This window comes from Chenopodium quinoa, unplaced genomic scaffold (genome assembly GCF_001683475.1).
Source record: "Chenopodium quinoa cultivar QQ74 unplaced genomic scaffold, ASM168347v1, whole genome shotgun sequence".
In the NCBI taxonomy this organism is placed as follows: Eukaryota; Viridiplantae; Streptophyta; class Magnoliopsida; order Caryophyllales; family Amaranthaceae; genus Chenopodium; species Chenopodium quinoa.
In genome coordinates, this window is record NW_018743732.1 from 104,294 (window position 1) to 175,976 (window position 71,683).

Sequence of the window (71,683 nt, forward strand, 5' to 3'; positions counted from 1 at the left end):
TATTAAGTAGCTCTTGATTATTTACATCATTCAAAAGAAATATTTCTTAAGATTATCTACATTCCAAGTTCGAGGCAACGGTCGTCCATCTGGTGTTTCCAGCCGGTAGGTACCGTCCCTGACCTCTTCACAGATTCGGTAGGGTCCTTCCCAGTTGGGAGTTAGTTTGCCAGACTCATTAGCCCTACCAACTGCTTCCATTTTTCTAAGTACAAACTCCCCCACTTTGAGTGGACGCCTGTGTACTTTTTGTTGTATGATCTAGTCATTCTCAGGCGGTAAATTTCATGGCGCAAGACAGCATTGCCCCTCCTTTCAGGAAGTGAGCCTAATGTCAGGCGCATGGCTTCCCAGTTTGCCTCTTCGTCATATAGCATTACTCGAAGAGTCGGCTCGTAGTGTTCTATTGGAAGAACAGCTTCCGCACCATAAGTTAGGAGGAATGGAGTTTCTCCAGTCGCCCCTTTTTCAGTCGTCCTAATGGCCCAGAGAACATGTGGTAATTCATTCGCCCATAGGCCGCCTGCTCGTTCAATCTTTTTCTTGAGACCGTCTGAGATGATTTTATTAAAGGCTTCTACCTGGCCGTTTGCTTGTGGACGGCCGACAGATGCAAAGTAGTGTGCAATTCCTTGGTCACCCAACCAGCTTTTGAGAACAGGCGTCTCAAATTGGGGACCATTATCAAAAACCATAGACTTGGGAACCCCGAACCGAGTGATGACATTTTTCCAAATGAATGAAATTACATCCTTCGTCTTGATTCCCTTTACAGCCTCCGCCTCTACCCATTTAGTGAAGTAGTCGACGGCAACAAGTATGTACCTCCTTCCGCCTGTAGCAGGCGTATATGGACCCAGAATATCCATGCCCCACTTAGCAAACGGTAGTGGGCTATGAATGGTAGTGAGGTCAGTAGCCGGACGGTGAATTAGTTTGCCAAACCTTTGGCACTTGTCACATTTTTTCACCATCTCCATTGCATCTGCTTCTAAAGTAGGCCAAAAGTAGCCCTGCCGCCTTGCCCGTTGAGAAAGCGTCCTACCGCCTATATGAGAAGCACAGTAACCAGAGTGAAGATCGTCTAGTATCTCTCGTCCCTTCTCTGGAGTAACACACTTTAAGAAGGGTTGAAGGTACCCCTTTTTGTGAAGTTCTCCCTTTATTATTTCAAAACAGGTTGCTCGTTTTTTCAGTGCTGCCGCCTGTTGATGATCATCCGGCAGGGTACCGTTTGTCAGATATGTCCTGATTGGATCCATCCAGGTTGAGCTTCTGTCTAGGATTCCAATAGGGTCTTCCTCGATGCTTCTCTTCTCCATTACTTCCCAAAAAACAGTTCGAGGAGTATCAGAGGAGGCGGATGATGCTAATTTTGACAGTGCATCCGCCTGGTTGTTTTCTGATCTCGGCACTTGGATCAGATGGAAATCCTCAAGGGAGCCGACTGCTTGTCGGACCGCCTGTAAATACTTGATCATGGCCGGATGGGTTGCTTCGTATTCGCCATTGTACTGACTCACTATCAATTGTGAATCGGAACAGGCGTCTATTTTTCTTGCCCCTGCCGCCTTGCACATGCGGATTCCGGCTAGTAAAGCTTCATATTCTGCCTCATTGTCTGAGGCCTGAAAACTGAAGCGTAGAGCATACTCGTACCTGTCGCCCTCCGGCGACTGACATATGACGCCTGCTCCACAACCATTTGAAGTAGAGCTTCCGTCCACATATGCCTTCCAGACTTGGTCTGGAACTTGAGAGTCAGGGGGACGAGTCATCTCAACAATAAAGTCAGCAAAGGCTTGCCCCTTCACTGCTTTTCTAGGCTCGAAAGTAACTTCGAGGCTCTGAATTTCTATGGCCCATTTGATCATTCGGCCTGACGACTCCATGATGGTCAGTGGCCAAAAAGTAGAGCTTCAATTTTTTAACAGCCATGAAGAGTGCAAGACCAAATTTCTCCACTAAGGGATACCTCAACTCGGCATTTTTCAGTACGTGACTGACAAAGTAGACCGGGAGCTGACAACCGTCTCTTTCAGCAAGGAGAACAGCACTTAACGCATGATCAGAGACGGCCAGGTACATGTAGAGTACTTCTTTGGGCAAAGGGCTGACCAGCCTCGGCAAGGAATGCAAGTGAACTTTCAATTTCTGGAAGGCGGCCTCAGCATCCGGCCCCCATTCAAACCTTGCCTTTTTCTTAATTGCCTGGAAAAAGTATAGGCATTTGTCGTCTGATCGGCTTAGAAATCTTCCCAAGGCCGCCAGACAACCTGTTAACTTCTGAACCTCTCGGATGGTACGAGGCGACTGCATGTCAATGACCGCCTGCACCTTCTCAGGGTTCGCCTCTATTCCTCTCTGATTGATAAGGAATCCGAGAAATTTCCCAGACTCAACTCCAAAGACACATTTCTTGGGATTGAGCATGACATGGTGCCGCCTGAGTGTGGCGAAAGTTTCTCAGAGGTCCGACAGATGATTTTTCTGAAGTTTAGTCTTGACAATCATATCATCAATGTATGCCTCGACGTTTCTCCCAATCTGATCAAAGAACACAGTGTTTATCATTCGCTGGAAGGTAGCCGGGGCATTCTTAAGACCAAACGGCATGACCGTGTAACAGTATAATCCCTGATCAGTGACGAAGGTCGTCTTCTCCTGATCTTTCTTCCATAAAGGAATTTGATGGAAACCAGAGTAGGCGTCCATAAAGCTCATCAAAGCATGGCCGGCTGTTGAGTCGACCAGGTTATCAATTTTAGGCAGAGGGTAACTGTCTTTGGGGCACGCCTTGTTTAAATCTGTGTAGTCTACACACATTCGCCAGGTGCCATTCGGCTTTTTAACAAGCACCACATTTGCAACCCAGCCTGGGAAGTAACATTGCCGAATGAACCCTGCATCAAGTAATTTTTTAACTTCGGCGGCTGCCGCCTGACTTCTTTCTTCGCCATGGTTCCGCTTCTTCTGCCGTACCGGCTTATTTTTCGGATCCACGGCTAGTTTATGTACCGCCAGATCAGGACTAATTCCTAGCATTTCATGGACTTCGAATGCAAAGATGTCCTTGTATTCTTTCAATAGTTTGTGAAAGTCGTCACCAAGGTCTCTCAGAGCAGTCGTCCCAACTTTGACTGTTCGCTCAGGACGTGAGTCGTCTAAGATCAAGTCCGTATGCTCACCAGCCGGCTGAGGGCCTGATATTGTCTTTGTTGCCCCTAATAGTGGGGCCGCCTCCTGAGAAGCCGCCTGCAATGGTGTAGACGACTGCATCATCTGTATCGGAGCTGTCGGCCTGTTGATTCTTTTTGGCCGACTGCTTTTTTGAGGAAGTGTTCCCCGTAGATTTCTTGACATAAGTGTCAAGATCACCTTGCTCAGCCAGGCGGTCCAGATACCGCATGAGACTGATGCAGTCATTGGTGTGATGACCAACATCATCATGATAAGCACAGAATTTTTCTTGGTTTCGGTTGTTTGCAGAACCCTTCATGGGGACCGGCTTCTCAATTGAGATCCGTCCCTTGATTTCTTTTAGGATAAACTGGTTATCCTTGTTAAACGCATACTTTGGGGAGTATGGTATGAATTCTTTTTTCTTTTTCTGGGCCGGCTGTTTAGAGGAATCAGCCGCCCAGACCTCTTTTCTTTTCTCGTCTTTGTTGGACGACTGCTTCTGTCGTCCTTCTCTTTTGTCGGACCTTTTCCCGTCCGACTGTTTTATCGTACAAAGATCAGTCGCCTGTATATAGGCTTCTGCTTCAATCAAGGCCTCTTGAAGAGTCGCCACCCTCTTTCGGACCAAGTCAAATTTGAAGGTCGACCCGTCCTTGAGACCTCTGAAAAAGTCAGTATAGGCTACCTCATCCGGTAACCCTTGAATCTGTATTCTCATCAGGTTAAAACGCCTGATGTAAGAACGAAGCCCCTCCTTCTCGCCCTGCTGAATTGTTCCTAAATCAAGGGTCGTCTTCTTTGCAGGGATGTTCATGGCGAAGTTGGAGGTGAATAGGTAAGCAAGCGTCCTGAAGCTATTTACACAACCAGTCGGCAGGTTGCCGAACCATTGTTGTGCAATTCCTTTGAGAGTCGCTGGGAAACACTTGCACCAAGTGGGATCATCCAACCCTTGAAGGTACATCAGGTTGGTGAAGGCCATAAGATGGTCTTCTGGGTTAGTAGTGCCGTCATAGGCGCCTACTAATACATTTTTCACTTTGGCCGGCTGATCGGCTTCAGTAATTTCCTTGGAGAAAGCCGACGGCTGTTCACCAAGCCCAAGCAACCGTAGCTGCCAGTCCATAGGTTGGACATTTTTTGCTGCAGGTCCACCAAACGGAGGTGGTTGTAGGAAATACTGTTGTTGCGGCACAAACGGTAAGTTTGGTACCGCCTGGTCGCTATGAAAGCCGGACTGACGGGAGGTGCCGCCTGACTGACTCTCATGATACGACTGCGTATGCCTCATTGAGGTATTTCGCAGACTGTCTTGGAAGTTTGAAGTAGAGGCCGACTCTGACAATCGGTCACTCTTCTTCTGCTCTAGCAGTAGCCGAGCGTCTGTGTATGATTTCCTCGACCCGTCCGCCTGAATATGACGAACAGGTTTCCTATTTCCTGGAGTAGGAAAACGGTATTTTGTGAAATCAAGGGCAGGTGGATCCCGCTTCCTAGATTTAGGATGAGGAGTCGCCTCTCGCCCTTGAACTGGCTTCCTCTTCTGAGAAGAGGAGGGTTTCTTAGCCGACTGCTCCTTGTCCAGAGCAGGCGGCTTCTTGTTGATCAACTCTTGAATTTCTCCCTTAAAGTCCCTCATGAAGGTCATGAGTTCGTTCCTTGTGATGGGAGCAGAACCATCAGTCGGCTGCTGCCGAACAGGCGGTGCGCCTGCTGGCTCGCTTCCTGTTTGAAGATGTTCCCGTTCCCTCCTTTCGGTATGACGGGTACGTCGGGCCCTTAGGGTCCCGTCTGAAGCTGTGTGAGCCTCAACTTCAAATTCACTCTCAGTATCGTGGTCCGACTGAACTTGAGGGTCGTCTAGGGGACGCCTCTCTTCAGGAGTCGGTACAGACTTGGATGCCATCTCAGAAGTACTCTCCCCACAGACGGCGCCAAATGTTTCGGGGTTTTCTGATGTCCTGCGGGAGAGTTACAATTCCGAGACTGGAACCGGACGCCTGTACCTGCAAAACAACGGAGACTCCTGGTGGTGGGAGCTCCGCCTCCAACGGTCAAGTTAGTACTTGATTAAGGAGTAATTAATGCGGAAATTAAAGTGATTGGGTCTCTCTAGGTGAGAGTGTTTAGTGTGAGTTTTTAGCGTAATCAGCCTGTAACTCTGTAATCAATGTGTAATCTCTGTAATCCCCCCTTAATGAGGATTAAGGGAGGTATTTATAACCTTGGGAAACGTGCCAATCCTAGGTTTAGGTTAACCTAGGGCTGATTGGGCTTCCCTCGGAAGTTGGGCCTGGGTGGCCGGTTTCTCCATTAGGCATGGAGTATGCCACGTGTCATGACATAATAGGTCCAAGGTGGACGAATAAGCGCGTGCCACGTGGCAAGCCCTGTCAGTTCTAACTGGGGGACACTTGGCAGGACCTGATTGACCCATGTGGCGCATTTCGATTGGTGGGAGCAAAATCCCCTAATCAGATGGTTTCAAGAATAGAGTGCAGATATGATCTATTGCATGTTACTTCTAGACCTTCTAGCTCTGATGTTTGCTTATATAACGCCATTCAACTGGGTGAGCAGAGGAGTGGCAGCTGTATCAATCAGTTGGCTTTTCATCTTGACTTTGATGCTCCTCTATTCACCAGGTCTACTAATACTTCTAACGTCGAAGATATTAAGTGAGGTTTCCATCATCCTTAGAGGCATTCTATCCTAGTTAGCATACATGATACACTGCAATTTATGTAATAACAAGAAAGAGCACAGATTAATAAACACAGTAGACATTTTTTTTCAAGAAACTGGATAATAATCCAACTGGGTATATAATTAGATGCTATTTACTTGGAATTTTACATTCATATAAATAATTCATTAGAAACTATAGAAACTTATCAATTACTTTATGATTTGATATCTTCTCAACGTAAATCCTTTCCATCTGATCATCTGACAGCACCTATGTGAAGATCATGTCAAGCGTAATTACTCATGCCCAATTCTTCTATATTATCTCTAAAACATATCCCTTTATAGCTTCGACTTCTTGATATAAATCATTCCCAGCTAGAACCACAGCATAAACCACACAAATGTGCAACACAGGATACAAAATGCAATAGTATTTCAGTATTTGTCAGCCCCCTGATAAAGCAAGCTGTCAAAAGCTACTTGAGTCGCTTCTGTTTACCTTCAGACCCCTCATTGAAGGAAGATGAGGTATGGAACTTGTCCTTAGTGCGAATTATATAGTCATTAACTCGATCATTAAAACTATCCCGTGCACCCACATTTGTAGGGCTTCTAATCTTTGGCCCTACACGATTGATATATTCAGAGGACATACCATTAATACTCTCTGCTATATAAGACTTTGCCCCATTTGCATGAGGAATAACTGGAATTGTATCTTCACAGCCGTGTATTGGAAGCATAGTTGTCTTTGGTGGCTTGGGTAGATTGTTGGTTGGCGAGGAAACACGTGAATGGTTTCCCTTATGATCTTGAATAACTGCAACCTTATTTGCAGCTTGTTTCCTGCTATCAGCTGCTGGTGGTGTCACAGTTTGCTTGGAGATTCTAGGACAACGATCATTAAGATTTGTGGTTGTCATAATAACATTTGGAGGGGCTTCAGTGGTGACATTATCAACTCTAGGGACTCGAACACAACGATCTCTTAGAGTGACAGGGGAGATAAAACGAGTGGTTCGGATGAAAGGAGAAGGTTTTCGAATAGCAATGAAGAGTTTTTCACAGCAACTCTGCTGTTGTTCAGACCCAAAACCATTCTTATCCATGAAAATGACTAACACGAGTGTTTAATGACGCGACTAACTCAAGTGTTTGGTGATAGTAATACAGGTAGTATTGCTTGCTTCAAGGTATTACTTATACAAGGATGTTATTATAGGTTGATTTTCGGGATAAACTAATCGAAAAGCGAGACTTAAGCAGTTAATGATTGAAGGGGAATCTTTGCTAAATCATCCCTGAGGTGGGAACCAACTATGATGTGTGGAAAATAGAGGAAAGATTGTTGTAAGCATTTCAAAGTACTCCACTAAAATTGTAACTTTGGTGCAAATTTTCAAAAGAAATGAAATGGGATCAAATTCTCTTTTTTTTTTTGGCAATACTCTAAGCTTGTCAAAATCCAAAAACACTTTCTTCTTCAATCTTCAACGTTTGGCATCTTCTAACATAACAAACTACTTTTTCCATATTTATGTTGGTTTAAGCTAAGTGGTGCACCAATCTAATTCGTTTTCTTTTAATCAATCATCTAGAATTGATTTGGATATTCTGCAATAAAACCACTAAAGTATATAAATTTGTATTTTATGTTGTTGAAAGTTTAGTCTGGGTTCCTTTCTCATTTTCATAACTAGTATAAAAAGACTTGAGCCAAATCACGTGATTTCATAGTTGAATCTTTAACTAACAAAGCATCTCAGAAAACTTTCAAATAATGATAGAACGCATTTGTTTTTCTTTAAATGATGGGAATGGTTACTGGTAAGAGATTCCCCTCCCCAACTTAAGGCTGACTTGAGGTCTCGAGTTCAAAGCTCGTCAAAGGCAGGGCAAGTAGGTTGGGTTTTCATACGTAGATTCACTGCAAGAGGGAGGTGTCCTTAACAATGACAAAATGACAGTTTTTAAGAAACGCAAAAGCGTAGTAAGCATTCAAGGCTAAGAAAAAATGCTAATAACAATGTACATTTATCCAGAAACAAAAATAATCATTTTGTTCTACATAATGAGTCAAGCTCACAAATGTAAATAAGGAAGATTGCCGCGAACAAAAAAGTTTAATCTGTCTAAACCTGCTTTTCAACATTCAAATACACTTCCTCATGCTTCAAATCTCTCCATGTATGAAATTGTTGTCGTTTGATCTTGTCTAGTAATGGTGCCCTTGCAAATTGATATCTCTAAAACGAACTTTCAACTAGGGACTAAGTTCTTAAAAATAAATTACCAGCTTGGCTGACCTTGATCGTATCAGTGTTTTCCCTCTTCAAAGCCTTTATTTCCATAGACTTCACGGTAGAAATCCGCTTTTCTCTGCAAAGTATAAATAATGTGGCACACCTATTTCTTATATCTGATCTACTTCATATACACCAACACACTACGGTTTATATCCTCCAAAAAGGAAACAAATCCCATGACACTAGTGAAGCCAGACCCCTCAACATCTTGTTCTTCAATGAGATAGTTCTCAAAAGCTGTGGCATCATCCTGCCCTCCTCGGATGAATAAGAGTTTCGGTGTAATACTTCTCTCTTGTTTCAATTTGTTTATAGTTGTCCTTAGTAAGCCTGAGAGAACAAGGAAAAAACAATAAGAGCTCATAGCATTTGCAGAAATATGAGAAAAGCATATATCTTCAGGACAATGCTTACAGTCATGAGGTGGTGGGAAAGGCAGTCCAGGATCGGCAGTTGAGGAATAAAACACAATCAGAATCGTAAATGCATCCAGGAGAAATATTGGACTACCACTGGTTATTAACGCAGCACGGCTCAGGGAATGGCGTGGATATGCTTGTTTATCTGGAGTTGTATACGAGGTCAACACAGGATATACAGCACGATGAAGAGAACTTGGGTCCAAGGCACTGCATTAGTAGACAAATAGAACGTTAAGTTCTCAGTTGAACTGCCAAACATAAAGGGGATTGGGAGAGCTGCCAAAAATAACTCATCTACTTGAGCAAACACATCTTTGGGTTTTTAAAAAAGAAAATTAGAAATTAAGAAATGAGGGGGTGGGGGAGATGGAGAAGTGGAGGAAAGACAATAGTTGATAGTAATATGAATAAATGATGTATTTGAATCATCAAATGGGGTTTACAATCCACGTCCTTCGAGAGGCTGGGCAATTGCAACTACAGGCAAATAAAAGTAAAGTGGTCTACAAATTTGTTATTATCTTCCTTCTCAATAACCTCCTCTATATGCAGACTTTTTCTGACTTTCTTCCCTCCAACTAGCTCTCCCCAAGTCCCAACTAACTAATGTTGTCCTAGCAATAGTACCCCCTCCCCCCCCCCCCCCAGGCTGGCCAATTACAATTGTTTCACTTGTGCTTGATATACGCAAATTATACTAAAATAAAATACTACCAGACAGTAAAATGGATTATTTCAGTCTTTCAACTAACCTACCAGACAGTAAAATGAATTATTTAGTTGGTTGTGAACTACTGCACAAATATTTAAATTGCTAAACTGAACAAAGTATTTAGGTTGAGAGTCCTTGAGTGTTCAGATCAAGGGTCAAAAAGAGGGTTTATAATATTATTATCACATTGGTAAGTTTGTGTACAAATGAGCCCAACTCACCCTCCTAGGGCAAAAGCCACTGTAGAAGGATTGGTAATGGAAGAGACTACAGATTATGTATAATCATTGAAACTATGCCAGGGTCACAAAAGTTCCAACTTCAAAAACTGACAACACCATAATTAAGTGGCAGAAAATTAATCATTCATAGTCAAATCGTTAGTGCACCAAATACCTGAAGAGACATTGCAAGAATATCCGGTAATCAGGGTGAACCCCCTCCTCATGCAGACGAAGCAGAGGACTTCTAAGCAAAGCAAAGATCAAGCGAGGCAAAGGCTGCAACTGAGGGCATTGTGCAAATGCAACATCTATTTGTTGAACAGCATTAGAAGTTCCTGTCCCATACTGGACGAGTTTAAGGGCATCATTGTATTGCGCTGTAAGAATTACTAGCCAATCATGAAGCAGCATTCTACCCTCTCGAACACCTTGCTCCAGAGAAGCTTGAATGACCTACATTATATAAGGTTCTAAGAATTACTGGAACTGCGTTTGGAATAAAAATGTACATGTAAATGACAAGACAAGAGGGGGAAAGAGATACCTTGTGAACCAGAATTGAAAGAACCACCTCAGAATCAACACTGTCATAAAGCTCATTAATGTTACGAGCAGCTCCATACTGTAAAGTTCTAATTCTTATCCGCCGTTTGATTGAAAATTTGGGCCTGCAGATGATATTCACATTGTGAGAAAGAGGGAAATGCTTAGACAACAAAGCAAGTGCATGACCATAATACAAACATAACAGATATCTTTTATACAAGAGTCTCGTCCCAACCCAACCCTCATGAACAAAGGATGAAAATGAAAAGTACAGTTGCTGACAGCCTAACAAGACCCACTTGGAGTACTCTTGTCAGTGGTGTCATCGGGGAGGAAAGTAGCAACCCAGGGGGAGGGGGGGAAGAGAGTTAACAACACTTGCAGTGAGTTTAAGTAATTATGACACCTCAAACACATTAACAAGATGCAATTAAAGAGCAGAAAACGAAAAGCAAGAAAATCTTCTGAAGTACAGTTGTCTCAACCATACCTACTTGCAGAACTCAATCCTGAACCTGAAAGCTCCTCAGGCGGTACAACCACAGAGTACTGGAAAGCAATTTGTAGCATAGGCGGTTCTGAGGCATGTCTGTCAAAGAACACAGAAGAGAGCTTAATTTCGAAATGAAATCATAGAATTGCAGTGCAATGAAGCTGACTCATGAAGAAAGATTGATTAACAATAATTTAGCTTGAAACAATGATATTAAGCAGACACAAAAGTCGATTCTGTCATCAAATGTAGAGTAAGAAACAACAATGTAAAATGCACCCACAGAACTATCAGCAAAGTAAAAAACAATTGACAAAGAAGACTCAATCTTTACTTGAAGCTCATCCTGTAACCAAGATTTGCAGGTATGACTTCACTATTTTGAACAGAATTGCAGACATGTTACAACTTATTTTTTGTAGTGGATATACCAATCAAAATTCTCTCCATGATATATTGGCTAAGAAAGTATACAGAGACATTGGTTTTGAATTAGTTAAGGACTTTAATTTTATGAATCAAATACAGTTGGCAACAAGCTGAAAAGTACCTTGAAAAGCCTTCAACTTTAGCAAATTCAAAGTCATATGCATAGGTTGCATAAGAATCACAACAGATTATGTGCTGAACATTTTCATATTCTGGATCAGGGAAAAAGTGACCATACTGCATAGACAAAATATATAAAATTCATAAATAATAACTTGTGGGCACAAAATTAGCAGCTCAGAAGCAAAAATTGAATATCAAATGACTAGATAATATAGGTAGCACCAACTCACAGAGTGGCCAACTTTGAATTCAGAAGATGTTCTCAATCGTAGTACACAATTGAAAGCATATGGACGACTTAACATCCGATACCTGGAAGGTCATTAAAGAAACCAATCACACTTAAAGGAATATTATTATCATAAGAATAAAAAATACAAAAATTAACATCAGAATATAAATATATATAGTATTTTTAATACTTCCTCCGTTAAATATTAATTGCAACAAAGCAATATTTTATGTCTCACAAATTAATACGCCTTTGATGCAATTAATAGTTAACAGAGGAAGTATGGCACAATTGCAACAGTTACTATTATGACTAAAATGAATATCGTTTATCTAATTTAGTAAATTAGTGAGATCCATCAACTGAGTTAAAAACTATAATGTGCTTTTGAGAATATTTGGTTACTCACATGTCCTGAGGAAGCGTAGTATCTTCAGTATTTGGATAAAGAAACAGGGACCCACCACTTTCAATGCTTAGGAACTTCAGGGATGCCAGATCTGTATACTCATTTGTAACAGCAAATAAGTCCACACAAACACCTGCTTGAACAGCGACAGCAGCCTGTGAAATATATAACAATGCTTACATACCTAGTCATAGATAACTATGATATAATTAAAATTAAATATGACTTACCAATTCCTTGTAAAATGAGGTCTGCTCAGGAAGTAAAGCACGGTCAGCATCCTCTCGTTTACTAGCATATTGCTCGCCATACCGTCTTGTATCTAGTTGCCCAGCTCCAAAATCAGGAACACCAGACAGGAAAGCAAAAACCCTTGCTGTGACATTGTTAGATAAGATAAAAAGACTTCATTAATTTTTCAATCATAGGGAGAAGACTGCACAAACAACTGTAGAACCAGGGCATATAAACCACCCAACAACTTGAAACAGGAATACCTAATGCAAATGTGGTTCCATATTCTGATCCAAGGTAATTAAAAAGGGCATCCATTGCTGCTCCAAAACCTCGGCCACCTAGTAGTACACCATCAAGAGCTTGAGTAGCAGCTGCTGATTGTTCCCATGATGACATTGGTTTAAGAGTTTCAATGGCAGATGCAATCCGCTCTTTACAGGTCTCCACCTAGGTAATGATAGGAGGGTCCAAGACTTAGGGTACACAGTCATATAGAATTTTCAAGGTTAGAAGACAAAAGTGGTTATTTTCCACTAAACAAAATAATTCAACAATAACTACATGAGGACATACTGGGGCTAAGAATGAAAACAAGGGCATGACATCTTCAAGCGCTATTTGTATCGTGCCATCTGCATCAGGTGGGATGAAAACATTCTTCACAAGTGGAACAGGGCCTTGCACATCATACAACCCTAATTTGAGGCTGAACACAGCAAGCCCAAAGAGTGCTCCAGCAGGAAGTGCTGTACAGAATTTGATATATTAATCACAGATCAGCAGAAGAAAAGAGGCGCACTGGAGTTACTGCAATCTAACCTTCCAAAGCAGCCAGTAATGCACTCTTGATAAGATCCAGAAACTCTTCGGAAGCTGCAAAAGGAAGGAGAAGTCAGCTAACTTTGCCAAATTCCATGGAGAAGAGTAGAGGATAAATATATCCAAGTATCTACCCTCTTTAAAATTTTCAATTATGATTGTCAAACAGCAGTATGTATGCTAAACAGGGCATGCACACACACACACACAAGGTAGTCTTTCATACAATGTCTCTAAACAGGTTCATATGTCAGTATATAACCACAATCAACTATCTGACTCCAAATCTGTTGATAAGCGCCGTTTTAACTCTTTTTCACAGCCTAATACCCATTCATTGCTTGAGCCTTTATCAACTTTGATTAGAACTCCAACGATATCAAAAATAAAATCCAAATACATCTGTTATAACCTAGTTACAATATTACAACTTTTAAACACCTTGTTTGAATCACTACCTTAAATATTAATGGCCATTGTTAGAAAAAAAAATCTAAAAGTATCCTATGTATCACTGATGGTCCGCAAATTCCCCTATATCTCTGAGAATCCATTTCTATCAGCTCTTACAAGTTACACTTCATAAGATAATCTAATAGACAGCCTATGCTAAGAAGAGAGAAAAATAACATGCTAACACATTCAAATACTTTGTATTAAAAGAAGATATACTAAAGTGACTATATCAGGCGAAGTTCCTCTAGTTTGCCCATGGCTCTTCATCGAAATGGCATACATTTTGAAAAAAAAAATTAAAATAAAAGGAGGTTAGCCGAGGGGTACTTACAAGACAGGTCAACTGCTGCCACATAAACTGGACGAGCTTGCATTGATTCATCTTCATATCCTTCCGCTGAAATCATAAATGCAACGACCTCAATACATCAGAAATCAAACTTCTGGAGCTGAATTCAAATTATTCAAACAATACATTTGGAATTCAAGTTCCTTTCACCAAACCTAACAATTAAAAGTTCCTTATAAGCTCACAATTTATAGCCATACCATCAAACATGCAAAATTGCAAACCCAAACAGCAGAATCAACTGCCTAATCAAAACCCTTCATACCATTTTATCAGAAACAAAACAGAATACCGCACTGTAATATGCTAAAATTCACAGACCAATTTGACCACCTCAAACATCAAAATCAGATAGAGTTATTGCAAGCATCATATTAAACTTGTGAATTCTCGGAAAAGAGCAAATACTTCACAAGCTTGAACACTAAAAACATACCAGTAGTAAAATTCTGTTTGAGAGGAGTCATTTTACTCAGATTTTCTAAAGTTAAGCTGTATTGAAGGTACAGGGAGTCTGATATTTCAACAATAGCAGTACATATTGGGTGTATAGAGAGCTTAAAAGTGTACTAACATAAACAAGATTTGATTTTGGATACCACCTTCTACGACTTTGAACAACTAAGCTAGTTGGCAACCACAATTCCGCAAGTACACCTCTATCTCGTCAGTTTTTCTTAAATGGTATAATTCACATCAATCAAAATATTCATAACTTCCAAAACAATCAAATTAAAGTCCCTTTCACCAACAACAAGTCATGCAACATCAAATGCTGTAACCTTAATACTGCATTTCTCACCAATCATAACCCAAAAAAAAATGCAAACTAATTTACTATCACTCCAATTTAACCAATCTAATTGATTAATATTGCCTCTAATTTAACAATTTCTAACAATTAAGTTCTATACCAAAAAATTTCACTAACAATAAACCATTCAACATCAAATGTTGAAAACGAATGCTGCATATCTCACTAATCATATAAAAACCATGCACTATAAAATTATAAATTCAACATCACTCCAATTTTCCCAACCTAATTAATTAATAATCAATAACCCCTCTAATTTAAAAATGAAATGCAATTACCAACAAAATTAATTAATCAAATAATTACAAAATTGCAACTTACAGGGCAATTCAAGATCAATGAAAGACGAAGACATCTCAGGGCAAGATTGAGGGTGAGAGTACTTGGCAATGGAGTGGGCCGAAAGCCCATTAAGAGTACCACAAAGAGAGCAAGTCCAAGCCCACTGATCAAGCTCGCAATAAGAATTGAAGTAAGCCCAACAATTCTCACACCTCGGTAAATTCTCACCGTCGGATCCCATCGACGGTGAAATTCCGTTCTCATCTCTGCCGGAAAACGGCGAAACAGTAACACCCCATGGTAGACCCGACGACTCCTGCTCATCCGGGTCCATTGGAAACCGGGTCATCGAGGCCCGAACCGCCATTGTTTGGTAGGAGAGAGAAAATTCGGGTTGCAGAGATTTGATTTGATGTGATGAAAGTGTGGGAGAGTGTTTGAAGGTTGATGATGGTTGGGGTGTAGGATTAGAGGTAAATATGGTGTATGTTAGCGTATGTTAGCGTTTTTATTTTATTTTTTGGGTTGAATTGTCTAAAAGAGGTCCACGTCGGATGAACCAATTACAGTTTGCCACTTGGTGGTGATGTGGCAATAGTTTACTGTATGTAATTTTTAGGAAAGACGGTCTCACAGAGACCTTCCAAAGGGAAGTTAGTGAGGTATGAATAAGTAGGGGTATTGGGATCATTTCACATAAAATGCATTTTTGAATTTAGAGTAATACCATTGAACATTCAGTGGCACTATGTATGTATGTAGAGGTACTATATATTCATTTAGTGTTACTAACTATGTATAGAAATAGTATCACTACATAGTCAATGGAATTATATAAGGTTTCAGTGGTACATTTAAAAGTGATCTCACTTACCCATCTCTCTCCTCCTTTTTCTCACCCCCATGTGCTTTTCAATATTTTAATATTTGCTATGCATTTGCAAATACATAACAAACTTGAATTAGTAATTCCTCCTGTCTCACATAATGTAATAGCCATGAGTCTGTATGACCAGTAAAATGAGCTAAGCAAAATGTATGTTATATTGCTAATGATCTTTTAGTAATTAAAAAAAATAAAAAATAAAAAAAATAAAAAAAAAAATTGCTAATGAACTTATTTGGAAAACATAGATCAAATACAATAAGTTAGTCAAAAAAATTATTTGTAAAGATCTTAATTTTTTTTGGAAAATATTATACTTGTATTTTTTAGTCTAAAAGACACGTGTCACTCTCCCTATGCTTAGTGTGGGGTACAAGATTTGATCTCATGACCTCAAGTTTAAACATTAAAATTTTAACCAATAAACCATTCGATAATGTTATCTTTATAATGAAAATTATTGCGGAGAATAACCAAATATTCAAGAGATATATCGTCCTGAGATGGCCCACAGGATTAAGACGTGGCCCACAGAGATATCTTTGGTCGATCAACCAAAAAAATGGTGACATTGATCAAGACATGGTCCACAGGATTAAGTAGGGGTGGCTTAAATGGAGAGCAGCCACTAGAGTGTTATGTGATCGAAACATTCTCTTACAGTTAAAGGGAAAATTCTACAGGACTGTCATAAGACCAATGTTGCTCTATGATACTGAATGTTGGACTTCTAAGGAGAAACACATTAAAAAGATAGAGGTTACGGAAATGCACATGTTAAGGTGGATGTGCGGGAACACTCTAAGAGATAAAATCATAAATGATGTTATTCGCAAGAAAGTAGGCGTGGCTGCGTGGCAGACATTGCTGACAAATTAAGGGAAAATCGTATGGGTTGGTTTGGGCATGTAAGGCGGCTGAGGGTGCACCGCTACGAAGAGTGGGACTAGGGGTGGGCAAAAAAATCTGATCTGAACGATCCGATCCGAAAAATTAGATATTCGATCCGGTTTTTTCGATTTCAGATATTTCGGATCGGATATTCGAAAATTTTCAGATCGGATTTGGATCACAAATCTAGAAAAATTAAATAAAGTTATAAAAAAAATAACTAATTTGCAACAAACTCCCAGTTAGAATGTTAGCTCTAATTATAATGTAATACTGACATACTGTATTTGTATCTTGGATTTTAAGGAAGTGAATTTTTTCATTTATTTTTTTTACAAGTATTTTTTAGTTGCCTTAATAATCAAGTGAACCTTATTGCATCATTGTCCTTGTATTTGTTGCATTTATTTAAATTTTTTATAATTATTACAAAAGTTCATAAAATATAAGATTTTAAACAACTCAAATCAAGGGCATTTTACTAAAAGAAATACCAAAATTTCAATATTAGTATGTGGATCGGATAACTGGTGATCCGATCCGAATATCCGGTTTTTTCGGATCGTAATTTTTCCGATCCGTAATTTCGGATCGAATATCTGAAAGGCTAGCCATAAATGGGACCATGGAGGAGTGAAACAAAGGAGAGGGTGACCGAATTGAAAATGACTTGGTTTGAAGGAGTTAGGAAAGATATGAAGCATATGGATTTGCATGAGGATGAGGCATTAGATCATTAGGGATGGAGGAGGAAGATTTTTGTCGATGATTAAACGGAATAATCACTGTTGGTTCATGTAGGCGACCCCACTTACGGGATTAAGGCTTTAATTGATTGATTGATTGATTGATATACATGCCCGTTTATGTGGTTTTGGTGACCTGGGGCAAAAACATAAATTGGGGCCCTAATTCACATATAGAATATAATATTAAAAAAATTAGGTATGTAAAAAGAAAAACACATATTTTATTATGACTTATTTTTTTATAGGATATTTATTATGATTAATAATCTTTAAAAACATCAAATTTTACAAAAAAAAAAATCACATTCCTATAACTCTCGTTGAAGCAATTAGATAAATCCCGTTGAAAATTGAAGAGTAAAAGAATCGTTTATCATAATTTTCATCTTGAATTGAATTGCAAAAGAGATAATTAATCTGACTTAAAATCGAAAAGAGATAAATTTTGAAAAAATAAAATTACCGAAAGAAGTGGATATAATATTATAATGGAATTACTTGTCAAAAGAAAAAAAATTACTGTATTATAATTGAATTAATGACTGTTTATTTTTATTTTTATTGAGGGGTTAATAAAATTCACTTAGGAAAGTGAATAATTTTGGGCCCAAAGTTAGGGAGGAAGCATGTTGACCGATAATGCTGTTTGACATTATGGAATTAGCCAATTAGATAGTACTCGTACTATTATAGTGTTGTACAGTACACACTTTTTTTTCTCTCTTTTTTAATATACATATATATTTTGGGGCCTTGTATTATATTGAATATGGGCTTTTTAATCAGGGGCCCAGGGCAACCACCCCATTTGCCCTGCCCTTGCTACGGGCCTGTTGATATACCGTCCCGAGGTATTGCCCCGGGCTTAAAAACTAGTATATTTATAATATATTAGTAGATAAAATAAGTCAAAGGTAAATATGTGTGCAAATTTTCAAGAAAGCATTTGTTTAAAAATAAAAAAAATAAAAAAAATAAAAAAATAAAGAGAGAGAGGTTTTTTCTTATTTTCTGTGTACAAATGAGCCACAGAGAACGATACAAATTATAAATAAGGGTAGGAGGATTTAAACCTATGATCTACCTTACACAACTTAATGCTTTATTCATTTATTTTTATCACTTATTTTAGAAAATTAATTCGTTCATAAAAAGGTCAATAAGGTCAGATATAAACAATCTAATATGGTAAATAATCTGTTTTCGAGTGGGGAAGCTGCTGTAATTTTGAATATGTCTATTCCCTTATATGACAAGGCTGATATGTGGTCATGGCATCACTCAAAGGATGGTTCATACACTGTTTGGAGTGCTTACAACTTTCTAGTTACTGTTGAATCCCGAGGCAAAGCTTCAACTTCAAATTCTCAGATTTCTTTCGATTGGAAGATAATATGGCAGGCTGATGTTCCACCCAAGGTCAAGCATTTTGATTGGAGAGCGGTTAGGGGAGGAATTGCTGATAAAGTATCTTTGACTGTTAGAGGACAAAATCTGCTCGATGTGCGGAGAAGGAGAGGAGAATGCTATGCATTTATTGGCTCGATGTAGGGAGGCAAGGCTGCTTTGGTATAGCTCGCCTGTAAGGATAATTGTGGATGACTACGATGATAACACTGTGAGAAGCTGGTGTATGACTTTGCGGGGTAAGTTTAAGGACTCCAACTGCTGGAATATCTTTTGGAATCTTTTATGGGGAGTGTGATTGAGGCGTAATGGTTGGGTGTATGGAACACTAAAGGAAACCAAAAACCCCTCCCAAGGAAAAAAAACCTAATCCTCGTCAATTTTACTCAACCAAAACTTAATAAAACAAAATATTTTTATAGGGCAACCAATTAAGGATAAAGGGAGTAACAAGCATTCAAATTAATGTATGGAATAAAAAGCTTTATGGTTTGACAAAGCAGAAATAGAAAGTATGTTATTGTTAATTCATTAAGTTTATCAAAATCTAATAAAGCAAACAAGAAGTATTGTTTAATTGTTTCTCAATTTATACATTTTGACATTCACTATATACAAGAAGAAGTTCAATTGTTGTAATCCCAAACTTCTACACTTTCTCAGCCCTCTGTGTATTTAAAGACCGGCAAACTTAAGGTACCAACTACCTACAGCTTTACATTCCATAGGAACAAGCAAGACATTTAAATGACTCGCAAGCAACTTGGCAAGGAAGAAGATCCACTTCAATTTCAATAATCACCAGAGAATCCATCTAAAATGACGATTGGAGGCCAAAAATAATTCTGCAGGTCGGTGCTTGAAGAGACAACTCATTCACTCAAAGCACTTGGCAACATTACAAACCATACTAGTGATGGCAAAGAGGCAAATCTCCTACTGATACACGCTGAATGTGTGAGACACCATCCTAGCAAAACCTCTTGACATCAAGCCTCTCATTGCTCTTTGAGCCAAAGATCCATTCACCTGCAAATAAACATTATACTACGGAGTACCATTTAGGTCTGAATATAAGCACATACTGTAATAATTCATCATATCAAGACTGTTCACTGTTGGTCTGTTGCCTCTTCAGTTATCACACTTTTTCAACACGGAAAATCTCAGGAGATAAAAGGTCATATTTTTTTAACATCATCAGAGACAACAACATACCTCGCAAATTCTCGTAAAAATTCTCAGTTTCATAAAACAGCAATTCATAAAGACAGTTATTCCACCATTCCGTCCATATCAGCAAGATGCCACTCAGATTGAAACAAAAAAAAAAAAAACTAATAAAGAGAACTACTAAAGCCTCCTCGGTACAGGCTAACATCAAAAGGAAACCTTTCCTAGCAATCACACAACTTCATGCAATTAAAAACCATCAACCTCCCTGCATGCCCGCAATTCGAATATAGTCACTCCTTGCACAATTTACCTAATTACCGATCGATCTATCCCCACTTCCTATCACTATGATAAATTGACTGTAGCCTCCTCAGTTCAGGTCTCCAAATTTTTTCTACAGGGAAGACATCAGAACTTAACTTGTCATCATCATTGGAGACACTAAATTCAATTCAAGAGTTCCTACCTTTCCTTGCCCATTTGTATATCCTTTCCCTCAATTGACAAATAAAAAAAAATCGTGAGCTGCTAAACAAATAAATCCATATCTATATATTAACAAGTTCACCACTCCCGTGCACCAATAAATCTTAATTAACCTTTACAACGTCAGTACACTTCAAGATCACAGTAAATATAAAGCTTAAACCAATCAACAAAAGTTACTAAAGCCTCTTCAGTTCAGGTCTCCATATAATTTCCGCATGAGTTTCTCAGAAGAACGAAAAGTTATGTTTTCAATCATCATTAGAGGCTACTAGTATAGATTGGCACACATTTTCTACTACACTATGATCTACTTAAAGCACATAAATCACAAAACTCTCCACTCATAAGTCCAACAGGAAAATATAATAAATATCCAACTCTCTATCCCCAAAATGAAATATATAGATCAGCATATGTTTACAAACTACTACATCCGCAGTTTGTATCCAGAATATATTCCAACAAGAATATATTCCAACATACAAGTACAGAAATTATTAGAAAGTTTTTCAATTGCCATCATCCTTGGAGAACTACATTTTTTTAGTTAACACATCCCAATTCATAACCCTAATTGTAATTACTACCCATACTCATCAAGATGAAAGTCTGAATAACATTATGAAATACAAATCCAATAAACACAACTACTAATTGCCTCTTCAGTTCAGGTCTCCATATAGTTTCCGCATGATAAATCTTGGAAGAACGAAAGTTATGTTTTGATCATCATTAGAGGCTAGCATTTGACAATAATACACAAATCCTTTAATGTACCATACAAACTCCATGTAATAATACACTTTAAGCCCAAAATAATCACACAATATCAAAAAAAGACGAAACCTAGCTATATACTACAGCAATCAAATTCTCATTTCATGTCTCCTGGTACTTCAACATAAGAGATATTCCCACCAAATATTTTTCTTAGTCTTAATAAAGACCGACCAAATTCAGGGACTACAATTTCCCCCCACTTATTGCCCTCGAACAAATGAACTTTAAAGTACAAATAATGATATTAGCGCACCAATAATTTACTAACACATTTGGGGTTACAGTCCGGTATTCTCACAACTGTGAGATTCTAAAAATTTTGCAGTCATTTTTAACATATAATCACACCAAAAAAAAGCCTCTTCAGTTCAGGTCTCCAATAGTTTTTCCGCATGAGAATATCTCGGAAGAACGAAAGTATTATTTTGATCATCATTAGAGGCCAAACATAATTAATTCAGAATCCCAACAAACACAGATTTCCGGCAGTCTAATTCCTGCAAATGCAATTGTAAAGTAGGGGTCATTCAAGAAATTTCACATATTTTACTTGCTATTCTATTAATTTCTCAAAAATGATGTTCGAGTTCAACACAAAACAATAATTACAACAGCCGAAACCTTACTATCTTCTACCACAACCAGAAATTCTAATTTGCAAAAAAACAACAAATTACAACCTCCTCCCTCATACGAAGCATAAGATATCAGACATTCTTCCTCAGTATTAATGAACTACAATCTTCCACCCATATAATGTCCCACACAAATTTAAAATTAAAATTATGTTACTGAATACAAAAAATGATATCTGCCCACTAATAATTTATTTCCTAAGCACATTTAGATAATAATAAAGTAAAAAATAATTCATTATTTAACAAATAAATGCAAATAAAGGCCTCTTCAGTTCAGGTCTCCAATAGTTTATCCGCATGAAAATATCTCGGAAGAACGAAAGTATTGTTTTGATCATCATTAGAGGCCAAACTTTATCACTTTCAAAAACCCAATAAATTCATATGAAAATGGGGAAATGGGGAAGATTCAAGAACATTCTAGATGAAAACGGCGGAGTATTAGTTACCTTCTTCAGATGGCCGGCGTTGGATTTGGCAAAATGAAACGACGTCGTTAATAGGAGAAACTTCAATTATACGGATGACATGAAAAGTTGAACTGAGAGAATGGAAATGGAAATGGAAATGGAAAAGGTCGCCGTTTTTAGGGAAAGAAATGGAGGAGAGAGAGTGGGAAGGTGGGTGATTGCGGATGGAGAAGGGTGGAGTGTTATAGGGTTCAGTCACTGAGAATGAAGAATTAGGGTTTATTATTTTTTAGGGTTTTAGGATTTGGGCTGTGTTCAGATTGGTTTGGGCCTTTGAGGTGTTTTGGATACTAAGTATAGGTGTTCCAGAAGAGGAATAGGGTTCATAGTTTTCAACTTTTCATACAACATAGTTAAGTTGGTCAAATAACAAGCAAATGTTAAAAATTTAATCAGTATTTAGTTGTAATTTTATGTAGTAGATTAGATGGTGGAGAGTAAACTTTCATCATATTTGATTAACTTCCATAATGTGCATGAAAGTCATATAAACTTTGTATGTAACAGGTTTGGTTTATAAAAACAAAATTTTTAATTGGAGTTTTGTTTGTTTGGCCGACATGGCAAGTTATAATTTACTTGACATGGGTGATATGTCGTTATTGAGTAGTGTTTTTTGTATTAGGGAAGGGTAAGGGAATTTTAACCTCAAGTTACTTCTAGTGAGTTTTGATAGCATTCTTCACCACTATACCAAGTATAATTTGGTAATACAAAAATTACATATTGCTATGCTAATACCTTTTGCAACACAACCTTTATCTGGTTGGGTCACACACATCACCATTCAATTAGGACATTGTGTAGATTTTATATTGTTAACAAAAACTTGCATTAGGCTAATACTTTTTCCAACAAGCATTTCTCATCTTGATAATCATAAGAGGTAAGTATAGTCATTGAATTAATAAGTGATGCTGCTTTTTGTAATTAGGTTTGACGATTGAAATTAAAAATAGCTAACTCCTCTATCCTTCTTCTTCTATTTGGTCCTTCTTCCTTCAACTTCACTTACCTTCATTTTTGTTTTTCATCAATTTAAAAGGTAGAGAGTTTTCCCTCCTCCATTGAAGTTGAGCTTTTCCTTCTTCTTGAAAAGAACTACACCATATGAAGTGTGTGTGAGTCTTGCTTTAAAGGACCAAATAGCTTTAATGGAGAAATTAGGGGAGTCTTAAACAGAGTCTTGAAGAGCTTTCCCTTATTTGATGGAGTCTTGCTATAAGTAACAAAAGGACGTCAAATAAGGGGTGTTTTTGGTCAGCTGTACAAGTACACCAATGAGTTTTTTTTTTTTTTTTTTTTTTTTTTTTTTTTTTTTTTTTACAAAAACTTAAATATCAAGGCAAATTTACATATTTGCCATTAGATAAATACAATTGGTTCATCAAAATGAGAAACTTCTATTTTCTCAGTTCCTACACAATCTTGATATGCATGATTGTTACGTTAAAGACGCGTATGCTCTAGCAATTAAGTGATTAAATCATAACCCGTGTTGTATTTTTAGTTGAAAAAAACATAATAAAACACAAAATTTAACAATGCAAGATGTAAGCTAAGATACGAGAGCCCAACCAATACATACACTAGGTTAACCCTTTTAACACGCTGACACGACAAGAGCCCACCATGGCACCATACTAAATTGCTAATGCAAAGGGGAACTAATAGCACACTTTTTTTTTTTTTTAAACAAACTAATACTCCGTAGCACACTCCAGATAAGAACTAAACAATTCTTGTGGAATCAATCCATTTCTTGCATCCAACGACACAAGCCCCCTTTTCCCTTTTATTTTTATTTTCTTTTATTATTATTATTATTATTATTATTAATTTTTTTTTTTTTTTTTTGCTGTCCACACCACACCGCTGACCCGACTTATAAACCTCAACATTGCCATTTCGCTCTTCATCTACCTTCCCCCTTTCTCTCTCTACAAATTCAGCGCAAATACTAGGTAATTTTCTCTTTTTTCTTGCATTTTCAAGCTCACTCCATTTCTCGTTGATTTTATAGAGCATTTTGTTAGTCAATTCACTCATCTATGTTTGCGATTTAAGTTCGATTAGTCTCTAATAGCTGATTTTGTGATTAGTATTAGCATTAGCTCATATTGCGATTTCAAGCTCTTAAAATCGCCTGTCAATCTGTAATATCGTCTTTTTGTTTGATTTTTTTTATGATTTTATGCCAGTTTAAATGACTAATCTATTGTTGTTCCATTTTTTTGTTTTTGTTTCGTTGAAATTTCATGGATTTCTGCTTCGTAATGTTAGGGTTTTTTCAATAGAATAGGTGATCGTTACTCGCTTCATTTTTTAATCTGTTTTCCTTTCGTTTTGGTTATATGCTGTTCATTTTATAGAACACATTGATTTTCTGGGTTGAAAATTACTTGAACAAGCTACTATTTATTTGGATTATGTGGTATGTTTTAAGGTTGGGTCTGCTGACATTTTTATCATTTTTTTTTACCTTAATCTGCAAATGGGTTTATGTACAGTGTATTAGTTTCTTGAAGAGAGGGATTTGTTTGATATTTGTATGTTGTGATGGGTTGTTTATGTGATGCAATATCATGGGGTGACAAATTGACAATAGTGTCTACTTTCTTCTGTAGGATTTATGTTGAGGAAGATTGTTTGTCTACTTGTATTCTTTTTATTGTTTATTATGATAATTTGCGATAGTAGTGTGACTTATTATGTCACCTAGACTTGATTACTCATATGATCGTGTCGGACATGGCCAAATTTATGAGATTTCGATACAAAATGAAGTGTCAAAGTGTTCATTCTCATGTTGGACTGTCTAAGAATCCAACATGGGTACTTCGGGTGAAATGAAGAGTCTGAATAATGTGGTTTGTGTGGCCCTTGGCTGATATTTGGTGTTAGTTTTATACACTTTGAAGCAGATCATGGAGTTGTGACTTGTGAATGGTATGTGTGTATCACTTGTTTGTGGCCTTTGTGATGCAATAGAGTTTGGTTGTACAGTTGTATCCCATATTATGCCCGTGATTTATCTCGTCCACTCGTTGCCCTGCCCCCTATTCCCCCACTTAATCGTAAATGGCTTGTCTAGCCATCTAAGCTGGAGGGAGTCTGGGAAGTTGGCTTTGATAAACTTGTTGAAGTTTAATGCACTACTCTTATATAGAATGTGCCTGTAATTAGTGGTAAACAAGCACTTCAGGTTTTGTTATATGCGAAGAGTCTAGGATCGATTAAGTAGATTAATTGCACTATTTCCTTGTGGTATAAAATGAAGTCTACAGTGGTTCTTTCTGTATTATGGCTACTGTTTGTGTGTTATGTGGTGCTTGTAAATGCTGTAAATGTTTGCTTGATGGCCAATTGCTTGAAATATTAAGTTACGTATTTACTGAACTTGTAGTCTTTAAGATTTAACTAGGTTTTTACACACAAATCATGATATCAACATATGCAAGATTTAACTCATCTTGCAGCACCTGCCACCTGTGTACAATTTTTTGAGGTATAACATGAAGTCTTATATGGCCGTTAATATTCTGATCACCGTTGCATTATCCTGTTTAAATTTGTTGTAAGACCACTATTTATGTGCTATGTGTCATTTGTGACTGCTTTATATTAAATGTATGCTCTTGAAATCTGAAAGATTTAAGTAGATTTTTACCAAATACACACACAAGTGCAAGATTTAACTCATTTTGTTGCAACATCGACAAGTTTCTCGAGTTATGAATCCTATGATGTTAAATTGATATGATACAATTCTCAAATTTGAGCTAAACATTGTCTGTATGCAGGTTTATACTTGAATCATATACTTGTGATCAACATGGCAGGAAGAGTTGCTGCAAGATATGTATCTAGAAGGTTTTCAAGTGGCGGCAAGGTTCTAGGTGAGGAGGAAAAGGCTGCAGAGAATGTCTACATCAAGGTGATGCATTTACTTTTAACTTATAAGTTATATTTATACAGTTAAGTTGATGGTCATGCTGATTATTTCTAAGAATAATGGAAATTAGGACTTTTAGGAGAGAGAACCTGTTATCATCTATCAGTGTTTCTCTGAATTCTCCATGTATCTTCATCTGATGTGTAGATTGAATGTGCTATGACGTGCATTTTTTTTTTCCCTTGCATAAACATGGTCTGTTGTCATTTATAACCAGTCTCATATTTTGACCTTTATGAACTGTCCTAGTGGTTGTTTATTTGAGATCAGAGCTCTAGAATGAATGTGGTTGTTTAATTTATGAATTTATTTTTTTTCTTGCCCTTGTTTACCTAGCCAGCTGATATGCTAGATTCTAATACCTATTTATCGTTCTCGGCAGAAAATGGAAAAGGAAAAGCTGGAAAAGGCTGCTCGTCAGGTTTGCAGATTGCGCCCTTTATCTGTTTAATTTCATTTCTAATGTGGGTATTATGAATGCCCAGTCTAAGTAATTGGGATTGAGACAGCAGGGTTGGTGACAGTGTCTCTTTTTTATGTGATAACCTGCTTTTACTCCTGGTCCCTCCTCTCTGTGTATGATTCCCCCATTATAATTCTTAAATGGAACTAAAATAAACGGTGGTTATGTTGGGCCTGTAGTATGAGCAATCTGCACGAGATTTATTTTGTTTCTTGCTACTGTTATGTTCATCTGCCATCCTGATATCAATTACGTTGATGACTTTTGCAATATACACTCCCCCTGGCCCCTTTAGTAAACACTCTGAAGTCCTGATTTGAATTCCTAGGCTTAGTCAGACCAACAACTAGGGCATAACTACGCCCCTCACTACATTTGCTGTAAAATTAATCTTGTGAGTGATCTTATTATAGTTCTCCCACTTTTTAAATTGAGAACTATCTTACATCTTAATGCCTCCAGGGTCCTAAACAAGCAGAGGGAGAAGCGACTAACTCAGGGGCTCCAGCAGCTGAAGCTGTAAAGCCAAGTGGCTCAGAACCTTCAGCTCCCAAGATTTCAACTGACAAGCACCGAAACTATGCTGTCTTGGCTGGACTTGTCACTGCTTTGGGTGCCGCTGGGTGGTACTATAAGTCTGGTTCGAAGAAGACTGAAGAAGTCCAAGACTGAGAAGCTTCCTGAATGATCTGGTTCCTTGGTCTGGGGTAGTGCTTGGACAAGTCTGATAAATAATCAATGAGAGTTTATCTTAAAACAGTGGAGTTTTTGTTAGGCATTTTCTAATCCCCATGTTTACTTGCACATGCACTGAAAAGCTGGTTGGTGATATACATTACACTGTTAAATGGAAATAGGTCGATTCACGAAGATCATCTGTTGTTTTGCTTATATGACAGGGTAACATGTTTTTCTATGCCAATTCCCATTTGATTGTGCTTCCTCTTGGCTCATTGTATTAAGTGAATGCTATGTGTGAACAAGCTAACTGGGAATTTCTGTATCTACATACATTTCATCCTGCAGGTTGAAGAATGAATGAATGAACTGCAAATCCTTTTTTTGGCTATGGTCTGAGTTATTTGATAATTTTCAGTGGCAGTCTTTATTGAGGATCCTTCTTTGGCCTTGTCAAAAGTTGGCATTGTTGCCCTTTTGGTTTCATCAGAAACTGCTTCTGACTGATTTAATGCTCCTGTAGTTTGTGTCCTTCACAGCTTCATTTGTTGCTGTATCTGTAATTCTTGTTTTGTGCCTTGCTACCGCCCACCGGGTCTATCCTTCACCCAAGTGGGTTCCCCATCAGCTTGGTCTTGAGATATTTGCACTAAAGAAGCTTAGTAGCTTACTCTCAAGATAGGATATTGGTGGAACCTTCATTTTACCCAATAAAAATATTAAGCTGTTGGTCCATAATTCAATAATTTCTTGGAGTATGCATTAGTGCATAACCATCAACTGCCTATCATTGCATATAAAAAATAAAAAAAAAATAAAATAAAAAATCGACTGCCTATCATTGTATTCATTTTGTGGCATTCACTACCGGTCTCAAGTTCGGATAAAGGAGGAGAGTTGGGTAGGTCTGTGACGGCTGTGTAAAACTTAATCATATTTTATGGACCTAAATCAAAATATCGGTAAAAGCTAATCTGTATCTCTAATTCTATGTAAAATATTTATTTATTTATTTTTGAGAGAGATAGCAAATGGGCTTAGTTCATTTAGCAATATCCATTATCCAAGTCGTTTCTTTAAAAAAAAAAAAAAAAAAAAAAAAAAAAAAAAACTGAAATGAGAAAAGGCAAAAGGCTGAATTGACAGTATCGATTCCTTGATCAGGCTTTACCTCACCGATAGTCATAGTCGGCAGCTTCACCTGATCACGTGGCTGTGGTTAGCCGGTTGTGGGCCCCCTTTCTCCGGAAAATCGTCAACAAAACCGACCTACATTTCCTTATCCTGCACCTTCCCGCACCTGATTTAAGCCCCTTCGACTCTCCAACTCCAAGTGAGTGTGACCTGAGGAGAGAGAACACTCACTCCAAAGGGCAAAAATGGAAGGAAGAAAAGTCAGTGTTGCTGCTCTCCAGTTCGCTTGCTCCGATGACATCTCTTCTAATCTTGCCACCGCTGAAAGGTTTTTTGTCCAATTTTTATTTCATTTTCTCGAAATTTAATCATTCATTTTTTAGGTTTCAATTTTTCATATTTTTTGTTTGTCAATTGTTAAATTTTGCATGTTACTGCTAATTTAATTTTGGCAAAGTTCGGAAAAATGCAATTCATTTCAATACTTGAGCAAAATTTGGTTGAGTTTTTTTTAGCAACATTTATTTTTGATGAGTACTGCAAATTTAGTGTCAGCAACTATAAATGTGATTTGCGTTGATTTTATGTGTTAAAATGCTTGGAATCAAACATTGTGATATCAGGATGATAGATTATGGTAGTTTTATGGCTGAACTAATAATTTAAATAGGAAGTTATTGGTAATAATAATTGGTAATAGATCTCTATGCTGTCCCTTGTTTTCAGCCTTAATCTTGAATGTTAACTGCCAGAAATAAGCTGCAAGTACTTAAGATTAACATCCAGATTACTCTGTGAAAATATCGAGGGCCTATTCTTTTTCACTTGAAGAACCCTTAAACATTTTTTAATTGAACCAAACATATTTAAACTTATTGGCCTCGAGTTAGACTAATCTAAACTTATTAGCTGCCAACTAAACGTAGTTGAACACTTGAACTTAGTACCCCTTAACTTGAACTAATTAGCTTGTAACTGAAACTTTTATGAACTTTATTGGACTTAATGTTGTTGAACTGAACTAATCATCCCTAAATTGAATCAATCTAAACTAACAATGAATGTGCATATGTAGTAGACTGGTTTATACCCTTGAATGCACAATGCTTCCATTCCCACACCATGATGATTGATTGATTTTTGCTGATGGATGCAATGCAACTATACAATTTTTCAATTTCCTTTTCATCTCTTATACCTATGAGTAGATGAGCGACTTGGATAGTCCTAACAAGTGAAAACTGCAAATACAAGGGTCTTTTTGGGTTGGTGACTTTTGAATTGTATAGTAATACCTTGCTATTATCAACTAGAGTGCTCTTCTGATTAGTATAAGAAATATGAGTATGAAACTTGACAATTGCATGTCTCTATTGGGTATGGTGTTCATCTGTAAGAAATCAGTCCACTATCTGGAGGTTTTAAGGTTGTATAGTGACACCTTAAGTCCTAAATTATAAACACTAAAAATATAAGGAATATGAGATTCTTAACATTGACAATTGCATATTTCTGACATACTTGCTATTTCACTTATGGTTAGTATGAAAATTATTTGGACGCAGGAGATGTTTAAGATTGGTAGTAATACTCAGTAATTTTCTTTTCTTTTCTGTTTTTAAATTAAAAAATTAGAGTGCTCTCCAGTCATTGCAGTCATTGCTTACTAGACAAATCAGATACTGAAAAGTTTGCTCATTTTCCCTCTTGCTTTATCCTTACTGCATAATGAATTGAAAATATGGTAAAGGCCTAATCTTTTTGGGTTCCATCTTTCATTTGCCTATTGTTCTTTTGAACTTTTCAACTGTGATGCATAACTTTCAAATCTCTTCTGTTGATTAATCTCCCTCCCCACTTCTAAGCCTTTCAAATGTAATAAAAGATATGAACAAGAGTGCCATCATTTTGACTAGTATTGTAATCTTGGTTATGGATTTGGTTGCTGTATTTTATTCTGCATATTGTTTCACCTGCTGTGCAGGCTTGTGAGAGCTGCTCATAAGAAGGGCGCAAACATTATCCTCATCCAGGTGTGAAACTTTGAGCATGTGATGATTTTTGCTTAAGTTGTAGGCGTCTTGCTGTTCTGTCCCCTCCCCCCTTCTCAAGTTTTTCCTTGTGAATTACACCTTGTGGTATGCTTTAAGTTCTGCTTTCATATTTCAGGAACTTTTTGAAGGGTATTACTTTTGTCAAGCCCAGAAGGAAGATTTCTTCCAGAGAGCCAAACCGTATAAGGGCCATCCAGCAATTGTTAGGTAAAATTATTGCCTAAAAGACTGATGTATGAAGTCACCTTGTACATAAATGAGAAGATATTTTGTTACTTGGCTAGGCTTTAGGCCTGTTCACTTCACTTATAAAAATAATATTAAGTAAAAATAATTTCAAGTAAAATTAATTTCAGTTCAGTAAAAATAAGTTCAGTTGAGTAAAATTCAGTAACTATAAAAAAGAAATATAATAGAAAATCAGTAAAAATAATTTCAGTTCAGCAAAAAAAAAAAAAAAAAAAAAAAATTAACATAGTAAAAAAAAAAGTAAAAAAAAATCAATCAGTAAAAATAATTTTAGTTCAGCAAAAATAAGGTGAAGTGAACGGGGCCTTAGTATATCATTAGATACTTTATTTGAACTTTCATGCTACTGGGGCTTTTAGGGGAGGTCTATTGTGATTTTCTCTTCATGGTGCAAATTAAATTCCCTTGTTTTGGGTGGTGGTGGGGGTACCTTTTACTTATATTGTAGAAATTAAAAGGTGCTTCTTATGGTTACTGACAGGTTGCAGAAACTAGCAAAAGAGCTGGGGGTAGTGATACCAGTTAGTTTTTTTGAAGAGGCAAATAATGCTCATTACAATTCAGTGGCAATCATTGATGCTGATGGGACTGATCTAGGACTTTATCGCAAGTCTCATATACCAGATGGGCCAGGTATGTAGGATGTGCAAGGCTTTTTTCTTCTTCCTTCTTTCCTGCCTCCTTCCCCATTTGCCTCTTCCGGTTAGGGTGTTGGGAAAGTTTTATGATTTATTGTTTTCTCTATACTGCTTGATCTTATTATATCAATTATTTCATTTTCTCATCCTTTAGGTTATGAGGAGAAATTCTATTTCAACCCTGGTGATACTGGCTTCAAGGTGTGCACTTGTTCCCATGTTAGGTTTTTTATGCCTTGTTTTTACATGTTAGAAATTTGAAATATCTAAATCCCAGGCTACTTCTAGACAAAGTTATATCTGAATCTCAGCTATAAATCTAACTTCGTCTTTTGACTTGTCTCTTGAACCCAAAATTTGTTAGTTTGATATGCCACTTGCTATTATTGGATAATTGTATTTTTTATGTTGTTATTGCCTTTTGAATGTAAGGAAAGATATATGTTGCTTAGTCACAATGAAAGATCAGAATTTAAGATGGTGAAATTGTGTAGAAGAAGAGGATATAGTACATTTCTCAAACTGAAAACATAGTTGCTATGCTTACAATTCTGTATCCATGGGCTATAAACATCTAGTTGTCCATCTAGTTGTCTAGTTCACCTTTTACTCCGTACTAATTACTGAAATACTGAGGATACAAAATTGTTGGAAATATATTTTGCATCCATTATTTAAAACTATTTATCTTCTGATTTTGTTTGTATCTATAATGCGATGACCCTCATAAATTTCTTTTGTAAATTTTGGCTACAGGCATTCCAAACTAAATTTGCCAAAATTGGAGTTGGTAAGTCACAATTTTCAGCACTTTCTGTACATATCTCGAGCTTAGATGTGGATATGCGTAAACTGTCTTAAATGGCCACCTGATTTTGTGTGGCTAGATATTCACTATAAAAATTCAGGGCAGGTGAAACTTTTTGCAACCTTCCCTATAATCGACTGTTTTGGTTTTGTAGGAATCTGTTGGGATCAGTGGTTTCCTGAGGCAGCCCGTGCAATGGTACTTCAAGGTGCAGAGATATTGTTTTACCCCACAGCAATTGGTTCTGAACCCCAAGATGATGGACTTGATTCTCGTGATCACTGGAAGCGAGTGATGCAGGGACATGCTGGGGCTAATTTGGTACGTCAACTTATGCAATTTTCAATTTCAGTTTACTCTGATTACCCAAGTTATTAATTTATTATTACCCATGCAGGGTGCTTTACTCTTATATTTCCAGTCTCAACATGCTAGTGATGATTTTGCTTTAGTAATGACCGTCATGTTTTGGTTTCTGTATATACTTTTGTCATCGCTGATTTGCTGTCCATTCAGAGTTGGTAAAAAATAGTAAGTGGTTTTCGGATTTGGAGAACTCTGTGAAAGACTACTTTGAGGTTGCTGTCTCTCAATAATTAATAAGAACTATGGATGCCAGGATTGCCAGCTTAATTGATAAGAATAGTGGATGTCAACTAGCTTAATTAATAAAAATCTTGGGGATGGTAATTTCATATCTTATAATTAAATGTTGTTTACATCACTGTTGTTTGTGGCTCCCTACACACACACAAAATTGGTAACTCACATGTTTTATGGCTTCAGGTACCATTAGTAGCTTCTAATCGCATTGGAAAGGAAACAATTGAGACTGAGCATGGTAGAAGTGAGATCACCTTTTATGGGAACTCCTTCATAGCTGGTATTCAATCCTTCATAGTGAGATCATATGTTTATGTAATTTTTTTTTTATTTTTTTTTTGGGTCATGACTTTAACTTGAAATTGTAATCTTCATTAATAGGTCCCACTGGAGAGATTGTTGCTACTGCTGATGACAAAGAGGAAGCAGTCCTTGTTGCTCAGTTTGATTTGGAGAAATTAAAGTACAAAAGATGTAGCTGGGGAGTATTTCGTGATCGTCGTCCAGAGTTGTACAAGGTGCTCCTTACATTGGATGGTGGCAATACTTATTCATGACTTTCCTTTTTTTAAAAACAAGTTTCTTTTTCCTTCGCCCATTCGAAATAGGCGGGTAGTATTTACAGACTCTTAAACGTTCCATAAGTGACATCATGTGATAAACATAAAGATGATACTTTAACTCTTTAAGGGGTTTCCTTAATTAATAAATTATCATTCTTGAGCAATTTTCACATCTTGCTGATGCATATTTAAAGATTTTGTTATAAATAAATGATTTCCCACTCCATTCATTTCAGACCTCTTACCTTTGTTTCATGTCAGTGTTTGCTACTTCCGTTTTTTTTTTTCCTAATACTTACAACACACTTTTTTTTATCACGCTATCTAAGGAGATGATTAGACTAAGTAAATAGATGAATTAAGTTATGAAATTTAAACTGTAGCAATTTATCACTTTCTTCTTATCGGTGGTAAAATTTTGTGAATTAACTTATCCGTTTATCTAGTCTGTTATCTCCCTTATAATGCATGCCGAAGAGGTGTGTCGCAAGTAAATAAAAACGGAGGAAGTATATTTTACTAATTGGCCCAATAATTTTGGAGTGAATCCCAATGGCTGTCTAGATTTGCTCAATTCTGCTGTGACTGACTGAATTTGGATATCTGACTGATTCATATGCACAATTTCCGAGACGATTTGATACTGCTACTGTTTTGTTTGTTTATTTTAACTCCATTTCGTTGACATTATTACTGAGCATGTCAAGCTCTGACTCAATTGCTTAGAATTGCGGGAATTTAGTGATGATTGCACCTTTGTTGTTCAATTTGTCAACATGTTAGCGTAATCTGATTAAGTGTTGCTCTTGTCTGTCAAGTTCCCACCATAATAATAAGGCATTTGTACAAGACTATCTGTTTTTTTTTTTTAATGGCAACATGAAAAAGATGCACGGTGTGGTAGGAACGGAGAGAGATAGAGATAAAAGGGGGGTCCATGTGATGAGGAAGGAAATAGAGAAAATCATTAGTCAACCAAAGTAATGTTGCAATTAAATTGCAACTTAAAAAAAGAATATATTCAATTAAAAAAGAACGGAGGATATTAGAAGAGTTGCTATGGGTTTCTACTAAGAGGGCGCTTGAAATGGGGGTAATAAATTAAGGGGGTAATAAAAGTCAAACTAGGTAAATTATAGTTGATTAGAGGTATTATTCTAGATAGACAAGGTGTTTATGAATGAATTAAGGTTGTAGTGACATAAGGAAAAGAGAGGGGTGGAGGAATCATTACCCTCAAAATGAGGATAATAGGTTACCTACCCTCCCCCTAGTGTAACCTATTACCCCCAAAATAAGGGTAATAGTTCCCTTTCTTCACCTATATGAATCTTCTTACAATCACATCACCATTAGCTCCCCCTCTCCTATGTTTACTTTAATTTTGCTTGGTTTGACTTTTATTACCCTTTAATTTAATACTCTCAATCCAAGCGCCCCGGAAATGTACGTATTCGCGTATTACTATATATGCAGCCTTGTTCTTCTAATAGGTAGTAAGATGTACTTGAAACTAGTATAATTCCCGTAAGTATGTTAGTTTGGCTCGTAAAATTTTCAATGCTTTCCATATTATTGTCTTTATGCTTCCTTCTGTTAACATTTTTCTAATGCCTCTTCTTTAGTGATTTGGTTGCAGTCCTATTTTTGCTATAATTGAGAGCCTTTGTAGGTATCCCCATGAGTCTAAAAGAAGAAGGATTGTATAGTTCTACACATCAAACTATTTATTCATGACATTTGGAAAAATAATTTACATTCCAACCCTGCGTAATGAAGGTTATAGCATAATTTCACTAATAGACCTTTATATCTGTTGCGTCATTAAAACACTCTCCATCAGTGATCAAGTAGGGACATCTCTAGAAGCCTAATGATAAACCATTACTATTTGGAAAAGGCGATAGCTTTTTTCCGAACATTTTAAAGTTACGTACGTGACACCTACTTAATCGATGAAGAGAGTAAATTTCTGTGGTTTATGTCGGTCTATGTTATGAGTAATCATCCTGTAGGATATAGATAAGAGAGTATGCCACACTCTGCCTCACTACTAATTTTCCATCATCCTGGACCCTATACGAAAGCTGTGATATCCTTTCTTGCATAAAGATTCTCGCTCTCTCTCCCTCCCTTTTTTTTTTTGGCTGTGGGGTGGGATGGGATGGGGGGATTCAAAGCATATCTTGAAGCATCTCATTGTTTTCACTTTTAACTTTCCTTGACAAAGAATCAAAACGTGATATATGTGGTAATGTGGTTTAGCAATGCTCCATCCTAAGGTGCCAAGTGATGTCAACCTTTCTTTTGTTTGCTACTTATTGTTAAATCAATATGTGGTGACTATTTAGCCTCCAATTCCACTTACTTCAAACATACATATTTTGCTGGAATCAACTCTTACCTCTTCTGACTTTTCTGGTCAAGTGATGCTTTGCTTTTTTATTACAATCTGAGGATTATTTTTTCCATCTGAATTCGTTTCTACCGTAACTTTTTGCCCATGCTTATGATATTTTTAGCTTGTAAGATTATGTTATGTGGTGCAATCTCAGATTTTATAGGTAGAATAAGATTTTTGTTATCCAGAAATAAAGAAAAAGGTTTCCACTTTTCATTTGGTATTCTCCATCGTACATTGTTCGGCAAAATGTACTGTTTTTTTATGTTTGTCTAATGTCTGTTCCACACGATTTGACTTGTGTTTTTAATGGTAATGAGAGTCATCATATCCATTGTTTAAGTTTTGGAATCTTGATACTGCTTTTCCAAGCAAATCTTCCTGGAGTTTTAAGATCCTTGTTTTACCTCGTTTCATCCGTGATTGAAGGAACTGGATGATGTATTTGTTCTGTGTATGAACTACTGTCTCGTCTGTTGAAATATTGCCTATGTTACTCTGATTTGGGTGCTTGTCTTGGACACGGTGTTCTAGTGTTTCTGGTTTGAAATAAAGTATCAAGTGTCGTTACCTATGTTGGAGTGTCGAAAATCTAACATAGATATATAAATATATTAGGCAATATGAAGAGTCGGAGTAACATAGTACATTACATACGTGGTCCTTTGTTCAACGAATGAACTTTCTACTGTCAGTTGTCTGTTGACAAAGATGTGTATATATAGTCGTCAGCACATATGTCAGTGAATCTTTTCATGCTACTTGGGTTTTTCTTTATGATGTCCAATTGCACACATGCACACAATCTTTCATTCATTTACTAATTGCTCTTACAGAAAGGTTCAGCGTCAGTCTCAGAAAGTTATGTTTTTGTGCAACATGGATGAGTTAGTGTTACCTTCATACCTTGTCACAAATTATTTGAATATAAGGAGGATATTTATATAATTATTAGAATATAAGAGAAAAGGTTATAAATTTTTCTATTGGTTGCAATGTTTACCTACTTGCTGTTAACATTTCTTAGGATATTTCCTTGGCAACTGTACATCAATTACTTGAATAAAAATCTGCAAAAGCTTTTAACTGCACAATTGTGATCATACAAAATTAAATTGCTATATTATTCATAATAATGCACAATTTAGGCTTTCTTAAAGCAAGAACAAAGATGAAGTCAACTTCAGCTGAATCCTGATTTTGACTTGGGACTATTATTCTCAGACTCCAATATATCTAATCCACCTGCTGTGATAATCTGATACCTGAGACAGACTAATGCTTTTAATGAATCAGGCTCATTTAGCGCGTCTCGATAATGCAAGACGTTTATAGGCTTTTCCTCCACAGATTTCTCAGAGTCCTGGTAGATTTTGTGGCTATATTGGCATGACTTCAATCATCTTTCCTAAAAATATTGCATTTTGCACCAGCAGTAGTTCGGTACTTTGGGTTTCAGGACAAAAACTAGTAGTAATAAAGTTCAATGTACATAAACTACTTATGATGAGGATCAATTATTCTTGCAGTTATCCTCTTGTTTAGAATTCTGAACAGAGAGAAAGAACACAAATTTCGAAACCTATCGTCTCTGGCAGGCTGCTGCAACTCTTTACTCGTTACATCAATAATCAATAAAATCATGAATAACTTCTCACAAATTCAACCTCCTCCTCAACACCTTCTCCTTTGTCTTTGTCTTCTTCTTCTTCTTCTTCTTCTTCATTTTCATCGATCCTTCCAACACAACATGTCTCTTCTTCTCCTTCCCCTCCTCCCTCTCCACCATCATCATCTTCAGCATCATTATCGTTGTCGTTGTCATCATCATCTTCTTCTTCATCTGGTTGAACAAAGCTTAAACGAAGCCGCCCTTCTTCCCTACTAGCTTGAAGACACTCCTGTGTAGGTATCCTAACCTCCCTTAACACAAACCTGCCATTTTCTCTGTAAGACTGAAAGGAAACAGAGGGTTTTCCTGCCTGTCCAATGTAAGCTATAGGCGGAGGGAACATCGTTGCTCCATTAACCTTTATCTTCCTGCAGTAAGAGTCACTTGAATGTCTTCTGACATGCAGTTTAGGATTTGTGTTCTGAACCTCCAACGTCAAATCCTCTACATCACCCAAGCTCTCAGAACCAAGGCCTTCAGTACACAGCTGCAGGCTGTCAGAGTTCAGAGACGAGAAACTGTCACTCTTCCGATGGTATGGTCGTGAGTATCCATCGTTGGTCGGAAACGAGGTAAGTGCACCTCCACTCTTCTCATCCTGTTGTTTGTCTATGTCAGATTTTTGTGAAACTAAGTCAATAGGAAATGCTGATGCTACTGATGTCGACGTTGGTGGTGGTGGAAAAAACGACGATGTAGGGTTGGAATGATTCTCTTTGAAATGAAGCTCACCGAAGATCTCGGTGAAGGAGTGATCAAGGGGTGGTTTGAGAGTTTTAATATGGTTCCAAGACGAAAGAGAATCGATCAAGGACGAGGCAGAGGAAGGAGAAGAGTTGTTTTCAGGTACAATCGTGTTCTCGAAGATGTGCCTTAGGCTTTTACAAGCTGCCATTGCTATTTTGCTGGAACTCTATATTTATTAATGGCTTAAAAATGGGAAGGGATTAAAGATAGAAGAGATTGAAGGGTAGCAAAGAAGGGAAGTAGTAGAGAAGATTACGTCTCACGAGATAGATGTGAATATGGGGGTTGATCTGTTCAAAGATAAAGAGGCAGGTGGGCTGATAGCAAGGCATTAACCTGTTCTTTTATTAGTTGTTTATTTTTATTATTTTTTTTTTCTATATGTTTTTTTGGGATATAAAAAATCAGAAATTGTTGCGTTGTGAGGTTGGACTTTTTGTTCTTGCAAGGAGGGGTGAGGTGGAGGGAGGATTATATGAAACAGTTTTGCATAACTCTTTCTTTTAAACTCTTGTCAAAAAATGAATACAGCAATGATATATATGGCAGTGATTGGATCTAGCAAATTGCAAGAGCTGTAAAACGCGGGGAGATATTTTGGCAAATATTGGTCATTCTTATTATTAATATCGAAGTATTGATAAATTTGTTGCTAATTTTTGCGCCCAAGAAAAAAGGATATCTATGAGAAGGGTGTGCAAAGATTATAGCTTGTGTGTGGAGGTTTTGGTTGGAACTTGGAGGAGGGGGAAGAAACTTATCTACCCTTTAAGTAGTTGCATGGGCTCACTATTTGTAGGTGAAGTAAGTAGAAAATGGGGGGGGGGGGGGGGGCAAAAGACAAAAGGTTGAGAGAATAAAGGAAGAGGAAAACTAAGGTGGATGGAAAAAAGGAGTGATTTTTTCCTACCAATTGATTTTAGCCATATGTTTCCACCTCCATAACAAATTGATAGATTTGCATGATTCGGTTACGTTGTATCACGTCTAGATTCTCTTTACAAAATATAAAAATATTACCTTTATTTTGTTTTATTGAGAATATTCCATTTGAGAATAAAAATCAATTATTGATGCTTAAATATTATAATAAACATATGTTAGATCTTGTTAAATTCATTTTAATATATAATATTAAAGTACTCGTATGTATTAATTTCTTATAATAGTATCAAGAAAAAGTAGACATTAAGAGGCAGATCAATTATTGAAAAACATAGAAAAGTCATTGTGTTGTAATAATGAAAAGTCACTTTTTTTATAAAAATTGTTTATTATAATTATGGGTAATGTTATATGTAGCCCTTAGGGCTATACATATAAGCATTAAATACACTTTTGAAAATGGTATAAAATTAGCATGACAAAAATAAACTTACGCAAATTAGTGTAGGTGTTTATATTTTTATGATTTTCTAAATTTATATGATTTTCTAGTGTAAATTTAATGTCTATATGTAGCCCTAAGGGTTATATATAGTATTTTCCTATAATTATTATCACTTAATGTAAATACAATTGCTACAAAAGTTTATATGAAAATAAAAATAAATAAAATAACTAAATAAACATCTACGTCTTTGCCAAATATGGAGCAGATTGCTTTGGACTTCAATGGATTCTACTTTTAGTGACACGTGGGTTAAAAGCTTTATTTTTCCTTTTTCATGTCTTTTTTCGTGGATGTCTCCCAAGTTTTTACTTTGTATATAAATTTTAAATGAATTACTACCTCCGTATTATATTTTTTTGTAATTTTGGGTATTATTTGTGAGATATAAAGTATTTCAAAGTTGCAAAAAAATATAAAATAGAGGTAGTACATTGTATTTTTGGGTCATGTAGAAATATTACAGTTGCATTCACCAAAGTGAAGAAGGAATATAAAAATTAAATCAAGCTAAATTTCTATATTTAAATCACTTATGAGCTCTATATATATATATTCACCCGTAAAACTAGATTTTGGTGTGATTATAAACTCATTTTAAATTTTGATACTTGATAACTTAAAAGTCCCGTTTTGTTCCCCTTATTTTATAAGCTTAGATAAGTTAATATAAATTTTGATAAATTCGGTGAAGATAAATTGCATATGGAGTATAAAGATTCACAACGAAGTCTAAAACATTTAAGTTGGATGATTAACGAGATATTAATTCGTTTGATTTTAGTAAAGGTAATTCGTTTGTAAGCATAATTCGTAACTCGAAATATATATCAATTGTCCTTTGGGTGTGGAAGAAAGTCGCTCCCCCTGAGGAATTGAAGGGTAGCTTCCATATAACGTTGCCTTTTTATCTATTTCAATTTTAGTTTTTATCAATATCTGAATACTAGATCAAGCTCGCGCGATGCATGGAAAAATATTTTACTAAATATATATTTATTTAATAAACTTTGTGAAATCGCTTACTTATTGCTTGAATATTTTATTATAAAATGAATTATTTACTTTGTTTCTCATATTTTAATAAAATTCCTAATATAAAATGATAATATTTTATCGTACAAAGTTTCATATGTGGCTGATCACTGCACACCATGTGGAGTTACTTGGTTGATCAAGGGTTACTCAATCGATCATGGGTTACTCGGACGGTCAGAGGTTACTCGGTCAGTGTTTGGGTGTGTCTCAGCCGGCCACACAAAAAACGCGCTGATTTTAGTTTTATAATTAATATAAAAAATTTCATCCAAAATAAATTGTAATTCTTTTTTTTTTTTCAATGGCTAAAATATAATATTTTCCTATGTGACGCACTAAAATTAATTCTTTTTTTTATTGGCTACAATATAACATTTTTCAATGTGACGCTCTATAATTAATCTTACGTGGCATAATCCTATTGTAGCGTTTTAAAATTATTATCCTACGTGGTGTTTTTTTTTTTTATTATAATCTTACGTAGCGCTTTAAAAAAACTAATCTTACGTGGCATAATCCTATTGTAGCGTTTTAAAATTATTAATCCTACGTGGCGGTTTTTTTTTATTATAATCTTACGTAGCGCTTTAAAAAAACTAATCTTATGTGGCTTAATCCGATTGTAGCGTTTTAAAAATATTAATCCTAATTGGCACTTTAATAATTTTTTAAAAATAAAAAATAAAAATTCTACGTGGGGCTCTAAAAATTCCGAAAAAAACTCTCCTATATATATATATATATATATATATTATATATATATATATACTAGTTTTGTACCTGTGCGATGCCCAGATGGTTGATAAAATTTTAGTATAAACTTTTTTACTTGAATGTTAAAACGGTCATATAATCCCTTTTGAAATGCAGGATATTTAGATATACGATATCATATCGCTTATTTATTAATAGTGCACTTTTTTAAAAATATATTTAATTTATCAAAAAGGATTATTCAAATAGTATAAAATAAGATATTTATGTTATTATTATTTGAAATTATTTTTATTGAATTTAAATTATTATGCTGAATTGAAAGTATTTTTACCAAACTAAAATTATTTTTATTGTTTAAAACTTATTTTTACTAATTCGTTATTAATTTTCAAATAAATTAAATATATTATAAATGAATCTTATTTTAAAGAACTTTTTAAACGAATTTTATGATGGAAATAAAACCGAGTTATAGGATATTTGTTAAATACTATGATTAATTTTGTATATATGATATATTAGAAATATATCGATAATAAAACTCTATACAACATTTTTATCTTAAAAAATTATCCAAAATCCGCTTACTATATCAGATGTGTCACAATAAAACCTATTTATCGCCTACGTAGCTCGACACTTGGCGAAAAATTAGAATGTCAAGTGTCACTGTCTCGTGACCTGGATGCGAGACCGACTTTATTTATTAGTGATATGATATGATATTAGATTCCAACCAAAATGCCTAACAAGTTTTGTTCCTATTTGAAGAGGAAATGACTGACTCTTCCCCCATCATTCTTACAAAAAATGACCAAAAAATACAATAATAATATGACGTTAACCGCATTGAAAGCGTCATCTAAATCATTTTCCCAATTATTGGTCATGTAATTCCAAATTCGCACTTGCATAACCACTAAACATGCTCTAACTTTGCATGATTTTATTTACTTTTCAATTGGCAGATTCATATTAATATTATTGATTTGTATTTTATTAATCTAATTTGTAGAATCGTAGCTATTAAGAAAAAAAGAACATAGTCTTCATTCTCAAATTAATAGGTTTTTTTTTCGAGAAAAAATTAATAGTTTTATTGGCCTTAACCATACATTTTAGAAAAGTTTTTCATAAAAAAATAATAAAAAAAATTGTGAGATTTATTTTTAGTATATTACAATGAATACATGTGTAAATAGAGAAAAGTTTTTTACAAAAAATAAATAAATAAATAAAGATTGTGAGAGATTTATTTTTAGTATATTACAATGAGTACGTGTGTAAATAGAGGTGAAAAGAGTCTTTTATTTACTAACAGAAATAGCACAATCAAATAACAAAACTTAACTTTTCAAGGTTACTCTTATAAAGTATCAAATATCTTATCAAGTCATTTTAGACTGTCAAACTATGGAAAATATGGCATTCAATATTTACACATTTCTAATATTGAGCATTTCTTATTCAATTGCTTTGTAACATCCATTAACAAAAATCTCTTGATTGTGGTTCTCATCTTTTGTCAAGACTTTCTTGTAACATTCACCTTTTTTTTCCATATCCAACAAACGAAATTTTAGCATAGTTGAATTACAATCTCTGAAAATATTAAAAGCATAATTGATCTCTTACAAAGATAAAACTATGATGAAGTGAATCGTAGTACTCGTATTAACGGAAAATTAATTCTTCCATCCCTGCTCTTGTGTAAAAACTAGAGTTTGAGAAAGACATACAAGAGTTATTCACTAAACCCAGATCAGATATACAAACTGTCATATTTCATGTAAGAATCACAATTTTCCGAAGATTTACCGTGTCTGTGACTAGCACTAGTTTACAAGAACCTGTTAGCTATCCATGCTATGTGTCACAAGAGATCAGAAAGCAAGCTAGAATACCCAGGAGAGAAGGAAGCTGGGCAAATAAGACAGTTAAAAAACATTGCAAGCAACTAAGAGTTATCCCATTTTGAATCAAAGAGCAAAAACCTAGACAAGCTGTCTAAGCAGAACTGCTTTTACCGCCAAGCTTCAACGTGCTCTATCCTTGAGCTCACACAGCTCAGATTGCTCATGGTCTTTGGCTTTTCCGTGGGTCGCACAGGAGGCCGCCCACTTAAACTTGCAGGGTCCTTCCTGACAACAATGGAGGCACTCGATTGAAAAAGAGGTCCTGTACGGATCTTTAGACTGGATTGTAACCCCTTAAAAGATTGCCAATGGAAAGGCGAATCATCAGAATCATCTCCGTCCTCGGAGTGCTTAGTATCATGGGGGCTGTCAAAAACAGGTTCATCATCAGATGAATAGTGCTCAGGCTCTGATACCTCGGTTTCTTCAAGATAATCTCCTAGGCAAGCCTGTGACGGGCTTTGATGTCCGCTCTCATCTGAAGGTCCTGCACAAGAAGGACAAGGAGGGGCTATCCTTGCGTCTTCTCTGTCTTGCAGTCTTTTGGTGATTAGGGTTTTGAGGAAGTTCATCACTTGGACAGCGTACATCAAAGCAGTTAAAGGATCTGCCATCTACATATAAAAAGCAACTCATCGGTAAAAGCCTTACAAAAAAAAAAAAAAAAAGCAAATTCACTTGCAATCCAGTATTATGCTAGAAAATTTCCATACATGATGAAATGTAGAAAGAATGAAGTAAAATTAAGCCCAAGCATGGCAATCAGACACAAACTGTAGATTACGGAGTAAAAGAAGGAAACCATAGCATGGTTACCGTGATGCATAAGAGCAATTTTATTACTCCCAATTAACCTGTAAGAAAAACTATTTGGCTTCCAATAACTTCCACAACAGATATATTCATCCAGTACATGAAGTAATAATGGCTATGACCTAACTGCAGATATTCAAGTAGTTTACACGCACATATACCAAGAAGTTCACATATTATTCATCAAAGTAATTAAAACGGAGCACAGTTTAGGCCTATGAATTACGGAGTAGTATTATCTGACATACATTCCAGAATGTAAGTGGATCAAAGCTTCTAAGTTGAACTGAAATTTTTTAAAATCATCTTTCCACAGATAAACATCAAAATCACTACATTTTACTACTCTTCAAAGTCTAAAGGGGCAGGTAGTAATTGGTATACCTGTGTCATATTTGGAGCAAACACCATAGCAATGTTGTGAGCATTCATCTTATTGTACTGTTCTTCTTGAACAACATCAGCCATCAAGTTGATGGCCCAGTCAAGCAAAGAACTCTCCGTTAAAGGAAGCAGCCTTACAAGCTCAACACAGTCATCTTCAGTCTGGCACTGCATCACATCCTCAGGTTCCAAAGGATCCAAAACGCCAGTTGGGAGTTCTCTAAACCATGCCTGGAGAAAAGAATGGAAATTAAAGTCTGCAGGAGAACTTTACTGGAAAGAGACAGTTCAAGATACTTAAAATTCAGTTTTGAGAGTATGTGAGTAACAACCATCATTAGGAGAAAATTTTTCACAGCATAACTTTATTTATAATGCTATGTCAAATCACCACCATCGTCCAAAGCAATTATAAAAAAATGTCAGTTTCATCTAGGGATTATGGACACCAAGGATAGGGTTTAAAAATATTGAACAATAGATATTCTGTTAAAATCCAATATAGCATGTCTATTCTGCACCAAAGACTAGGTGCTCAAGAAAGCTGCTAAGCAAGGTGCCAAATGTAATCGAGCTCATGTAATGGAACACATATGTAACTACATCAGATGGCTACAATGCTCTATGATTTTTACTTATTATGATATTCCAATTCCAAGCAGTTCTCTTACAAAATTCACAGACAAACAAGAACAAAATCGCTTGTCAAGGGATACCAAACTTATAGCTATACCTTGATAAGGCCAGCTAGACAATGAATATCTATGTCTTCTGGTATAATACCCCCATTTAATTGGTCTCTAACAAACTCCTCCTGAGTATTGTCCGCGGTAATTCTAAATATTCCTTCCTCCTGCAGACACAAAATTACCCTGTTAATGCCAAAATGCAAAGAGGAATAAAAGAAACACATCTAAAAGGAGTGAATCAACCCCCCCAAATGGATAATCTCCAGGATTCCAACCGACATAAAGCAAGAATTAATCCAATAATTTCATTAGGATTTATGACTAGTAAAGGATGATAGAATTTCCATAAAATATACAAGAGATAGCATACACCTGCAAGCCTCCTTGAGCATAGAGACGCCTTTGCATCAATATAAGTATTGTTGGCACACAATTGCCTCTAGTGTCATACGAGAGTTGCATGGATTCCGTGGAAACGCCAAAAACTGATGTACTGCACATGTAAATGAATCCAGATTAAGAGAAAGTTAAAAATACAATGCAGCACATATATATATAACATAAAACTTGTTAATCAAGACAATTATGCTAAGTACTAGAAAATATGATCTATATGAAAAAAAAAAAAAAATGTAGAATGAGATAGTGTCTGAGACTTACATAGATGAAAAAGGAGCCATATTAGATCAGTACTCCAACCATAATAATCTTGCTTTTTAGTAACAATAACTGACCTCGAAAAAAGATTATGTAAAAGAAATCTATGATCATGGATTAATAGCTTTAGATTTGCCTCAGTTGTGATTCAGGTATAATCATGGAAAAATATGAAATGTATATCCTTATTGGAAAATCAAATTTAAACCTGTACATCTCTAATCCTTCAATATTGGAATGCCCTCCTCCCTGGTTTTTAAAGTGGTTGACTATTGTCTATTATCACAAATTCACGACAAAGTGCATAGTGTATATTATACTCATCAGATAGATTATATGCAATATTCTATACTGTTATACACAAACATTACTGATGACCCTCTATAGATAGCGGAGTATATTGCGATGTGTACAGAAAATTGCCATTGACCCTCTACAGATGACTATGTAGCAAGAACAAAGTCAGGATAAAGGCATAAAAATTGCATGATTTTGCTTCGGAATTTTGTTCATGAAACCAAAAATTCAGCTCCGGATGCATCTAATGCTCATGTCCTCCGTCCTCGTCACATTACACCCAAAAATAAAAACAAAAAATACAACTTTACACCCTACAATCATCAAATCACAGATAACATCCCCATTTATCCCAGAACAAAGATACTTTTTAGAAACAACGAGCCGCCGAGCCCTCACATTATCCACCATCAACAAAAACCCATTTTTACATAATGCACCAAAAATTAATCCAAAATCAACCAAAAATAACAAAACAAATGTACCTTGCTTTAGCAAAACCCCAACTCACACAATACATGAATTACAAAACACCCACATCAAATTATCTAAAAAAAATCAACCAAAACAACAAATGTACCTTGGTTTAGCAACATCCTATCTCACATAATGCATAATTACAGAACACCCACATCAAATTATGCATTTATACCAACAAAATCATAAAAATTAACCAAAAAAGCAAATGTACCTTGCACTAGGAGCCCTTCTAGGAACTTCAGGCTCAAATTCAACAGGCAAACCTAAGAAGCCATTAAACCTATCAAATGTGACATGAGCCACGTGGCGGACATTGGTAGGCCAACCAATATCCATACCAGAAGAAAGATGATCTTCCCTCTCAGTGCTGCAACCAATCAAAGACTTCCTAAACAAAGCTACAAGAAGAGCCAGGAAGGAAAGCTCTTCCCTTTCTTTCTCTCTCTTCTTCAAACTTTCACTTCTCTCTCTAAAACTTGAATTTGAACCACTATCACAATCACAATCACAATCAACCCCACTATTTCTTCTTCTATCTACAGAACTTGAGCTTGAATTTAAATTAGGGTTTTGATTCTGATTAAAAGGCTGGAAAAATGTATCAGAAGGGGTACTTCCTGAAGATGATGAAAAATGAGACGGAGAATGTAATACTTCTGTCATTTGTGTCAATAAATCAAATGGGTATCCAAAATATTCCCAAAAAATTCAAAAAAAAATCAAGAATTTTGCCAGAATTTTTCAAAGATCAAATTTTTTTAATGGGGTTTTTGAAAAGGATGGAAATTGAGAGTGGGATTGAAAGAATAAGTATAATGAGGACGTGGGAAACATAAAGAAGAAAATTTTGGGTGAATTTCTACAGCTCTGCAAAAGAGCGTTGAACAAGCAGAGGAGAGAGAAAGTGAGAGAGATGATGAACAAGTTTATTTTTTGAGGGGTTGTTTGTTGTTGTTTGAGTATTAAATTTGAGTTAAAATTAATCATTTATTGAGACAGTTTTTTGGGCAGTTTAGCATTAATACATAATTTAGGTGGACCACTTTTCATAATTTTTCTACCATTTTCCTATTTTATGGGAATGTGTTTGTTCTTCAAAAATACAAGTATGTGTCTTCCCTCCAAAACGTGTTGTTGTCTATATTTGGAGAATTTGGGGTTCATATTTACATGTGTTTGGAAAAGAAATCTGCTATAATATGTGCATTCAATCGATTTTTCATTTACGATATATATTTATGTTGACAACTAGATTCGTAAAATTTGGAAATTCTAACATACATATATAAGAGTATCTATTGAAGTAAAGACTCTGTAAGTTTTCGTCACAAGATCAAATTTAACGGTTCCAAACAAAATGTAACGTTTTAAAAAAAAAAATCTCGTATTATTGCTAGTTTATATATGAATTATAAAGTTTTACGCTAGAAAAAAACCCAACTCATATGTGACCTTCTAATGTACTTTGATCCAGGATTTAATGTGCATGGACACAATAACGCAGGAATCACATTCAACTAAACTTGAACTGTACTCCATCTAGTGACTCCAATTAACGTCTGTCGTTATATCACTCCAAAGCTAGGGTTTTACAGCCCACATTTAAAACCTTAACTCATAATTTTTCTATTAAAGGCCATATGTTGGTATATTTATTTTACTTGTATTAACAATCAAATGCCTTAACCCCAACTTTATCTTACTTTCCATTGTTACAATATACTTTGTACTCCGTATCACCCTTTTTGCCTTCCACATCATTGTACCCCACTCCTTGCAAATTCAAAATAACAAGGCAAAGTGAAACTATATACTACAGTTTTACCCATGAACATACTAATAATTTATTAGGCTGCATACCATTACCTAAATTTATATAAACTCACTAAACATTGTTATAACTTATTTTAGTTGTAAATTTAAGTAACCTTTTGACCATCAGCGAAATTTATTTTACTAGACTATTTTTTTAATTTTTATTTTTAAAGTGAAAATAAAATGAATTGACGATACCTTATTCTCCCACCGATTATGTAGAAGGACTTTCTAGTTGGTAGCATAGCACATACAATTAACAATGATACAATCACAAATCATGTGTTGTGTGCTATATTTGTGTTACTAGGTGGTCTATCGAGTAATATAAATCGAAGGGAACTTGAAAACATGTCACTCTACTCTAGTCTCTTACTATCATCAGATTCATCACGCATGCATGTAACACGCTATCATTACACGAGGAGACTAAGATCTAATTATAAAAAGAAAATTAGGTCATCATGATTCAAAAGCAAAAATCATACCACCTTAGAAATTTTAATGTTTTTCAACTACTATATGGTTTTATAATTGGCTATGGTTTAGCTAAATATGGAACATCATTATTATGTTGCCACTATACCTTTATATTTTGACTAAGCCATGAGATTACACTAATTAAAGAAGCAAATTAAAGAATAATTATAATTTACACTTTATTAATTGGTCATTAGTACCAAAAGACGTAAAGATCTAAAAATGTCACTTTCATGTAATCCGTCAAAAATAAAAACAACAATGTGTAACAATATATCATGTCACATGCCTATAAGCTAACTGTATCTTACCCACCACTATCAAGATTGATGAAGCGAAGTCAATGGTTTTCCCTTTCTTACTTCTTCAATATTTGAAAATTTAAATTAAAGGTGTATTACTTGGTATCTAATTTGTCCAAGTTGATCTTCCAAGATTAATAGATTATGTAAGAAGTCAAATAACAGTGTATTTTATATTCATTTTGAAGTCCTTGTATTCTTAATTTACTAAAGTACAGCATATAATTACTTGGGAACACCATTAGGGAATTTAGGGATAATAGTTATGCGACTTTGAGTCAAGGCTTTCACATTTTTTGGGGATCAAGGAAGGAAATAAATAATGTTGTACATTTGAAGAATTGTAGCTATAACATACTAGATTATATGGAGTATAAATAAACTAATTGAGGTGTAGAGTCATTTGAGATACAATACTTTAACATTAGTGTCAGTTTTAATATTTACTTCAATTTAATACGAAGTAGTATATATGAAAATTTTATTATAAAGATTAAAGTTAACATGAAAATTGAGAGGGCGGTAACCAATTTAAAACATATGAACAAATTTCATGATATAACTTTTTTGATCGAAATTCGAGACATTTTCTATCTCATGATATGATTCCGTCTCATACACTCATCTACAAATGACTTGTTAACAAAATGTTTACAAAGACCACATAATTACATACACAAATAACACAAGTACACAAACTCATAAGTTATGAAAATCTTAAGTGCGCCTTGTTTCCTTTGGGCCTTTGGTTGACAAATATGAAATGGACCATAAAAGAAAAAAGAAGATACAAAAAACCAACAAAAAAATTCAGTCTAACCCAAAACCCATTTTTTTTTTTTTGTCAACCCAAAACTAAGGAGTAAAATTTTACTAGACAAACAATTGCAAGCGAGACTCATTCTCTTGATCAATGACATCAAGCATAACAGGATCAATGATGATGCGGCTATCCACGTGGACCTTAAACTTAGGGGCCCACATAATCATCTTTGCCCAACCACAAATATCCACCTCAGCATGAATTGCCATTGCTCTTTTCGTAACATCCCCAATAAACCGCTTTGCATGATGGGCCAACTCCTGCCCATTAAGCCGGGCCTGAAGTCGCAACAACTGACAAGAATTGGGCGGTTGTGATCCAGCTGGAACATGGGACGAGCCCAAATAAGACCCATCATAGTAAATCGAAAGTGACGTGGCGGAGTAGCGGACAGGTAGGATGTTCGGGTTAGTAACGTGTATAGTGAGGATGAGGTCCGCATCAAGGCGCGGGAGCTTTTTTTTATCATTAAGCTCCTCGTTCGAATACGAATGTCCCTCATTGATCGAGTTTTTTGAATTTTAATTGTAGCGCCGTGAGGCTTACAAGCCGAAAGCTGGGTACTTTCGGCTTGATGAAGAAAAAAGTGGTGGCGGTCGTGGCTCCTATGAGAGCCGAGGTCCAACTCCAATTTACTTTTTTGCCCATGGTGTAGTCGCTACCATGGGCAGAAAAAGTTATTTTGGTAAAAAAGATGAAATTATGGATGTTGGAGGATTGAATTGAGGGGAGGAGAGAGATAATGGGGTCAAATTGGGTTGATTGTTAGAGAATTAGGCTATTTAGTGATTGCTGAGTCCCAACGAGTCAAGTAGATATAGTATGTATGACAAATAGATGAAAAGTTGTTGGGTCAATTTGTAATTTGTCATTTCCCAATTTTTCATATTTTTGGAGTGCGCAATTTGTTTGCAGGAAAAAAAGGGTAAAAAGTTGCGTTGTTAATGTTAGGCGTTTTCCCATACTATTTGAATAAGGAAGTGGAGTTATCAGTTATGGTAGGACTACAAGTCTATAACGGCTTTTTTTTTTATTTGGGTCCTAAATTGGTCACAATGTGAACTTGTGAAGAGCCGAAAAGGTCTTTATTATACCCCATTAGGCATTTAGGCCATTACACATAAAACATGTGTAAATTTTGTTACTTCTTTTTTGTGTTAGATGGCTTGTACCAACCGTCCAGGCGTCCACTTTGTTTTCCCATTGGAGCATGGTTTAGTGACTTGACGAGTACAACTCAAGTTAGTTTCTCAAGAGAGTATTGATTTGAGTTTTGGATTGATACTTCAAAATGTTTCACTTTGCATATTTAAAACATTAAATGCATATGTCAAAAAAAAAAAAAAAAAAAAAAAAAAAATCTTCTAATGATTTTGTAACTCGAATTCGAGCAATAATCAATAGTAGCCCCGTAAAACTGGAGACCCTATCAAACGCAAATAACACCCTGTCTTTCAAAGGAGCTCGAAAAACCTTTTCTTTCGAAGGAGATCAAAAAACCCTATCTTTCGAAGGAGATAAACCTTTTCTTTCGAGGGAGACATTATTTTAACCTAAGAATTAAAAAAACCTTAAAAGAAACAACGATTGGGGCTTTCCAACGGTGAAATCCGATGGAAGCCCCTTCAAAATTTACAATGGAGGCTAAAGTTTAGGAGAGAGAAAGGAGGCTAGGTTTTTTTTTTTGGTCCCGTATGTTAATGTGATTATTCTTGATTTACATAATTTTGTGAAAATCTGTATGGTATATCTTTTATACTTCTATGTAGTTTATTAATATTTTTTTTTTTTGAAACCACACAAACGTACTCAAAATATTAAGAAGAAATACGGTCCATGAGTACATACGGAGCAATATCTTGGGGACAATGATTTTCCCAAATTTGCTCGACACCGAAAGGAATAATCTTAGCAAGGGAGTGGGCAACACAATTCTCATCCCGTCTCACATGAGACCACATTATGGAATTAAAGCAAGTACATAAAGAAATAATGTCTCCAAGCACAGTATCAATTTCAGTTGCATGCTTGACATTCTTTGACAGGAGATCGATCAATAATTTGCAATCTGACTCAAGGATGACGTCCACGAACCGTGATCCTTCCCAAGCCTGATAGCATGAAGAAGTGCTTTGGTTTTGGCCACCTCAAGTGCCCAAAACTCTTTCCATCTTCTGGTGGCAGCAAATAGTGTTAGATGATTTAGAGAGTATGAGAGAATTGTGATCATTTGATTTATTTCGGATGATTTAGAGAGTTAGAATAGAGCGCCCGCGCCAATGTTTAGCGCGCCCGCGCAATGCTTGCGTGGCCCGCGACAAAACCGCGTAAAAATCGCGCCAACTCTCTGGAAAAATGCAAAATTCTGGCAGAATTGGGTAGGCGTGCCCGCGCGGCCTGGTGGCGCGCCCGCGCTGCTTCCTTTTCTGCCGTTTTTGCGGTTATTTTCTCGACTTTTAATAGTTTTCATTTTTATCGAAAGTATACAGGATTTCATTATTACAGAATTCTTCCTTACTTTTCTCCACATTTTCTCTCAAACTTCTTGCAAACTTTTGTGAGAAAAATTCTTGAAATTTAGCCAACTTTGTGAATTGTTCATTGTATTTCGTTTCTAGTGCTAAGAGCGAAATTGACTGTCAATTGTATCTCAAAGAGGATTTCCGGTTTAACCCAAGCACCGTGTGGGGGAAATAAACCTCTTTAGGAAAGTGTATACACGCCTCTGACAATGTATCAAGGTTTGAGACTCACGTGGTCATCGATATTCTCATGTTCATGCTTGGTTTAGTCTGCTTGGAGGAAAGGCAAGTTTGATTCTTGACACTAGTGTAGTCTTTGTAATTTTTCAGTAATTTCATTGACAATTTTAATACTTGATTGTAATACATTATTTAGTATTTGATATTTACATTTATATTGTAATCATATATTTTAGGATTTGTTCCCACACATTGTTTAAGTGATTTTCTTGATTGAAATCGCTGTAAATCCCAACAAATAGAACATGGCCCTCGTGATCTCTGGCAATAATACCAGCCCCAACACAGCCCTCGTCAGCAAGCGAAGCATCAACATTGAGCTTTACCACGCCTTCAAAAGGAGCAATCCAACGCTTGGAGCTGCTTGGAGCTCGATGTTTAATTGGGGAATAAATACGGGCAACATATTTGTTGAAGTCTTCAACATATCTACTTACTCGAGAGACAATTACAAAATTTGGTGTGCATCGGTCTTCAAAAACCTTTCCATTTCTCTCTCCCCGAATACACCACGCAAGTAACATGCCTCTCTGCCTCGCTTTGCTATCCAGATTTTTCCAGCTAACAATGAGATCACAAATGGACTCAGCTCTATCCCAACGAGTCATCTCAATACAATTGCATTCATCCCACAGTTTGCGCACTCTATCACACCCAACTAGCGCATGCTCAATTGATTCCACCTCTGTTTTGCACCAGGGGCAGGAGTCATCCTCGGTCATATGAAGATATTTTAAGAGTGCACGTACTGGCAAAGTACCTGTACAAAGTTTCCAAAGAAGTGTCTCACCTTTGGGGTTACCTCGGCCTTCCATATTTCCACCAAGCTTGGTGGAAATTGTAGGACTTTAGATACTATAAGCGGAATTGCATGAATCACATTCATAAGCATCTAATAACCAAGATCTTTGTATAACGCATAAAGAACATATAATTATACCTTTGAAGCGTGATTCCACGAGTGATCGAGCAAGAACAATAAGGAGAACTAGAACCCCAAACGTGATTCCTCTACTTGGTCCACGGGCAAGGATTAAACCTCCACTAATGCTAGTTAGTTGTGATTGAAACATTTCAATCAACCTTCTACTGAGAGGAGAGGAACGAACAAGCCACGAACCACTACACCACCACCAAGCACCACCTTGGTCGGCGTCCGTACCGTACGGACAGTGAGGAGGAGAGAGTGAGATTAGGGTTAGGGAGTTCGGTTGCTTGCTTCACAATTCATTGTATGGGTAAATTATGACTTGTTATCAAAACCTAGACAAGGACTCTATTTATATATCTCATACATAACTAGAGTCCATGTGAAGCCCAAACTCCTAATCCAATCCAATCTACTCTAGCCTTCCTACTCACATGGCTTGTCATTACCTCATGAAGCCCACTAATGAGCTTCATACTTGTTCAATCCAATACCCTTGTACGTGACCTTATAGGATCCATTCTATTGGGCTTTAGACTATTTAACTAGCCCAAAGATCATTTATCATATCTAGCAACAAACAATGACGACCTAAAAGAATGAGCTAATTATCTCCATAATAGTGATCCTTGATATATTTAGTAATTACACTTGATGAAAACATAAATCCTTCAAAAATCATCAAAATTGCAACCTTTCCTAAGGATGTAAGAAGTCTTCACAGAGTAGTCACCATCTTTCGAAAACGCCCAAATCATCTCATCCTCTTGTTCACGGCCACTCAGGGGAATTTAAAGAATGCAGCGTGCATCTCTTTCATTAAAATTATCATCGATGAGCTCATAATCCCATTTTGCTCTATCCCGGTTCATCAAATCACTCACATGCTGCAGCTTGGGATTTTCCTAACCTAAAATAAATCGCCCAGCCTCATCCGCCACCCATGGATCACCCCAAATGCGGATTCTTGTCCCCCTTCTCACCCTCCAAATAATCCCCTCCACTAGAGCCTTCGACGTGTTGATAATTTAGAGTGTCGGAGTGGAGCGTTCGCTCTACTGAATCGCGCTCGCGCGAGATTGGCGCGACAAGTTTCTGGAAAATTTGGAAAAGTTTGGAGGCGCGCCCGCGTCATGGCATGGCGCGACCCGCGCCCAAACCGCGCTAAAATCGCGCTAACTTTCTGGAAAAATCGAGTTCTTGGGCAAAGAATAAGGCGCGCCCGCGCGAGCTGGTGGCGTGCCCGCGCCCCATGGTGGCGCGCCCGCGCCTCTTCGCTCGCGCCCGCGCTTCTTGCCGTTTTGCGGTTTTATGCGACGGTTGATTCTATTTTAAATGGAATGAGTTTCTTTTTCGAAGAAAGATAGAACATTATTCTCTCATCTTCTCCCCCAAGAATTCTCCATTTTTCTCAAAATTTTCTTGCAAACTATATAGAGAAAAACCTCTTGATTTTAGCCTTCTTTGTGAATCATCCATCGGTTTTTCGATTCTTTGTGCTAAGGACGGAAAGTGCTGTCAATTGTATCTCAAAGGGAATTTCCGGATTAACCCAAGCACCGTGTGGGGGAAATTAATCCCTTTAGGAAAGTATTCATACGCCTTTGACAGTGTATCAAGATCATAGTCTCAAGGGACGTTGCAATTCTCATGTTCATGCTTGGTTGATTGGCTTGGAGTTTAGGCAAGTGTTTAAGCCTTCATATTAGTGTTTCTTTTGGAAATTTTCTGTAATTTCTTTGATTTTTCTAATACTTGATTGTAACACCTTGGTTGTGTTTGTTTGTATTACATTACATTGTTAGTGTGATCGTTTTACTTAGGTTTTGTCCCACACGTTTTATTAAGTGTTTTCTAGTTTGAATTCACTGTAAACCTAACAATCTAAAGGGATTAATTTTTTAGAATTGTCATGTCTAGTGTGAAGGAACTTACTACTAACTTCGTCAAACTCAAGAAGTTTGACGGTGTTGAATTTAGGAGATGGAAGAAGAAGATGTATTTTATTCTTACATCTCTTAATGTTTCCTATGTTATAAATTTGATAGGCTTATCGCGTACCTAACAAAAATAACCTAACTATTCCTTCTAACTGTGTAGTAGGGCAAGTAAGGATCGAATCCCAAGAGACTATGGTTCATTCAATTAATCAGACTCAATTAATCACTAAGCACGTGACCAATCAATAATGGATGATAATAATCAACTAATTTATTAAATAACACAATTAACTAGAGGAAATATTAATCAATAAACTAAAGCATCCAAGATCAAGCATCACCACGATTATGATTGATAAACTAATAAATCTACCCCCAATATATAAATCAATTGACAAGAAGAAAAACAATCCCTAATAATAATACCAAAGGTCTCTTCCGAGTTATCAATGGCTTCCCAAATTAACTATCAAGCCTACTTCCGTGGAATCAAGCGAATAAGGGACATTAAACACCATGCCTAGATTCCTAATTATTCAATCATCTACTTCCGTGATGATCTTCAAACCCTTAATTGGAATAACCTAATCCCGTTAATACCCAACTTCCGTTGCAATAAGAACAAAGGGATGATAACAATACTAATTATTCCTAATCTAGTATTGGCATAAACACAATCAATTAAGCATGTCAATTGGGATTATTATTGGGGATTTTAAAGATCTACTTTATACATCAATCATAATCGAGCTTAGCAAGATCCCGGATTAAGGAAACTACTCACACATCATAATAAAATCAAAATCAAGTTCAAAAAACAAGAAACAGTAAAGAAAACATATTTAGAGAACAATGAATATCAGAAAAGAGTGAAGTAAGATAAATACCAATTACTCCAATTGAAAGAACTCAAATTGTTGATGAACAATTGATTAATCTGGGATTAAAAGATTGAAATTGCTTAAAGGAAATAAAACTAGGGTTCTTGAGAGTTTTCTAGGGCTTAAGGAGAAAAACTAATGAAAAACTCTCTTTAAAAGTTAATTACAAAAGGGTATTTATACCCTCAAAAGATAGAAATTCGGAAATAGCTGAAATCGCGCAATCTTGAACATCGCCCGGTCAGACCGGGCAAACCTCGCCCGATCGGGCGGAGGAAGGCTGCGTAAAATACGACAGTTTTCCTTCTTTGCCCGGTCAGACCGGGCGAACCTCGCCCGGTCGGGCGCGCGTAACACGTTTCCAGAATTGCATCTTCATAACTTGACTTCTTCATCGCCCGGTCTGACCGGGCGAAGCCTGCCCGATCGGGCGCGCGTTGCACCGTTCAGAATTGGGCTTCTTCCTGTGAACTCTTCATTGCCCGGTCTGCCCGGGCAAGCCATGCCCGGTCGGGCACTCCACATAAATTGCAGTTCTTGGCTATCAACTCTTCCGAATCTACTAAAAACACGTCCAATTGCCTAGAAACGCTTCATATTCCTGAAAAGCTTACTAAAACAATCGAATACACTAAAGAAGAGATTGTTAGCAAGAAATGGCTCCGTAGAGCTCAAAACCATATAAAATTACTAAGTAAAACCGGGGAAAACCATTGTATAAAACACGTATATCAAATTCCCCCAAGCTAAACCTTTGCTTGTCCCTAAGCAAAGCAATGAATAAATAAATCAATACTTCACCCCAAAAGCAATTCAAATCAATAAATACGATTAAAGGTAAACTCGACAGTTATGCATCAAAGTCAACCAATCAAATCCATCTGACTACTCATCCTGTCTGACAATAGTCACATAGAGCAAACCACAAGAGCATATAGAATTCAAGACTAGTGTTCACACACTCAACTCTCATTTATGTGGCGAGTAAAAGATATACTCGATCGCTCTCCATCCAACTCCTTTAAATGTGAACAATGCCCTCCCAAACTCACGCACTCGTGTGTTTAAAGAAAACAAGCACTCAACCTAGCAGTCGACTCGAAATATATCAAATCATTCTTTGCATTGGAAAACAACTAATTTCACATTCACACAACTCTATGCACAAAGGTCAGAAGGTCTTCAAAGCTTGTAATGTAAGGCTAGGATAAAAGGTAGGAAATATTTGGGAAAATGTAAGAGTAAAGCTATGCTTAAGGGAGCCAAAATCCTAATAAATAAAACCAAGGTCAAAATGAATTAATGACCAAATCATCTCCAACACAACTCAACTCTACCAAAAATTCACCAAACATCCAATTATATTAAAAATTTCCAACACTTAAAATTTCACTCATATATACAAAATATAAAATTATAGAACTTGAGTGAACAAACAAACTTTGAACTCTCCTTTTTTTTCTTGAGCAGCCTTCAATTAGAACACTTGAACATTGAAACAATTTTTTCTTTTGCTCTTTCTTTTCCCTTTTTTTTCATCTCACATTGGAATTTTTTTTCTTTGCACAATAAATTTTCAATTTTTTCAATCCACAACAATAAGAACAAATAAAAACTTCTCAAATCCACCCAAAATTGTGCAGATTACATGCACACTACAACTCCCTCACCTCACTCACTATTAGCTCCCCCAAGCCAAGCTTGGGACTAGTAACCAATGGGGCTTAAATAGGCTTGTAATGTGGCAAAATAAACAATAAAAGGGCACAAGCAACAACATGGGTAGCAAGAAGGGAACAAATGTATCTAATATCGTCTGAAAGCCACCTAGAGGAACAAATGCCTTCGTCCTCCTCAATGTGCATATTAATGAGTCATGCAAACATTACTCAAAGTTATAAACCAATACTCAACTTCATTGACATACCAGGAACTAACACACATTCCTAACCAAATCAACTAGTCAAGCACTATATTTACAAGTAGTTGGGCAAAATTGACTCATGTTAAGACATCCAAGTAATCAAACATCAAATCATGGCTAACCTATCCACAATACTCGTCATCATATACCAAGAATTAAAACAATTTTCATGAATGGGGCACAGGGAAGCATGATTTATTATTCATTGGATCGTATTTTTTGTATGTTTTTTTTTTTTTTTTTTTTTTTTTAAAAAAACAACTAAAATAACTACACTAAAATAAAACAAGAAAGATAAGAGAGATAAGGAGAGAGAGAGTACCACATGTACGAAGCAACTCCCCCAAGCTAAATGCGGCAATGGCCTCATTGCAGCTTAAGGAGAGCATAGGAATCTCGACGGCTCCTCAAAAAGAATCGGGTTGCCTCCCGCAAGCGCTTGTTTAGAAGGTCATTAGCTTGACCGTATTCATCCTCATTGAGTTTGTGGTGAGGAAGAGAATGTGATATCTGACTTTTCTTCAATAGGATCTCCCGCTCGATAGTGCTTCACCCTTTGTCCATTGACTTTGAAGGTGCCCCCGGTGTTGTTCCATAATTCAATGGTGCCATAAGGATATGCTTTGTAGACCGTGAAAGGGCCCGACCATCTTGACCTGAGTTTCCCTGGAAATAGTTTCAACCTTGAATTGAATAGAAGGACTTGCTCTCCTTCTTTCACAGAATTTGGAGGGGGAAGTTTCTCTATTACCTCTACTTTGGCTTTGTCCACCTCAATCCCTTTGTTTGAAACTACATGGCCTAAAACGATTCCCTGTTGTACCATAAAATGGCACTTCTCCCAGTTCAATATCAGATTGACATCCTGGCATCTATGGAGCACCTTTGTTAGATTATCAAGGCAAATATCGAAAGATGAACCATAAACAGAAAAATCATCCATAAAAACTTCCATAGAATTTTCTATGAGACCTGAGAAAATAGCCATCATACACCGTTGGAACGTGGCTGGGGCATTACACAGTCCGAATGGCATTCTGCGATATGCGAAGGTGCCATATGGACATGTGAATGTAGTCTTTTCCTGATCACAAGGGCGGATGGGGATTTGAAAAAAAACCGGAATATCCATCCAAGTAACAGAAAAAGGAATGGTTAGCCAATCGTTCGAGCATTTGATCAATGAAAGGCAAGGGGAAATGATCTTTACGGGTGGCTTTATTTAATTTTCTGTAATCAATGCACATCCGCCACCCTGTAACAGTTCTTGTGGCAACAGGCTCGCCTTTGTCATTCTTGACAACTGTCATACCTCCTTTCTTTGGTACTACTTGTACAGGACTAACCCACTTACTATCTGAGATAGGGTAGATTATTCCTGCAGCAAGCAATTTGAGAACCTCTTTCTTGACTACCTCCATCATAGTTGGATTTAGCCTTCTTTGAGGTTCTCTAGAGGAGGCATGATCGTCCTCAAGAATGATCTTATGCATACAAAAAGAGGGATTAATACCCTTGATATCATCAATGGTATACCCAATAACATTTCTATATTTTCTTAAAACAGCGAGAAGTTTCTCTAATTCAATGTTATTAAGCTCAGCATTAACAATAACAGGGTATGTATTTTTAGGACCAAGATATGCATATTTAAGATTAGATGGAAGGGGTTTCAACTCTACCTCGGGAGGCGTCGAACTCTCCCCAACACTCGATGTACTAAGGACTTCCTTGACTGGAGCGATGATTGGATTAGCTTTTGCGTCTTCTAGTAGCCTCGTGTACTCCCTTACTTCCCAATCTTCATCATGGATACTTCCTATCAACACCGTTTCAAGAGCATCTTCCTTTTTGATCAGGGGAAGTTGTTCTTGTTGTAGATCATCGAGGACATCCACTTGACAAATAGTCTCACCCATAGACGGATTTCCCATAGCATTCAGTAATGAATACTCCATTTTCTCATCCCCTACTTCAAATGTTATTTTCCCATTCTTCATGTCAATAATTGCACCTGCAGTAGCTAAGAATGGTCTACCAAGAATAATAGGGACATGGGCATCTTCTTCCATTTCCATAACAACAAAATCACATGGAATAAAGAATTTACCAACTCGCAATGGAACATCTTCAAGTATACCGAGGGGAAATTTAACTGACCTGTCTGCAAGTTGCAGAGATATCCTTGTAGGCTTTAGCTCACCCATTTGAAGCTTTTCGCAGATGGAGAGCGGCATAAGGCTTACACTTGCACCAAGATCGCATAGCGCTCTATTGATCTCTATATCTCCCAGCTTCACTGGGATTGAATAGCTGCCTGGATCACCTAGTTTCTTAGGAAGAGTGTTTTGCAGAATGGCACTACATTCTGCAGTTAGAGAAACAGTAGCATTCTCTGCAAGCTTTTTCTTGTTAGATAGCATGTCTTTCAAAAACTTTGCATAAGAAGGCATTTCAGAAATTGCATCCAAGAACGGTATATTAATGTGAAGTTTCTTAAGGATGTCTAGAAATTTACCGTACTTTTTCTCTAACTTAGCCTGGGCTAACCTCTGTGGAAAAGGGACGCTTGGAATGTATTCCCGTGGCTTTTCTTGAACATCATTCCTTGGAATTGGGCTGTCTGGATCTCGCGCCCGGTCGGGCAGTGATTGCCCGGTCTGACCGGGCGAAGAAGAGCTGCTTATGTTCTTTTGTTTGTCTGGAATTTCTTCGTGCGCCCGATCGGGCGGACTTTGCCCGGTCTGACCGGGCGAAGAAGAAATTCGCACATTCCCCTGTTTTTCGTCGACTGCTTCTCGCGCCCGATCGGGCGGACCTTGCCCGGTCTGACCGGGCGAAGAAGAATTTTGCAAAATCCCCTGTTTTTCGTCGACTGCTTCTCGCGCCCGATCGGGCGGACCTTGCCCGGTCTGACCGGGCGAAGAAGAACTTTGCCGATTTCCCTGTTTTTCACTCATTCCCTCAATATCTATCGTTGATGGTTCCCTTACGGGAAGGCCTTCCAACTGTTTTCCACTCCTTAAAATTACAGCATTCATGTGCCCCTTTTGTGGTTGCTCTGTTTGGCCAGGAAACGTACCCGGTGTTTTTGAAGATTGGCCGACTTGATGAGCAAGTTGGCTTATTTGATTTTCCATGAGCTTATTCTGGGCTTGTAACTGTTGGATGGAATTATTTGTGGTGTTGATGAAGTTCTCCATCATTAGTTCGAGATTGGATTTTTGAGGGGGTGGTTGCATGGGTTGCATGGGTTGTTGTACTAGGGGTGGTCTTGGTTGGAAACCAGGTGGATTATAATTGTTGTTTCGAGGTGGGGGCGGAGGTGGATTTTGCTGAGCTTGGGTGTTTTTGTATGAGAAGTTTGGGTGATTCTTCCAACCTTCATTATAAGTATTAGAATGGGGATCGTATGGTCTTTTAGGGTTGGAATTGTAGAAGGCATTGGCTTCCTCAATTGATACCTCATTCGAATTTCGTGGGCAATTAGGTGCGATGTGACCTTGAGTATTACACATTTGACAAGTTTCTAGCACATTATTGGAAGATCCAGTTTGTAGTCTATCGAACTTGCTTGAAAGTGCCTGCACAGAACTAGTTAAAAGAGTTAGAGCATCAACATCTAATTTACCTCCTTTCTTGACATTATTTCGGCCGCCTGGGTGATAGTTGTCATTGGCTGACATCTTCTCAACCAGCTCCTTTGCTTCGGTTGGATTTTTAGTTAGAAGGGAGCCTCCAGATGCGGCGTCGATATAGATCCGGAACTCATGGGTTAGACCATTATAGAATGTTTGGATTAACATCCATTCAGGTATGCCATGATGGGGGCACTGTCTCTGTAACCTCTTGAATCTCCTCCATGCGTCATATAAGGATTCTTCATCTGATTGCCTGAAAGTGGATAGCTCGTTCCTTAATCTTGCAGTCTTTTCTTGTCCCAAGAACTTGACCAGAAAAGCTTTTACTAGTTTATCCCATGTATCAAAGGAACCAGAACCCTCATCTCTTAACCATTCCTTCGCCCTATCCCGTAATGAGAATGGAAAAAGGCGAAGTCTAAGAGCATCATCTGTAACACCATTCAGCTTCATAGTGTCACACTTTTCCAAGAAACCATCTATATGATTCACTGGGCAATCAAGAGGTGTGCCAGTAAATGAATCATTGGATATGAATTGAATAAACTGCGGTTTCAATTCAAAATTCTGAGCGGTGATAGGTGGTCTAACAATGCTAGAAAGGAGTCCGGTTGTTGTGTCAGGGATACCGTACTCCAAAAGAGACTTTGTTGCTTGGTCTTCCATATTTCTGTTACCTGCTCTTCTTCTACTTCTTCGTCTTCTTGCAGTCGCTTCAATTTCTGAATCGAGAGGCACTAAGTCGTCTGACCCTGAGCGACGTGTTTGCATACAACAAAGAACTAGGCAAAGAACATCAAAAACACAGGAGGCAATAGCCGAAGCAACAAACAACGCTTAGTAAAAACGAATCACGGAAAATCAATATGAAACCGTTAGTCCCCGGCAACGGCGCCAAAATTTGATAGGCTTATCGCGTACCTAACAAAAATAACCTAACTATTCCTTCTAACTGTGTAGTAGGGCAAGTAAGGATCGAATCCCAAGAGACTATGGTTCATTCAATTAATCAGACTCAATTAATCACTAAGCACGTGACCAATCAATATTGGATGATAATAATCAACTAATTTATTAAATAACACAATTAACTAGAGGAAATATTAATCAATAAACTAAAGCATCCAAGATCAAGCATCACCACGATTATGATTGATAAACTAATAAATCTACCCCCAATATATAAATCAATTGACAAGAAGAAAAACAATCCCTAATAATAATACCAAAGGTCTCTTCCGAGTTATCAATGGCTTCCCAAATTAACTATCAAGCCTACTTCCGTGGAATCAAGCGAATAAGGGACATTAAACACCATGCCTAGATTCCTAATTATTCAATCATCTACTTCCGTGATGATCTTCAAACCCTTAATTGGAATAACCTAATCCCGTTAATACCCAACTTCCGTTGCAATAAGAACAAAGGGATGATAACAATACTAATTATTCCTAATCTAGTATTGGCATAAACACAATCAATTAAGCATGTCAATTGGGATTATTATTGGGGATTTTAAAGATCTACTTTATACATCAATCATAATCGAGCTTAGCAAGATCCCGGATTAAGGAAACTACTCACACATCATAATAAAATCAAAATCAAGTTCAAAAACAAGAAACAGTAAAGAAAACATATTTAGAGAACAATGAATATCAGAAAAGAGTGAAGTAAGATAAATACCAATTACTCCAATTGAAAGAACTCAAATTGTTGATGAACAATTGATTAATCTGGGATTAAAAGATTGAAATTGCTTAAAGGAAATAAAACTAGGGTTCTTGAGAGTTTTCTAGGGCTTAAGGAGAAAAACTAATGAAAAACTCTCTTTAAAAGTTAATTACAAAAGGGTATTTATACCCTCAAAAGATAGAAATTCGGAAATAGCTGAAATCGCGCAATCTTGAACATCGCCCGGTCAGACCGGGCAAACCTCGCCCGATCGGGCGGAGGAAGGCTGCGTAAAATACGACAGTTTTCCTTCTTTGCCCGGTCAGACCGGGCGAACCCTCGCCCGGTCGGGCGCGCGTAACACGTTTCCAGAATTGCATCTTCATAACTTGACTTCTTCATCGCCCGGTCTGACCGGGCGAAGCCTGCCCGATCGGGCGCGCGTTGCACCGTTCAGAATTGGGCTTCTTCCTGTGAACTCTTCATTGCCCGGTCTGCCCGGGCAAGCCATGCCCGGTCGGGCACTCCACATAAATTGCAGTTCTTGGCTATCAACTCTTCCGAATCTACTAAAAACACGTCCAATTGCCTAGAAACGCTTCATATTCCTGAAAAGCTTACTAAAACAATCGAATACACTAAAGAAGAGATTGTTAGCAAGAAATGGCTCCGTAGAGCTCAAAACCATATAAAATTACTAAGTAAAACCGGGGAAAACCATTGTATAAAACACGTATATCAAAATACTCCAAGGCCAAATGAACATGAGAATGAGACCTTGGAATCCGTTCGGGAAAGATCGAAATGGGACAACGACGATTTCATTTGTCGTGGTCACATCTTGAATGGGATGGAGGATGACTTGTTTGATGTCTACCAAAATGTGGAATTGGCTAAGGAGTTATGGGAGTCCTTAGAGAGCAAATACATGATGGAAGACGCTTCAAGCAAGAAATTCTTGGTTAGTAATTTTAATAATTATAAATTTGTTGATGGTCGATCCATAATGGATCAATTTCATGAGTTGCAACGCATCTATGGTAGCTTAGAACAACATGGTATTGCTATGAATGAGTTGTTTGTTGTTTCTAGCATAATTGATAAATTGCTCCCTAGTTGGAAAAATGTGAAACATGATTTGAAACACAAGAAGGAGGACATGACATTGTCCGGTTTGGCCACCCACCTTCAAATTGAAGAGGGGATTCGTGCCATGGAGGGAGCTAAGGATGGAAATCCTAGCTCATCTACCGTGAATATGGTAGATGAAGGAAGGGCTAAAGCCTCTACTAGCTTCAAGAGGAAGAATGATAATTCTTCCAAAGGGAAGTCCAAAAGGCAGGCAAACAATAAAAAGTTTGCTTGTTGGGAATGCGGTAAAGTTGGACACCGCAAGAAAAACTGTTTTTCTTTTAAGAAAAGGATGGAAAAAGCCAAGGAGGGTCATGCTAGCACTAGCAAGGACCAACCCACCAAAGGTAATCCAATTCATGAGGTTGAATTTAATTCCGGTTTGGATTTAAATACAACGGATCCTAACATTTTTGTTGTGCAGGATGATGACTCATGGTGGATTGATTCGGGGGCGTCAAGGCACGCGTGCAAGAGTAAGAATTGGTTCAAAACCTTTCAAAAGGTTGTTGATGGATAAGACCTCTACATGGGGAACAACTCTACCATCAAGGTCCTTGGAAGAGGGCAAGTTGAGCTTATGTTTAGTTCGGGGACTGCAATAGTTATTAGGAATGTGTTGTATGCTCCGGAAATTAGTAGAAATCTTGTATCCGGGCCTTCCCTGAATAGTCTTGGCTATAAGTTAGTATTTGAAGCTAATAGATGCATAATTACTAGGGGTATAATGTTTATAGGTCGTTGCTACTTGGATAATGGTTTGTTTAAGCTTTCATTAAAAGACAAGTATGTTTGTAATGATGATTTATGTTTGAATGTTGTTGACAATGTTGATCAAGTTGATTTAAGTTTGTTTGATTTATGGCATTCGAGATTAGGACATGTGAATTATAATAAAATGCTTTTCATTTCCAAACAAGAGTTGATTTCTTGTTGTGATATTTCTCCTAATAAGTGTTCTACTTGCATGTTGAACAAGATCACTAGAACTCCATTTAAGAGAGTTGAGAGAAGTTCTAACATTTTAGAACTAATCCATAGTGACTTTTGTGATTTTCATAGTACGCCTTCTTTGGGGAACAAAAGATACATGGTAACTTTTATAGATGATTATTCTAGGTTTTGTTACGTGTACCTTTTGCATTCCAAAGATGAAGCTTTAACCAAGTTTGATATTTATAAAAAGGAAGTAGAATTGCAAGTAGATTCATTTATTAAGAGAATTAGAACTGATAAGGGAGGGGAATACTATGATCCAAGTTATTTCCAATCTTTGGGCATAATTCATGAGATTACATCTGGTTATGCACCACAATCAAATGGTGTAGCTGAAAGGAAAAACAGAACCCTAGAAGAAATGGTTAATTCCATGTTATCTTACTCAGGTTTGAGTGAAGGGTTCTGGGGTGAAGCAATGTTGGCAGCATGTCACATTCTTAACCGAGTTCCCACAAAGGGAAAATAATCTACTCCTTATGAACTTTGGTACAAAAGAAAGCCAAACTTGAAGTATCTCAAGGTTTGGGGTTGTAGGGCAGTCGTAAGAGTGCCCGGCAACAAGAAAAGAAAGCTCGGTGAAAGGGCTTGGATTGCATATTTATAGGGTATGCTGAGCATAGAAAAACCTATAGGTTCTATGTAATAGAACAAAATGACTATATATCTGTTCATTCAGTTATAGAGTCAAGAGATGCAATTTTTGATGAAAACCGATTTTCATCAATGAGTAGACCGAAAGATATACAAATTAGTGCCAATGATAGGGAGATAGTAGAGTTGAATGATCAACTTGAAACTCATGAAAGTACATTCGATAATGAGAATGTTGAAACTCCTAAATTGAGGAAAAGTACTAGAGAAAGAAAAATTAGGAATCCTCTAGATGACTTCATAATTTATTTGGTTGAAGGATCTAGGGATGTCCTTAGTTCCATGATAGGCTTATCGCGTACCTAACAAAAATAACCTAACTATTCCTTCTAACTGTGTAGTAGGGCAAGTAAGGATCGAATCCCAAGAGACTATGGTTCATTCAATTAATCAGACTCAATTAATCACTAAGCACGTCACCAATCAATAATGGATGATAATAATCAACTAATATATTAAATAACACAATTAACTAGAGGAAATATTAATCAATAAACTAAAGCATCCAAGATCAAGCATTACCACGATTATGATTGATAAACTAATAAATCTACCCCCAATATATAAATCAATTGACAAGAAGAAAAGCAATCCCTAATAATAATACCAAAGGTCTCTTCCAAGTTATCAATGGCTTCCCAAATTAACTATCAAGCCTACTTCCGTGGAATCAAGCGAATAAGGGACATTAAACACCATGCCTAGATTCCTAATTATTCAATCATCTACTTCCGTGATGATCTTCAAACCCTTAATTGGAATAACCTAATCCCGTTAATACCCAACTTCCGTTGCAATAAGAACAAAGGGATGATAACAATACTAATTATTCCTAATCTAGTATTGGCATAAACACAATCAATTAAGCATGTCAATTGGGATTATTATTGGGGAATTTAAAGATCTACTTTATACATCAATCATAATCGGGCTTAGCAAGATCCCGGATTAAGGAAACTACTCACACATCATAATAAAATCAAAATCAAGTTCAAAAACAAGAAACAGTAAAGAAAACATATTTAGAGAACAGTGAATATCAGAAAAGAGTGAAGTAAGATAAATACCAATTACTCCAATTGAAAGAACTCAAATTGTTGATGAACAATTGATTAATCTGGGATTAAAAGATTGAAATTGCTTAAAGGAAATAAAACTAGGGTTCTTGAGAGTTTTCTAGGGCTTAAGGAGAAAAACTAATGAAAAACTCTTCTTTAAAAGTTAATTACAAAAGGGTATTTATACCCTCAAAAGATAGAAATTCGGAAATAGCTGAAATCGCGCAATCTTGAACATCGCCCGGTCAGACCGGGCAAACCTCGCCCGATCGGGCGGAGGAAGGCTGCGTAAAATACGACAGTTTTCCTTCTTTGCCCGGTCAGACCGGGCGAACCTCGCCCGGTCGGGCGCGCGTAACACGTTTCCAGAATTGCATCTTCATAACTTGACTTCTTCATCGCCCGGTCTGACCGGGCGAAGCCTGCCCGATCGGGCGCGCGTTGCACCGTTCAGAATTGGGCTTCTTCCTGTGAACTCTTCATTGCCCGGTCTGCCCGGGCAAGCCATGCCCGGTCGGGCACTCCACATAAATTGCAGTTCTTGGCTATCAACTCTTCCGAATCTACTAAAAACACGTCCAATTGCCTAGAAACGCTTCATATTCCTGAAAAGCTTACTAAAACAATCGAATACACTAAAGAAGAGATTGTTAGCAAGAAATGGCTCCGTAGAGCTCAAAACCATATAAAATTACTAAGTAAAACCGGGGAAAACCATTGTATAAAACACGTATATCAAATTCCCCCAAGCTAAACCTTTGCTTGTCCCTAAGCAAAGCAATGAATAAATAAATCAATACTTCACCCCAAAAGCAATTCAAATCAATAAATACGATTAAAGGTAAACTCGACAGTTATGCATCAAAGTCAACCAATCAAATCCATCTGACTACTCATCCTGTCTGACAATAGTCAAATAGAGCAAACCACAAGAGCATATAGAATTCAAGACTAGTGTTCACACACTCAACTCTCATTTATGTGGCGAGTAAAAGATATACTCGATCGCTCTCCATCCAACTCCTTTAAATGTGAACAATGCCCTCCCAAACTCACGCACTCGTGTGTTTAAAGAAAACAAGCACTCAACCTAGCAGTCGACTCGAAATATATCAAATCATTCTTTGCATTGGAAAACAACTAATTTCACATTCACACAACTCTATGCACAAAGGTCAGAAGGTCTTCAAAGCTTGTAATGTAAGGCTAGGATAAAAGGTAGGAAATATTTGGGAAAATGTAAGAGTAAAGCTATGCTTAAGGGAGCCAAAATCCTAATAAATAAAACCAAGGTCAAAATGAATTAATGACCAAATCATCTCCAACACAACTCAACTCTACCAAAAATTCACCAAACATCCAATTATATTAAAAATTTCCAACACTTAAAATTTCACTCATATATACAAAATATAAAAATATAGAACTTGAGTGAACAAACAAACTTTGAACTCTCCTTTTTTTTCTTGAGCAGCCTTCAATTAGAACACTTGAACATTGAAACAATTTTTTCTTTTGCTCTTTCTTTTCCCTTTTTTTTCATCTCACATTGGAATTTTTTCTTTGCACAATAAATTTTCAATTTTTTCAATCCACAACAATAAGAACAAATAAAAACTTCTCAAATCCACCCAAAATTGTGCAGATTACATGCACACTACAACTCCCTCACCTCACTCACTATTAGCTCCCCCAAGCCAAGCTTGGGACTAGTAACCAATGGGGCTTAAATAGGCTTGTAATGTGGCAAAATAAACAATAAAAGGGCACAAGCAACAACATGGGTAGCAAGAAGGGAACAAATGTATCTAATATCGTCTGAAAGCCACCTAGAGGAACAAATGCCTTCGTCCTCCTCAATGTGCATATTAATGAGTCATGCAAACATTACTCAAAGTTATAAACCAATACTCAACTTCATTGACATACCAGGAACTAACACACATTCCTAACCAAATCAACTAGTCAAGCACTATATTCACAAGTAGTTGGGCAAAATTGACTCATGTTAAGACATCCAAGTAATCAAACATCAAATCATGGCTAACCTATCCACAATACTCGTCATCATATACCAAGAATTAAAACAATTTTCATGAATGGGGCACAGGGAAGCATGATTTATTATTCATTGGATCGTATTTTTTGTATGTTTTTTTTTTTTTTTTTTTTTTTTTTTTTTTTTTTTTTTAAGATAACTAAAATAACTACACTAAAATAAAACAAGAAAGATAAGAGAGATAAGGAGAGAGAGAGTACCACATGTACGAAGCAACTCCCCCAAGCTAAATGCGGCAATGGCCTCATTGCAGCGTAAGGAGAGCATAGGAATCTCGACGGCTCCTCAAAAAGAATCGGGTTGCCTCCCGCAAGCGCTTGTTTAGAAGGTCATTAGCTTGACCGTATTCATCCTCATTGAGTTTGTGGTGAGGAAGAGAATGTGATATCTGACTTTTCTTCAATAGGATCTCCCGCTCGATAGTGCTTCACCCTTTGTCCATTGACTTTGAAGGTGCCCCCGGTGTTGTTCCATAATTCAATGGTGCCATAAGGATATGCTTTGTAGACCGTGAAAGGGCCCGACCATCTTGACCTGAGTTTCCCTGGAAATAGTTTCAACCTTGAATTGAATAGAAGGACTTGCTCTCCTTCTTTCACAGAATTTGGAGGGGGAAGTTTCTCTATTACCTCTACTTTGGCTTTGTCCACCTCAATCCCTTTGTTTGAAACTACATGGCCTAAAACGATTCCCTGTTGTACCATAAAATGGCACTTCTCCCAGTTCAATATCAGATTGACATCCTGGCATCTATGGAGCACCTTTGTTAGATTATCAAGGCAAATATCGAAAGATGAACCATAAACAGAAAAATCATCCATAAAAACTTCCATAGAATTTTCTATGAGACCTGAGAAAATAGCCATCATACACCGTTGGAACGTGGCTGGGGCATTACACAGTCCGAATGGCATTCTGCGATATGCGAAGGTGCCATATGGACATGTGAATGTAGTCTTTTCCTGATCACAAGGGCGGATGGGGATTTGAAAAAAACCGGAATATCCATCCAAGTAACAGAAAAAGGAATGGTTAGCCAATCGTTCGAGCATTTGATCAATGAAAGGCAAGGGGAAATGATCTTTACGGGTGGCTTTATTTAATTGTCTGTAATCAATGCACATCCGCCACCCTGTAACAGTTCTTGTGGCAACAGGCTCGCCTTTGTCATTCTTGACAACTGTCATACCTCCTTTCTTTGGTACTACTTGTACAGGACTAACCCACTTACTATCTGAGATAGGGTAGATTATTCCTGCAGCAAGCAATTTGAGAACCTCTTTCTTGACTACCTCCATCATAGTTGGATTTAGCCTTCTTTGAGGTTCTCTAGAGGAGGCATGATCGTCCTCAAGAATGATCTTATGCATACAAAAAGAGGGATTAATACCCTTGATATCATCAATGGTATACCCAATAACATTTCTATATTTTCTTAAAACAGCGAGAAGTTTCTCTAATTCAATGTTATTAAGCTCAGCATTAACAATAACAGGGTATGTATTTTTAGGACCAAGATATGCATATTTAAGATTAGATGGAAGGGGTTTCAACTCTACCTCGGGAGGCGTCGAACTCTCCCCAACACTCGATGTACTAAGGACTTCCTTGACTGGAGCGATGATTGGATTAGCTTTTGCGTCTTCTAGTAGCCTCGTGTACTCCCTTACTTCCCAATCTTCATCATGGATACTCCCTATCAACACCGTTTCAAGAGCATCTTCCTTTTTGATCAGGGGAAGTTGTTCTTGTTGTAGATCATCGAGGACATCCACTTGACAAATAGTCTCACCCATAGACGGATTTCCCATAGCATTCAGTAATGAATACTCCATTTTCTCATCCCCTACTTCAAATGTTATTTTCCCATTCTTCATGTCAATAATTGCACCTGCAGTAGCTAAGAATGGTCTACCAAGAATAATAGGGACATGGGCATCTTCTTCCATTTCCATAACAACAAAATCACATGGAATAAAGAATTTACCAACTCGCAATGGAACATCTTCAAGTATACCGAGGGGAAATTTAACTGACCTGTCTGCAAGTTGCA

At 37.0% G+C, this 71,683-nt stretch overlaps 5 protein-coding genes and 1 long non-coding RNA gene across 7 annotated transcripts; 2 read left to right on the forward strand and 4 right to left on the reverse strand.

Annotated features, from left to right (window-relative positions):
- Window positions 1–7,879: 7,879 nt before the first annotated feature.
- LOC110684628 (protein transport protein Sec24A-like) lies at window positions 7,880–15,476 on the reverse strand. The gene is made up of 14 exons (XM_021861061.1): window positions 14,770–15,476; window positions 13,614–13,679; window positions 12,827–12,880; window positions 12,581–12,753; window positions 12,268–12,454; window positions 12,001–12,146; window positions 11,771–11,925; window positions 11,360–11,441; window positions 11,128–11,243; window positions 10,575–10,673; window positions 10,083–10,206; window positions 9,711–9,991; window positions 8,595–8,809; window positions 7,880–8,510 (listed from the first exon to the last, which is right to left on the reverse strand). Exons 1-14 carry the CDS (start codon window positions 15,095–15,097, stop codon window positions 8,299–8,301), a joined length of 2,238 nt encoding a protein of 745 aa, XP_021716753.1. The 5' UTR covers window positions 15,098–15,476; the 3' UTR covers window positions 7,880–8,298.
- Window positions 15,477–19,169: 3,693 nt separating this feature from the next.
- Window positions 19,170–22,692, reverse strand: LOC110684629. Its single transcript, XR_002503791.1, has 2 exons — window positions 22,196–22,692; window positions 19,170–21,605 (listed from the first exon to the last, which is right to left on the reverse strand). It is a non-coding gene; the product is annotated as an uncharacterized LOC110684629 (long non-coding RNA).
- Window positions 22,693–24,062: 1,370 nt separating this feature from the next.
- Window positions 24,063–27,576, forward strand: LOC110684631 (uncharacterized protein At2g27730, mitochondrial-like). The gene is made up of 4 exons (XM_021861063.1): window positions 24,063–24,180; window positions 26,020–26,153; window positions 26,554–26,592; window positions 27,097–27,576. The coding sequence occupies exons 2-4, from the start codon at window positions 26,052–26,054 to the stop codon at window positions 27,304–27,306; spliced, it is 351 nt and encodes a 116-aa protein (XP_021716755.1). The 5' UTR covers window positions 24,063–24,180; window positions 26,020–26,051; the 3' UTR covers window positions 27,307–27,576.
- Window positions 27,577–28,421: 845 nt separating this feature from the next.
- On the forward strand, window positions 28,422–33,533 carry LOC110684630 (N-carbamoylputrescine amidase-like). 2 transcript variants are annotated; one of them, XR_002503792.1, is made up of 10 exons: window positions 28,422–28,774; window positions 30,431–30,479; window positions 30,616–30,707; window positions 31,231–31,382; window positions 31,542–31,588; window positions 32,144–32,177; window positions 32,350–32,516; window positions 32,593–32,726; window positions 32,815–32,881; window positions 32,982–33,078. XR_002503792.1 is itself a non-coding variant. In XM_021861062.1 (9 exons), the coding sequence occupies exons 1-9, from the start codon at window positions 28,692–28,694 to the stop codon at window positions 33,353–33,355; spliced, it is 897 nt and encodes a 298-aa protein (XP_021716754.1). In that variant the 5' UTR covers window positions 28,433–28,691; the 3' UTR covers window positions 33,356–33,533. The 2 variants fall into 2 exon arrangements, 1 of the variants encoding a protein (XP_021716754.1); XM_021861062.1 differs by lacking the exons at window positions 32,593–32,726; window positions 32,815–32,881 and adding an exon at window positions 33,180–33,533 and having other exon boundaries at window positions 28,433–28,774.
- Window positions 33,534–36,862: 3,329 nt separating this feature from the next.
- LOC110684633 (protein FANTASTIC FOUR 1-like) lies at window positions 36,863–39,000 on the reverse strand. Its single transcript, XM_021861065.1, has one exon. The coding sequence runs from the start codon at window positions 38,327–38,329 to the stop codon at window positions 37,403–37,405; it is 927 nt and encodes a 308-aa protein (XP_021716757.1). The 5' UTR covers window positions 38,330–39,000; the 3' UTR covers window positions 36,863–37,402.
- A 3,974-nt stretch (window positions 39,001–42,974) lies between these two features.
- Window positions 42,975–47,668, reverse strand: LOC110684632 (rho GTPase-activating protein 5-like). The gene is made up of 5 exons (XM_021861064.1): window positions 46,774–47,668; window positions 45,501–45,621; window positions 45,173–45,292; window positions 44,440–44,670; window positions 42,975–43,856 (listed from the first exon to the last, which is right to left on the reverse strand). Exons 1-5 carry the CDS (start codon window positions 47,223–47,225, stop codon window positions 43,350–43,352), a joined length of 1,431 nt encoding a protein of 476 aa, XP_021716756.1. The 5' UTR covers window positions 47,226–47,668; the 3' UTR covers window positions 42,975–43,349.
- Window positions 47,669–71,683: the final 24,015 nt, after the last annotated feature.

Excerpts from the sequence above, each read along its gene's own strand:
- LOC110684628 (XM_021861061.1), bottom strand. The coding sequence starts at position 15,097 with ATGGCGGTTCGGGCCTCGATGACCCGGTTTCCAATGGACCCGGATGAG. Across the intron at positions 12,754-12,826 it reads ATTACTGGCTGCTTTGGAAG|CACTTCCTGCTGGAGCACTC; the intron begins GTTAGATTGCAG and ends AATTCTGTACAG. Across the intron at positions 10,207-10,574 it reads GGATTGAGTTCTGCAAGTAG|GCCCAAATTTTCAATCAAAC; the intron begins GTATGGTTGAGA and ends TATCATCTGCAG.
- LOC110684631 (XM_021861063.1), top strand. The coding sequence starts at position 26,052 with ATGGCAGGAAGAGTTGCTGCAAGATATGTATCTAGAAGGTTTTCAAGT. Across the intron at positions 26,154-26,553 it reads CAGAGAATGTCTACATCAAG|AAAATGGAAAAGGAAAAGCT; the intron begins GTGATGCATTTA and ends CGTTCTCGGCAG. Across the intron at positions 26,593-27,096 it reads TGGAAAAGGCTGCTCGTCAG|GGTCCTAAACAAGCAGAGGG; the intron begins GTTTGCAGATTG and ends TAATGCCTCCAG.
- LOC110684630 (XM_021861062.1), top strand. The coding sequence starts at position 28,692 with ATGGAAGGAAGAAAAGTCAGTGTTGCTGCTCTCCAGTTCGCTTGCTCC. Across the intron at positions 30,480-30,615 it reads CAAACATTATCCTCATCCAG|GAACTTTTTGAAGGGTATTA; the intron begins GTGTGAAACTTT and ends TTCATATTTCAG. Across the intron at positions 31,589-32,143 it reads CTGGTGATACTGGCTTCAAG|GCATTCCAAACTAAATTTGC; the intron begins GTGTGCACTTGT and ends TTTTGGCTACAG.
- LOC110684633 (XM_021861065.1), bottom strand. The coding sequence starts at position 38,329 with ATGGCAGCTTGTAAAAGCCTAAGGCACATCTTCGAGAACACGATTGTA.
- LOC110684632 (XM_021861064.1), bottom strand. The coding sequence starts at position 47,225 with ATGACAGAAGTATTACATTCTCCGTCTCATTTTTCATCATCTTCAGGA. Across the intron at positions 44,671-45,172 it reads GTCTAGCTGGCCTTATCAAG|GCATGGTTTAGAGAACTCCC; the intron begins GTATAGCTATAA and ends TCTTTTCTCCAG. Across the intron at positions 43,857-44,439 it reads TTGCTCCAAATATGACACAG|ATGGCAGATCCTTTAACTGC; the intron begins GTATACCAATTA and ends TTTTATATGTAG.